The sequence below is a fragment of the Seriola lalandi genome, unplaced genomic scaffold (assembly GCF_002814215.2).
Source record: "Seriola lalandi dorsalis isolate HSWRI2012SDOR001 ecotype SW California unplaced genomic scaffold, Sedor1 jcf7180002054425, whole genome shotgun sequence".
NCBI lineage: Eukaryota > Metazoa > Chordata > Actinopteri > Carangiformes > Carangidae > Seriola > Seriola lalandi.
In genome coordinates, this window is record NW_019524978.1 from 4,175,958 (window position 1) to 4,232,695 (window position 56,738).

The window sequence follows — 56,738 nt, forward strand, 5'->3', positions numbered from 1 at the left end:
TTATCAGTGTTAAGCAGCTATAAGTAATTTTAAAGCCCTGCAATCCTGAGAATGATCTGGATGCAAATGTGAACATGCACATGAGTGTGTGTGTGTGTGTGTGTGTGTGTTTGTGTTTCTAGGTGCATTAGCAAACACATGCATGTGAGCATGTATGTGTGTGCATGTGTCCCCTTAGGCCTTGTGTGCCCTTTATTAGTAGCAGGTTGACTCTATTCAGCTTGGCTAGTGATTAAACCCTTTCATGGCAAGAACTTTCACACCGCTGTGAACTGTGTGAGGTGATTAAAGGCTGCTCAATTTGTAGTCCAGTCCCACTGCTATTCTTCCTCATTGATCTTTTTCAGGCCCTTGAAGTGAGAGCTGCACACAGCAGGCTTCTCTCATTGGAATAAGATAGGATACACTCTCTGCCCTCCTCTCTCTTTCTCCCTGCTCTCATGTCAGCAAATATTTCACAGACATGTATCAAATCTAATTACAGTTCAAATTAGCTGCCATGTATCGCTGGTATTTAATAGAGTTTATGTGATTAATTTTGTTGTGTTTCCTCTGATATTGTTTTAGGAATTTAATTAGGATCTTTTATGTTTAACAGTATGTAAATACTATCAATCACATGTACAGAAAGTGCTGATTTTTAGGAAGTACTGAACAAATGTTAGTGCCACAGATGATTTTTGGACCATGAATTTTTGGACAATGAAATTGGACTCCTTGTTTATTGGCTACCAAATGTGTTCAACATAACATTGCTAAGATGCTGATGTTTAACAGGTATACTAAACTTAGTGTGTTAGCCGGGATAGGAAAAGTTGTGTATAGTAAGTAAAGGTAAATAAAGGTTAATAGTTTTTCCTGTCCAAAATGAGGCCCTGAGCCTGAGGATGCAGGGTGTTATACAGTATATAGCACAGATTTGATCCCTCCATTGTGATTTTGGTCAATAAAGTTGAGACTGATTTGACTTAATTCCATAGAAAAATGTGTCTACTTTCAATTTCCCTCAGGAGTACTACGGCAAAACACAAATACAACACTATTACACACCGCGGAGAGACAAGAAACGGCCAGGAGAAGGGTTATTACATCACCAATACTAGATGCCAAAACACTTCCCACAAGGAGTTTCGAGGCTAACAAGCAGTTTCAGGACAAATAGCAAAGACTGATTGTAGTAATGCTCTAATATCAGATTTGATCAAGCAGCAGATGTCTTTTTTATTGCAAGTCATTACTGCTGTCATACTTATTAGCATATAAATGGCTTCTGGGCCTAGTGAGACCTAAAAGTTATTGCATGTGTAATTGAACCTGATCTCTGCTCTGTGATTGAGATGTTCCAGCACACACACATTGCCGTGCACACAAGGTGGTGAGCATACTGTGCTCATGCACAAATGCACTTACACACACATTTTTCTCTGTTCTCCCGATTTAGTGACAATCCTCTATTTCTAACACATAAACACAAACTGAAAGAGAAAGAGGAAGAAGAAGAAGACAAAGACAAAAGAGGAATGAGGAATGTGATGATAGCCATGATAAATTAATATGACCTTTTGCACCATTTCTAACAGTTCGGGTCAGCCACACATGAAAGATGAAAATTGTAGCTTTTCTATGCATTTACCGCCTTTATTGACTGATAGATTGACTGATGTACTTTGCCTTTTGAATGGTTTACACTCAAATCCATTATTACACAGATGAAACAAGAAAATGCAAATAGTCAATAATTTAACAAAATTAATGGGTGCAAATACAAAATATGTATCACTTTCTGCCAAAGGTTGTTTGCTGTTCATTGCAAAGAGAGAATAGAATATTAGTCTTTTATAGAGCATAGTAATTCACTCTGAATTTAAACAGGGTCACGAGAGGGTGAGAGCATTTTATGCCTACCATTCAAATTTGTGTGGCAGGCCCTTATGACTGAAGCACATCACAGAAATAACTGCTAAAAGCAGAAGTAGACTTTCATTATCCAGTGGAGTTAACCTTAACCTTAACCAAATTGTGTCTTTATCTCTACTGGCATTTTTGCAGACATTATATCAACAATATCAACAGGCTGATATTCACCATGAAAGGAGGCAATGAGATTTTTTGACACAAGAGCTATCTTTGAAAAGCTACCTTTGAACACAATAGCTTTTTTAGCTTTAATGGCACTGAATAATTTAGCCTGTAAATTGAATATTTCAGCCATAGATTTAGGTTAATTTGTCAAGTCTATGATCTCAGTGAATGCAGTCTAGGAAATGATTTACAAGATGTGAGATGTACATTTGATGTAGATTCATTTGGAGCCATCCTGTGCTGACCTCAAAGCCTCATTTAAATTTCTAAATCCTACTATGAAACCTTTACTCTATTATCCATAAATGTACATCAGTTACAATTATAATAAATAGAAATGTCACCTTACAGCATGAGAATATATAAATGGAAAGAACACCCATGCGCCTTCATGCCGGGCATAATAGTTCCTGTTTGCTTTTTTGCCGAGTATTAGATGAAAATTAATGAAAATATCCAGTCAGCCAGCAGCTAGTTAGCTTAGCTTAGCACAAAAACAGTTACTAACGATCTAAACAAAGCAAACGATGTGTACTAAGTTAATCTGTGAACTTCTAACACACAGCCATGAAAGTGGAATCGATCTTCTCATGCAACTTCCAGCCAGAAAACTATTTTGGGGGCACTGGAGTGTGATTTTAGAAAATATCCATCTCCATGACTTGTTCCCAGCAGATGAAAATGTGCCAGATGTACAGTCTATCAAGTAGCCCTCCACTTAAATCCTTGAGGGTGATCCTAGTGGCCCTTTCTGCATTGAGACTTTGACACTTCCATTTATCACATGAACCCTTCATTTCACTGTTCGTCCTGATCCTCTCAGATGTGATTTGTGCATTTCAGCATCAGCACAGATGAATGAGGCTCCTCGCCAAGGCTGTCAGTCTCGGTTGGGAGGGGACATTAAATTATCACATCCAAGGCTGTGCACTACATGAAAGAGACACGCACATACATAGCAGTTACACACCCACAAATGACTGCATGTATACGTGCACATGCGTAATCATGCATGTGTCTGCATGGCTGTGGCATATACCAGACATTTATATTTTTCATGTGAATATATAAGTGGAATCTTTAATATCAAATCTGCATTGCATTACAGTTATTAGTGACCTCAAAATGTACTCAGAAAGAAATAATAAATCTCCATTTGGCTGTTTAGTTGCTTGGCTGACTGACTCGCTGGCTGGCTGGGAAAACGATGCTGACCTGGGTGCATCCAAATTAGATACTGGCATGGTTGCGTGTATTACACAGCGGGAGTGCTGCTCTGGCTCAGTCACCCTGCTGCTCTAAATCTGGCCAGTGCTCAGTCCAGCAAACACAATGCAACAGCAGGGACACAGCATCTCCACATTCTCATTAAGTTGTAGATAATAACTAGACAAAAGCAGATCTCCACAGATGTTTATATATATTTATATAGTAAGAAGAAAGAAGAAATAAAATAAATGTAGATGGATGGATTCTACAACATGTTTGTATATAGCCTATATGTATTTGTCTGAATTTTTTGTTGATTTCTTCTTACTTTGTCATCATGTCACATGTTGGTTTTGAAGTGAGGCAAATTAAAGCCTACTGGATGTGCGAAAAAAATTCAACATGTTAAGGCACTGCAACAATTCCACATGGATAGACCACTTTAAAGAGCTTGAATTAAAATTCAGTGACATATAAACAAAGCACGTCTGATCAGTGTAGTGGCAAAAGGAGGAACATTCATCTGCCCACATCAGTCACCAGCAGCACCCCCCTCGTAAATCAGTTAAAGGGATGAAAGAGCGAAGAGATGGAAAGAATGCCAGAGAGCAACAGAGGAGATGATAGAGAGAGTAAGCGAAGGAAAAGGCAGGAGTGGGGTGAGTGAGACAGAAAGAGGGGAGACAAAGAAAAAGGGAGGAGGTAGAGAGTGAGGAGGTGGCCATCATATCCCTCCCTGTCTTTGATCAGTGGTCCATGGGGAACTGAGGCAGTGCAGATAACTGGTCCACAGCTCCTGAGGAACGCAGCTTCACATTCCTCCTTGCTCTTTCCCCGCTTCTGCAAAATCACTTCTAGTCTTTCAGACCAGAGCAGCTGTGAAAACACATCATGGCTTAATACATGCCAGAAAAGACCTGGCTAATACACTGCAGTGCCATTGTCCTGCTGGTCCATATTCACTGGTGCAATTCCTCGCAGGGCAAACTTCTTCTTTTTTTTTTTTTAATTCTTACCTAACATTCTCCATTATACTCTATTTCTGTTTAGACTAAAGATTATGAATTCTCTCCCAAAAGGAAGGTCAAAGTTCATGTTCAACAACAGAGTAGCACTGCTGTGACTGGGGATGCAGTATTTTGTTCAAGGCCACTTCAGCAGGACAAATTTGTGCTGATGAGGAACTATGACTGTCCAGTAGAAAGCATCAAAACACCCATGCATCCTGTTTTTTGGTCTTTCAACAGGCATAGCCAATCACTCAGCTGCAGGATCACATGTTAATACAGGGACCTGAAACAAAACCTTATTTGAAGTATGTTCCCAGTCCATCAGTCAAGATGGTTTATGGTAAACATATAGTAATGGGCAATGCTTCAACTGCTAATAGTTGTCTGTCTAAACAAGAAACACTGGAATACAGGATGATGAACTAGACAAAATCATCCATGCTGAGTCATTATGCACAACACCTTTGTCAGTCTATCTCCAGTGAAGTGCAATTCGGAGTGATAAGGCTGTTGTGTTGATTTTGGTTCTTGCCACAGGCCTTGATTTCTTGACTATAAACCCACTGACCATATATGAAGAAACAGTACACTCTAAAACTCATATTGTGATTATTGTGGCAGACATTGCGATTGTGATATGAGTACAATTTCAGTTGGAATGGTCATTTTTGCATTTAATTTTCACAGAAAAAATATAAAAATTATCATGATGTGAGTTTTGCTCGGGCTTGTACAAAACAATCCTTTGTATGTGGATAATATGATTTGTTGTTATATTACTATTATATTCTAATATTAATATTCTATTCTAATAGTCCAAGAGGGATTTAATTTACACTATTTGTTGAATTATTTTTAAATTATAGTTAGCCTACCTATTACAGTCAACATGCATGACAAGTCCTTGAAGTGCTCAAAAAAAAAAAAAAGTAATATCTACAGTTTACAAGTGACAACTGGGCAGACTCAATCTGCTAATGAACATCATGTGTAATGATCAAAAACTCCAGAACAAGCTAAATGGCTAAATGAGTGGAATGAAATTATTTTGAATTTTACTGTGATGTAATAGTTATTTTGTTCTTTAAGGCCTGCTTCTGATGTTTCCCCATTTAACTATCTTGGACTGTCAAAGAATTCTCCATGGGAGTTTATTTCTTAACTTCTCATTTGGTCTGATATGGTTCAACAGGTAAACCACAAATCTCAGCTCACAGTCCTCTGTGGCACAATCTGTGCAGGAACTCTCCGTCCTTACTTCCCTGCTCGGTTCTCCCTGGATGTGAATGGGTGCACTGGAAGCCCCGCCCGCCTCGGATGTAATGGGAGCCAATGATAACGCACCGTGCGCCGTGGAAAAACGTCACATCATCATCAGCAGTCGTCCTGGTGGGACTGCCGTGCCGTGCCGCTCTGCTCTGCTTGGCTTGCAGTCTCTACAGCACCTCTTGTTCTTGTATATGTGTGTGAGCCACCGCTTGAACACTTTACACGACTGGAGACATTTACGGAGAAATTAGCCTGTCGGTTTCGTCGGGAGTGCGACAGATAAGTTGTGGATGAATGAAGGGACATGGTCGTAGACGGGGAGTAGAGGCTGCCTGGCTGTCTTTACTTCCAAGCAACGTTAAAGCTACTTTGATGCGACCGCTTAGCTAACAAGCTAACTGGGAATGTTTTCAGAAACTAGCCAGGTAGTTAGCTTGCTTGCTAGCTAAATCGGCTGTAGGAATTCGCTATATAAATTTAGCAAACAGCCATAATGATACTTTTATCTTTATCGTTTAGTGAAATAAATGCGGCAGCAATAGAGGCAATATGCTGAATGTTTAGGGCTCCGGTGCCCGCTTGGTAGCTAATTTCCAGCAGGGACAATAGTTGACTGTCCAGGCAACAAGTCTAGTACACACTGCTGCTAAACAGGCTCAAGTTTGTACTCATTTTGTGCAGTGATGTTATTAGTTACTGTGTGGCTCTGGTTATCTACAAAGTAATGCTCTGTGTTATAATGAACGTTTAGGGCAAAGTAAAGGTAGCTTTATACAAAGGAAAGTAGGGTGCCACATTAGATGCCCAGATTGAGGCACTCTGTTGCATAGGAGAACCTGTTGTCAGTTAATCGATACAACTATTGACGGGGAGACGAGGTGGATGAACATTATAAATCGCCCACATGCGTTGGATCAGTTCCCGGACTTGTGAAAGGCATCTGAAGCAGAAGGTGGGAGACGTGAGCGCACAACCCTTGCAGCCCGGGGGAAGATGGCGGAGCGTTCCCGCAAGAGGTGGTGAAACCAAAACTTGGGGACTTCTTGGATTTATCGCCAGACATCTTATCTCAGATCGTAGGACACATGCAGGCCAAAAAACGGTACTTAATTCTGTTCTCCGCCGGTGCGTGTGTCATTCTGTTGTTTTGTTTTGGGGGGATACAAGTCCCGCTATCCAGACGTGGACCCAGTCGGCGTGATGACCGCAGCCTCACCGGGTATCACCCCGGGGCTCGGTGGCGTCGCTTCCCGGGGTACCTGCAGCCCTTCAGCTCCTGGGAGCAAGATCGGCGCGATGATCACAATGAACACATATCTCCTAGGCAGAAGAGGGACGCTAACTCAGGCGTTTACACTGGAAAACGCTGCAGAATGGACTCCTGTTTTGATTTCTCCCTGTGTGAGAGGAATGGATTTAAAGTTTACGTCTACCCCCAGCAGAAAGGGGAAAAGATGTCAGAGAGTTATCAGAACATATTGTCCTCTATTGAAGGGTCCAGGTTCTATACACCTGACCCAGGACAGGCATGTCTGTTTGTCCTGAGTCTGGACACACTGGACCGGGACCAGCTTTCACCCCAGTATGTGCACAACCTGAAAGCAAAAATCCAGAGCCTTCCTTTGTGGAATGGGGGCAAAAACCACATCATCTTCAACTTATACTCCGGCACCTGGCCAGACTACACGGAAGACCTTGGCTTCGACATCGGTCTTGCTATGTTGGCTAAGGCCAGCATCAGCACAGAGAACTTTAGGCCTAACTTTGACGTTTCTATCCCTCTTTTCTCTAAAGACCACCCTAGGACAGGAGGGGAAAGAGGCTACCTGAAACATAACACCATTCCCCCTTATAGGAAGTACATGCTTGTTTTTAAGGGGAAGAGGTACCTAACTGGAATAGGTTCAGACACTAGGAACGCTTTATATCATGTTCATAACTCAGAGGATGTCGTCCTCCTCACCACCTGTAAGCATGGGAAAGACTGGCAGAAGCACAAGGATGCACGCTGTGATAAAGACAACGCAGAATATGACAAGTAAGTACCACCCAACTACAGTCATTCATACTGCAAAGTAGCTGTATGGGGTATAAGTTGATTTCTGTTTTTGCATTCCATCTTGTCTCTTCATTTTGTATACTCACTAGGATATTAAACTGGGTCTGATTGTGTTCATCTCTAAGCAAAACATATTACAATTAATATTTCCCATTTTCCTCAAATTATGGCTTTTATTGGTATTTTTCCCATGTTGTTTAAATATATATATTTTTTTATTTCCTTTTATTGTTCAGGGATGTATAAATATAAGCGTTGCTATGATTGGGATCTAGAGCCTTAAGTCTTGGATGTCATGTACATAATTTGTCACTATGCTTCCCAAACATGAGGAAGTGTGAAGATAGTATTCCTAAACACAACACAGCCCAAGGGCTGTCAAAATCCTGTTGTGCCCATATTTGATTCCAGTTCATTTTGCACTATTGTTTCACTCAACAGCAATAGAAACACAAACAAGAACATCATAAAACATCAACATTTGTTACTCTTCACTAGTCTTCATATCATATGACTTTATTTACCAAACTACACATCACAAGGCACAGATAAGTAGATTAGCTTTAATGTCAGCCACAAAGTGCTGCTGTATTTAAGTAATTCAATTGATATCCCTAACTGTACCTAAATACCTGCGATTCACCAGTGAATAACCATGTTTCTTTTGCTCTCGACATCTCCACCTTTCTTCCTGTTGGTTTATTACGAGTTCTGACTCACTCAATGTAAAAATGTACACACTCTGCTACCAGTTATCATGATGCACAGGATTTATGAGCTAATAGATGAGGAGCTTGACGCCATGCCAGCTGAAGGCAATATTGCACAGCCCCATTGCCTCAAAAAGTTGCTCTGTGATCACCACCCAGTCCCACAGATAAGCCATACTGCTTTCTGTGCCCAAATCTGATGAGCAAACTGGCGTCTGTCTCCCTGCTTTGGCCAGTGGGATTCATTTCATGTGCCCCCAGACTGTGCTGTGTTGTTACTGGTGACTGTATGGCGCTGGGTGTTTGACTGTGGCTCTTTGGAGTGGATTAGTGGGGACAAAGCGCTGGTGCCAGTAAGGGGAAGCCACTCTGGCCCCTGTTTGCTCAGTCATTTCCCAGACAAACCCAACTGCATCAGCCAGGAATGCCCTGGCCCCAAACCGTGTCCTGCGTGACCCCTTCGTTGTTTGGGGGCCTGAAGTGATTGACCCCCATGTTGCGTCTTTACCATGATGTTGTCAGTTGTACGGTTTGGGTGACAGACCATTTCATAGTATGTTACATAGTATGTTCAAGGATCAGCTATGACACATGTATTGCAGTGAAAATCAGGGGGAGTTATTTTCTTCCTGTCCATTAAACTTTGAGCTGTATTTTCATATCATGATGTGTTTCTGAGCATCGATCCCCTCATGTTCGTGTGTGCCTGTGCAGGTAAGTGTCAGCTTATGGGGTTCATTCATTGGCTCAGCAGAAGAACATTCTCCATATCACTCTTAAGACATGAGCTATCTTCTCACTCTCTGCCTCTTTCTGCCAGCTGAGTGCTCGCTGCCAAGTGCTGCCAGGGAGTGATTTCACACAGTGAGATGGGTGGCATCAGAGCCATAACCCAAAGGAAAGAATAATCCTCCTGTCATTAAGTAGCATAGGGGTAGAAACAGGCTTTGGGTATCTCACTAGCCCTCACCAGCTTAGCTTCATTGCATGGCTACAGAATGTTCAGTGGTTCTCAGTCAGAACATCCTCAGTAAGCCACACCACTATCAGTCAACAGACTTTGGCTTGATCCCCAGTCCACTGTCGAATTCCTGTTAAATTATATAAAATGTACTTACTCTTTCCAGCCTCACCTTCTCCCTTTGCCCCAACATTCAAAGTCTTTATACCGGTAAAACCGATATGGTTACCAAAAGTTCTGGCACTTCAATAGTGAGGATATGTATTATATACAGTTTCAAACAGAAAGCTTGACAATCTTCTTCATCTGAGCCCATCTGTGACTTTTATTGTGCTGGAATGTATGGACTTGCAGGTCGCACTCACATTATGACACATTCTGAAATGATTTGGATCTCAAATTTTGAAATGAAAATGCAAGGTTTTCATCATACAAACATCCAATGGTTTGTGCACATAGAGGAAGCAAGATATACATTTTTTATAAGAAGTTTGTTTGGAAAGGATCTGGTAAAAATATCTTCAAGTGCACAGTGAATTTACAGAATACAGTTTTAGGCTGTCTGGACTCATTTTTTTTTGCAGTTCACTATCTTTTTTTATTTTTGTGTGTGAAATAATTACCCACTCTCTTCTCACTTTCAGAGGATGATGTTAAGCCTTGAATTCAGTATTTTCATAGATCACCTGGCATGGTGGCCTGGGTACAATGTTGATGCCAAAGTATCATATTATTTTACCTGCTGTGGAGGATAATTAAAGGATGCCCTGGATGGGATGGGTCCCATAATATAAAGTGTAATCACTCTGAATGATCCTCCAGAAGATGTTTAGCACTGAGGTGTAGGTGCATGTAGACTTGTTCTGTGCACACTGTGGATTATTTTTTAAGAACATTATTTCTTGGTTTTCTCTCTGTATTGGTCTTTATTTGTTAATTGCTTTCTGGCCAATATTCACCAGTAGTTGCGCCAGGGTTAGCCTTTTTTGGGGGTGAATCCAAATAGTTAACATCAGGTCTGACATGATTGATTCATCAGTCCCCAGAAGCTGAATCATTTTCAGCTGTAATCATACCCAGACCTGCTCTATATCCCTGTCCTGGCACCCAGCTGTGCACGACTTTCCAAGAGAGTGAGACTTGGAGGGGCTAAGATGTGGGTGGGGTGGTAGTCAAGGAAGGCAGTTGCCAAGGAGATCAATATTTGTTTTTGGGTCATGATTCAACTTTTCAAATGAAAAGTGTCTCTGACTTATACTGTGCTGTAAACAACACACTGGCTGAAGTAAGCAGCTTGGAGCATGTTGCAAATAGGGAATATATTAACTGAGCTGAGCTGAGCTGAATCTCCCTGGATAAGGCAGCTGTTCGTCAGACAGATTTAGACTCGGGTTAAGACATTGGCCAATTTGTAATTGTGTCACATTTTAACAGCTGTAGTTGTGCCATGTTTATGCTTGTTCCCTACAGAGTCATCTTACTTGCATAAGGCACAGATCACAATCCTCAGATTCTCTGTGCAGGTTGACATGTTTGATTGTGACTGAGTTGTACTGTCCTGTTACACAGCCCTATGGGTCAGACAGTGCAGTCTGTGGTCTAACTGGGTGGAAGTAATAGTTTCTGTGCCTGGCTGTGGCCTTTTGTGCAACAAATCCCTCTTATCCTCTCCCACTGACAACAAGGAAGTTGTGACAGACTGAATGCAGCCTCTCACTATAATTACCATGTAATGGCCATGTCATTTTTGTGTAATAGTTGAGACTTTATGCTCCAGATGTTTGCCTGGTATGTATATGGGGATTTTAATGTACTCTGTATGTTGCCTGTTTGAAGGGAAAATTTGATTATATCTGGGAAGGGCATTGCATTCTATACTGTATAATTGTATTTTCTTAGTTGCATTTTAATTGAATTTTTTTAGTCTTGTGATAATAATTTTGTTGATTAACAGCTGCCGTTAACTAGCCTAAGTCTTCTGTTACTCATATTTCCATGTGGCTCTTTGGTTTTCTGTTAATGGTGAAAAAGAACTGGGACTAGTCAGCGAGCTAAGAGCTTTCTGGTTCAAGAAGTGTTATTTTTGGGTAGGTTCTTGAAATTCTTGCTGCTCTGGACTGTACATGTGATGAGATTTGCTTGCACATGAAAATTACAAGAAACCAGCTGATGGCAATGGAAAAGGCTATGTCAGGAGACCTGATGCATGTTTTGCATTGTAAAAAGAACTGGGGTTCCCAAAAAAGAATGTGTAAGCCCTAAGGTGGCATTAATCAGTCTCTCTCGGCTACTTGATTATACATATCTTATTTCAGCTGGGTATGTTGCTCAAAGACTAAAAATGCCAAGTTATATGTTCTCCATTTGGCTTGGTTACCTGTCATGTCCCTGCTTTTTCCAGCCTGTGGGAAGAGTCAACTTTCTGCTTCCACCACACTACGTCCTTCATACATCTGCTCTCAGCCACTGTGCACAAGCCTGTGATACAGCCAAAGGAGAGAAGAAAAGATACAGCAGGAGGCAGGTCAGATGCAGTTTTAACCTCAAACTGAAAGCCTTCTCACAGCTTGTTTCCAATTAAGAGGCCCTGCCAAGCGAGAGAGTATGAGAGGGATAGAGTGAAAGACACAGAAGAGTGGGAGACAAACTGAGAGAGTGAGTTGGAGGGGAAAATAGGAACACAAAGAGAGAGAGCATTGAGAGTCTGAGAAACTGAAAGACAGAGGCAGAAAGTAGAAGCAAGTGATAAGCAGAAAAGAAAAAAAACACATGCCAGCCATCCAGCAGTGAGAGGTGAGTCCAATAGCTGGCTGGGTGCTGACGTTGGTCTGCTAGGTGTATTTATAGACTTGCAGGGTTTTAATCCTCAATATTGGCCAAAGCCCCTGGCAGAGGGCTGCCAGCCAACTTGATGCAGGCTTTGCAGAGCTTGGGGAAAACGATAATCATTGGGGGAGGATGGTCGATCTCAGAGTTCCTGCACATTAACAACTATAAGTGCCTATTCTCACAGTCTTTTCTACTGATTCAACACACCGGGTTGGCAGTTAGGTTTTTACCTTTAAACAGGCTCTTAGTGCACTTGTTCTTAGTGTAGATATATATTTTCTGAATAACGGAATATTCCTTGGTTAACCTTTTTTTTTTTTTATTGTTGTGAGCACTTCTAGCCAAGTGCACCTAAAAGCAACAAATACTATACAATAAGCATTTCTCTATACAACAAAGGCAATAGAAAATAACAACTTGGGTAGCGTTGCTGAAAAAGAGCCTTTCTTAAATTTGGTCCATGTTTACTTCACTGTAAACTATCTTAGCATCAGAAACACCGTCTGAGTAATCACAAATCTTGCAGTCTCCATGTGGTATTTCCATATCCCCCAAAGCCCCTGACATGTAGGTAAATACAATTTGGAGGAGGTAAGCATCAGCTCCAGTCGTACCAGAGGCAGAGCCACAGATCCTATGCGTGTAGCCTCCACAATGCCCTGACATGGAAACTTAAATCTTATTTAGGGCCATGATACTAAGCAGACCTTTTAAGGACTACTGTTGGCAAAGGTGGACTGATCAAATGCTTTGTATCATTTCTTGTCTCCTCTTAAAAGTTGCACTTGAACACACCGTTTGTATTGTTTGGATATTTTTGTTTTTTTCCGTCAACCTTTGTTATTGTTAATTTCCATACAGTATCCTCTGAGCTGCTGTAAGGTGACTGAGGAGATGCTGTATTGCCATGGTAGTGTGGTGTCTCTGGACTAAAACTGATGTCTCACTTGGAGAAACTGGTAGATCATTACTCTGACGATGGTGTTTTCTTTATTGAGATCATCGCATTGTTCTCTGAGTCAGTTTTGCCAGTATACCGTTCGACCTTCAGTCTCTTTTTCTGTTATGCTGTGGTTTTTGCAGATGTAAATACAAATATGCTATGCAGTATTTAATGCTGTGACTTCAGTTTATTAAAAGATCTCTTTCTACAGAAGGGTCCTTTAGTTGTCATCCATCATAACTCAGCTCTGCCAGTAAACTGCTACAGTTGACCCTGCTGGAAAGAGCTAAATGATACAGCCGGCAATGAAGGAGGCCGGTAAACCACAAAACCACTCTGTATGGATTATATGTTTGCTCTTCATCAGCATATGCCAAGAATTGACACTTACACGACAACACAATAGTTTTGGAATGGTCAGTAGTTTTAGATACAGCGTCTGATGAATTGTTCTAAGCCAGTTTGTCTATGAAAGTAAAGGTACAGTTAGTGGAGCAAGTGAGAGGCCTTCAGATACCGAAACTGTGAGGATGTATGAGTAGGCTCATCCGCAACAGTTTTTCTCCATTCCCTGAAGTTGCATTAGTCTCTCAACTCAGTCTTGGTCTTTGTACTTGTGCTTACTATCACTCATTTCTACCTTCAAGTTTTATGTTCTCTCTTGCATTTTATTTACAATAGATACAAGATTAGCTATAAATAGGCATCTATTGTTGCTGAGCTGTTTCTCAGGAGTATAGTATATTGTAGCTCTCACAAACAATACTGAAGTGGCTGTTGGACCACATTTTGAATTTTTTTTTTGTATCTCCAATATATTGTGTTGTCAGTTTAACTTATGTTGCTAATTTCACACCTGAATGCAGAATGAATCCAGCATGGTCTAACATTTTTTTTTTCCTGCTGGCTGTTCAGTTCCCTGTCTCTTGTCTCCGAGGCTGAAAAGCAGATTCAATCCCACTGAGGAAAATCCTTTGCGCAACAATCAGCCACTGACAACAATAAGTGGGAACGAGCTCTTCTGAATGCTGTGATTAGGAACAAGTTTCTTATCTTTGTCTGCTATTGTTGATCTTTCATAATGATGACAGACAATAGAACAGGAAATGTACATCAGTTTGACGCACTGAGATTTCCTCACACCTCCGTTCTACTTTTATCTTTACCTCTGCAGATTTTCTACCATATTTTATATTTCTTATCGGTGAGTTGCTAGCTTGCATGTGGATTTTAAATAGGTATATGACTGATTTGAGAGAAAAAAGAGCTTTTGTATACTTTTTTATATGTTTCAAAGTATATGAATAACGTCAACCAGAGGATGAGCATATTGTATCTTCTGCCTTAGGACTACTGTGTAAAAGGGGATTTATTTAGCCTGTAGGTCCTAATGGCTTAGGTCTTAGGTTAAGGGTGTGGAGGGGTCAACTAGATGGATGATGCACATTTTCCTACAGAGCCTGGGGATTACAAACTGCTCATATTTAGAGCGCCCATGCTATAAGTGATAGCTAAAGAAACAAGGCGGAAAGCTGATAATTGAGCAGACAGGATATCACATGGCCGCCATTGTTATTGCACATAACAGTGTCATGTAATGCAAAAATGACCAAACTAACTCACTTCCTAGTGCAGACTGTGGCATATGGGTCTGACCTATCTAATTAAAGCTCATCCTCTTTACTCACAACATCTTAGGTTTGAGTCAAACTGATGACCTGTGCAGAACGTCTTCTGACCTTCTGTCCTTCTGTCCTTTCACTATCTACTGTAGCTTAACTAAAGAATCGATTCTGAATTTTTGCCGTACAAAATACACAAATTGTGTGTGTTTATGTGTTGTGTGTTTCCACATCCACATACATCTGTTTTATTCCAGAAACTGCAGAAAGTGAATTGTTTCCCAGAGGGGCTCAGTCTACTTGCCTCTCAATTGATTGCCATCTCATTTTTCACTGCCAGGATTTATAGAGAGGGAGGTTGAGGGTGACCAGAAGGTATTGCCATCAATGTTCACATATCATCACTCATTACATACAACCTGTGCCAGCTAGCTCTACTTCACCTTGACTTCAGCTGTTGACCTGGTGGAGCCATATTTAAGAATAGTTGAAATCTGGCAACGGGAGGCGTTGCTGGTAGTCATCTTAGTCTTCTGTACTTGAGCATGTGCCTGAATGGTTGCAGTGGTTTTCTGCTCTCGCTGCTGCTTTCACACTCTCTCTCTGATTCAAATTCAAATATGCTTTATTTGCTTGAATGGGTTTTAAGCGCACTCTCACTCTCATTGGAGGCTAGTTGTTCGGGACAGAGGGCAGTGCCATTTGTTTGCCATGCTCCCTCTATATCTCGGCTCTTGTCCTGACAGGATGATGTATGTCTCGTCCTTGGCAGCCATGTGCAGGTGATGTATTCCACTTGGAATGCAGGGAGAGGGGAATAAGGAACGGGATGTCCATGTGCCAGGCACAGAGTGTGGTCCATTCCAGCAGGAGCTTTTCAGTCGTGTAGAAGCACACATCGCCATTTCCTTGCTGCTTGACAGATGTGTTGAAAGTTTGGATGGGTGAAACAGTAAGGCACAAAGTAGTGGGTGCTGCCAAACAAATGGGGATCTGAGAGGGTTAGCATGTGGAAAAAATGAAACAAGAATAGTAATGAAACACAAGCAGCACTTTATGGAGATGGGGGTGAACAGGATGACCTTCATGAAGAATTGATCTAAAATCCATTTTTATGGAGTTTTGACACTTGGGCCTGATTGGAGAGGTTTACCCAGACCTCAGGCAGCTTTTTTGGTAGGTTGCTAAAACATTAAAGCTGCTGCTGTTTTCTTTTTTCTGTGGGAAAATTTCTCTTTTGTCCACCTCAAACCATTGGTGAGTTTTCTGTAAGCCTTGTGCAGTTCACAGAATAATGTGATTGGTTCATTGTGTACATTTGGACCAAATCTGAAATTACCTTTAGTGACATAGAATGGGATGAAGAAGCTAAGCAATTACAAAGTAGATTTAATATCAATATTTGATGGATTCCTCTAGCACAGTCATGTTAAGTGCCGCTGGCGGAGCATCAAGGGACAAAGATGTAACGTCATGGAACTGACTCATCATTCAGAGAGCCAGTATTTGCGTGACCCATGCAGCACGTTTACGGTCTTTTCAACCTCTCAGATAAGTTGCTTGCTCGGCATGACAGGGGCTTTCTCAATTATCTCTCATGTACAATGAAATATGTTGTGAGAGCTACATGCAGAATTAAGCAGCACTCTAAAACCATGGCCAGCCAAATCCTACAGGCTTTTAATCCTTCAGTTAGTGTGGAGAGTAGGCCCGCCAAGCCAACAGATATTTTTCAATGTCTGTGACTCTTGTATCTGTGCCACTAAATATTTTTTAATATTTCATCTATTATTTTAGGAGTGTATGATGGGATTACTGTACAATTCAAATTGTTTTAAGACTATTTCTATTCTTGTTGGGAGGAAATGACTGACAAATCCTGAAGAGTTGGGCCACATAAGTGTGATTGTCCTTGTATCTTCTCAAAGGTACTTTGGCAGTGTATTATCATCACCATGTGCGACCATGTTGATCTGTGTTAATGTAACCACACTTGGCAGCATTGAAAAATTATGAGCCAACATGTTGTGGGGCATGGCTGGGTAATGACTTGGATCATCAGATAAAACTGGCATTCAAACACGCACATATGCAAACACACACACACACACACACACACACACACACAGATACATATATACACACACACACACACACAGATAGGCTATCTCTCACTGTCCTCTTTGGACTCCATTTTGTCAGATAAGGGCTTCAGCCAGCACTGTGAGAGGAAGGGAGGCTCCAGCACTCAGGATGATAACCCTGAGTATGTGATAGTTTTAGCTCTTCCGTGAAATGATGACCTGACTCAGCCTGTTCTTTGTTGCAGTTCTTAACAGATTAAGTTAGATTTGCAATAATGTTAAAGTCACTAAATTATGTCAAGAAGAAAAGCAACAGAACATTTTTAATCAGGAGAAATGTGTAATTGATGGCAAACAAGTGATCTTTACAAAGACAATAAGCAGCTGTTTTGTTTTTAAACAACTTTTTGTTTTACCAAATGGATAAGTTGCTGTGATTCAAACTGAAACAACTTTTCACGGGGACTATGATTTTGTGCCTGTTGGCTAAGCTTCATAGAGTTTCTTTGCTTCTCTCACCCGGTGAAATCTGTGACTTCCCCTTGTGAGGTCACTACCAGAGGGCAAGACAGGAAGTGTTGTCTTTGATCTTTCCCGCTGTTCAAACTAATTACCTGCCCGCAGCAGTAAGCACTGCTGGCCGTGGAATTCATTAACAGATGATAAAGCTTTGTTCTGGGCCAGTGTGTCTGCGAGGATACAGAGGAATTCAGCTCCCTCAGAGGGTACTGTTGTGCAGTCATCAGTCTGCTCTGAGATCCGGTGAACTTGTCCTAGTGTGTAACATTAAGAGACTAGAGATGATGTGCAGAAGATTTTAGTATTTGGTGGGCTACCGCACCTAAAAGTAGTAATTGCATTGGCCAGAATAGAAGGTATTGCTGTCTGATTGACTGACTTAAAGAATGGAAGAGATTAGGTTTAGAATAAAATAAACAATATTAAAGCAGCCTGTTCAGACTTGTTTTTTGATATGGAAAGAGGGTGTATTTGTTGTCTTGGATAGCACATCTTTTTCATACAGTAGTTGGAGGTATGCGTACGCACATACATTCCACACAATACACTAGAAAACATGATGGCGTCCTTGTGACAGAAAGAATTGCTCCATAGTTTGAAAAAGTCAAAAAAAAATAAAACGGAATTGCATCAAGGATAAGAAATAATTTTTACAGGCATACGGTGCACAAACCAAGCCTCCATTTTACTTGTCTGGCACATGGGCATTCAGTGCTTGCAGTATGTACAGTCTCTGATTTTCTTGGGCTACACACAGACTTGGGCAGACTATGAAAGTTATGTCATGCAGATACACAGACATGCAGATAGCTTGGATTGGCCTTAAACAGTATACAGTGTAATGTTTGTCAGATGAGCTCACTAGATTTTCATCCAATTGCATTGACCTCATATCCACATGGCATTATGTAGCACTGTGCCTGCACCTTCTCTTTCCATCAAACAGGCTGTGAATATTAGTCATGGAGAAGAGATGTAGATGAAGGGTAGAAATTAAATAATTGAAGTTGTAGACTATGACAGACTTTCAGCAGTTGAAACATGACCGTAGAAAAGCAGCTGGACCTCAGCGCTGTTTTCATGGTGCTAACATGTTAGATGTGGTGTGCATGTCCTGCTGAATAAAAGGTGATGACTGTGACAGGGTATGACAATGTTTTAAGTGACCCACAGTAATTACAACCCCTGTCAATCCATCTAGGCTTCCTTTAGCCTCCTTTTGACCTCTGATGTTTTTACAAGGCTGACAGTATCACCCATTTTACATCATGTGTTAGGCAACAGTCTTGGTATATTCTTTTTGCAGTTTGATTATACAACTTTTTATGACTGTCTGTAAAATAATTTAAGGTCTTCTAAGCTCTGCACAGTAGAATTTCTGTATAGCTTTGCACAATCCCCTTACTTTGATATACTTTATTTTTCCAAGATCAGTGTAATAATATGAAAAGGTATTAAGACTAGCTTGTGCACTTAAGAGGGTTCAATTTGGCATCAATGATACCAAATCAATATTGGAGGTGTGTGTGTGTGTGTGTGTGTGTGTGTGTGTGTGTGTGTGTGTGTGTGTGTGTGTGTGTGTGGTGCATCATGGTATCAGTGTAGGATTAGGTCACCCTCCCCCACAGTCATCACATTAGTGTGTGAGGATTTATTAGATGGCTTAAAATCTGAGGGGTGGTAGGCAGTGGTGTATTGCAAAGCTAACCCTCCTCTAAGTTTAAGGCTTTGCAAGAATGACAATGGTGCAGTGATGTCAGCATAGGAGATAAATGCTGTATCATACACGTCATACAAAAGTGTTTGTATTTAGCCAATTATATTGGTTAACATGTTAGCCGTACTAATCAACTTGATTATGAAATAATTTGACAGACTTAGTAGTATCTACTTGTTGGAAAAAGTAGAGTCAGAACTGACATGTTTCTGACATTCACTTGCTGCTGTGTAACAAACCTGTTGAATTCCTCTGTGGATGTTGACGTCTCGGTGCTCCGAGGGAAAAAAAGGTTGTTAAACTCAGTAGCAGACATGCAACAAATAAAGCATTCCCTCTTCATCTTTCATTTTGAAGTGCATTGCCAAAGCGGTAGCCAAGTGCCACAAATTTCTGTAAGTTGCTGCAATTTTGTGTATCCTCTGGGATAAACTGCAGTATTTTTGCTTTTCCCCATCATCATTAGTGCAGCCGCCACCCTGTAATCTCTCTTTCTGTCACTGAGGCAATGGGGCTTCTCTCTCCTCTGTGGTCTTGTAATTGTGAGGTAATCATCTTTTCCCTCTTGAGAGCTAAAAGACTGTGTTTACACTTCGTTTTTGGCGGCTCGACTTGTCGAGACACTAATTTACTCTCTCAGTAGCAGAAAGAAGCTGCACTTCTCATTATTTCACACTGGCTTTGCACTCATAGCCGTTCTTTTCCCAGTGCATTTGAAGCTGGTTGTCATCGGCAGGTTTCTCACTTTTTTTCTCTTTCATGTGGTGTTTTTAAAGGGACGGTTAATCCAAATAACAAAATAGATATTTTCTCATGACTATAGTGCAATCTATCCATCCATTTTGGTTTTAGTTATTTAAGTTTTAAGATATCTGTCCCAAATATAATTAAGTTGAATGCAGATTAGAAAAACATTACATTTAAAATATTTGGCAGCAACATTTCTTTCCAGAACTAATGCATTGTTTGCTTTGGATGATCTACAATTGAACACTTTTCACTGGGAACATTTCACCTTCTGAAGAAATGATACCCATGAAATTGTTGAAAGTTTGTCTTTTTTTCTATGTAATTTTAATTATTTACAGTCCTGCAAGCATCTCAAATGAAATTTCATTCACGTCTGTTATTATAGAGGTGAAGGCAGAACCCTTACAGAAAGATATTTTAATAAAGGCAACTGAGATAATATTTCTTTTGTTAATCTGGGTCTTGCTTACTTTGTTTGTCAAGGCTGCCCATTTGGTGCCCTTTATAATGCTTTCAGTGCAGTCCGAAGGTCAGCGGCTTTCCCTTTCACAATCTTGAACTTGAACTTTGGGTGAAAAATTACATTTTGACTTGTTGTGCAGGGTTGTGTGACATTTGGTGGGGACAGTTAAAATAATCCATGCAGTGATATCACCTCCACTTTACTGTCCAAACCCCCTCAGCCTGACCTTAGCTGAGCCCCCTTGGATATTTGGCTTTAGCGGTGTCCTTGGTCACAACTGTCACGTAGACGCACACTTATGTTCACACTCACACTTCCGGTCCAAAAATGCAAAGGTCCCATGGGATATAAATGGCCAACGCAAGTAAACAACATGAACACTCTCCTTTTTCCTTCCCCTAATACTCCTCTATTTCCCTCTCTCCCCTGAAACACTTGCATAAGGCCATCCCCTGGAATGTCCTAAAAAAAAAAATGCCTGTACACATTCACACATGCACACGCTCACGTACATGGCCTTGCAATACGGCTGTCGCATTACCCCTCTTGTCCCAAATCACACCCACACACAAACAAATACAAAATGCTTCAAAACAGACAGTCCAGGCAGATCCAAGCCCAGCACTCAAGTTTTATCTAAATCCCTCTCTCAGCATGGTGGATATTGGATGAGATCAGACACAGCCCACAAGTCCATTTGATGGTGCATTGATAACAGACTCACTTGATAACAGCCCATATTCTGACCCAACAGACATTACAAAGCCCCCTTCTTCCTGTCATGGCTGCTGTCACGGTTGCTTTGCCATTAAAGGGAGGAGGCTGTCTGAGAGTTGACAGGGTTTTTCACCCTGGTTAAAAAAAAAAGAAAAAAAGTACAGAACAGCTTTCCACATGCTGATACTCACAGAACTCACACAGGCAGACAGATTCTTCTGTGGAGACACCTAAATATTTTATTTCACACATTTTATTGGTTCTTTATTTTTGCTGATTATATTTCCATCTATCTTTTAACCTGTTTTGTGATTCCATTGTCTTTGCCTGTTGCCATCCGAACCTTCACCCCCCCCCTCCTCAGTTCCCATCCATTCATCACTCTTTTCTTTCCTGCTTCCCTCTGCCTCACCCTCTACCTCTGTGTTATTCAATCCCTCTTTCCTCTCCATTACTGTTTCCCTTGTCATGTCCTTCTATCTCTGCCTCCATTCATCCCTGCTTGGCCCAGGCACAGAGACATTCCTGACCTGGACTTATCTCCCTTACAGAGCAGCCACTGCAACAGCAGCAGCACCAGCTTGACTCTGTATCTCCAGCAGAAGTCGGTTACTAGCTGTTTGACAGCATTCCTTCAAGATCAGGGACCTCTCAGATGAATATCCTCAACTTCCACCTTTGTTTCGAATTGGACAGACTTATTGGCCATTGTGTAATGCGTAGATTCGTTCATGCATTTATTCATTCACTTAGTCGTTAACCAGGACCTTGTTGTTGGTTGATAATTCTGTCCATCTGGCACCCTAAGGCCCAGAAACGTTGATTAGTGACCTACTTGAATCCAGAACAATTTTTTAAAAAGTGAGATACGGTTGAATAAATAGCAGTCTAAACAATTCAAGGATTAAGCTATGTTACTCTATTAGGTCTTGTCATGTTTGGAAATACAGAAGTAAATTTATATTTCTTACAATCGCTCTCAGCTATTGCCAGAGAGGGCAAGTGTCATCGTGGTCACTGCAGTTAAATAATTTGACCTGGACTGTTTTTTCTGACATCCTTATGTTGCCTGGCTTTACAAGTCAGACCTGACATTTCAGCACTAATGGCTTTTCCATTAACAGTCATTTCATTATCTCTAAGACTCCCTTGTTCTGGTTTATGGTACCCAGAGAGCACTTCAAAGCATCCCTCTCATCAACCTCATCAAGCTGATGTATGGCTGATTAGAGAAGTGGGCAAAGCTTCCTCCAAACTCCTAAGGGAGTCAGTGAAAATCAGCAGCTCTTTTATGACACAAACATTTTCTGGGTGGATGTTGATAAGTCTGCCTGTTTTGGTCAGTGTGTGTTGAGCCCACTGGAACTAACTCTAGGGTGTGCATGACTCCATTTTGAGGAGGGATATTTGTGGAGATGAAAAGGTTTTGCTTTTTGGTTCTCCCGTTGAGAGGGGCCTAAGATGGATGGAGACTCAGAAGGGGAATAAGAAAAAGAAGAGTGATAGAAGATTCAAAGCGGAGTAATTAGGTGAATTAACCTGGGGTCATGTGGAACTCGGGCAGAGCTTGAGACCCCCTCTGTGTGTCTGTAAATGTTTTATAAAGCTGTCTTTGAACTCATTAACCAGAGGAAGATGAGTGAGCCCAAGGTGCCTTGAGGAAATGAGTAAAGTGCGCTTTGTTTTTCAAAAAGCCATGTTGGTACTCACATCATCTTTGCTCCATTGACTCAGGGTGGAGCACATAGCTGTCCTTAAACCTTATTAAGTAGGTATATTGGTTCTTAGTGTCTTCTTTTCTCATAAAATGTAAAGACAATTAACTTTCATCTGTTCAGTGTGTTCTGAAAACAAACATATGCAGCGATTCTAGTATAATTACTTCATGCCAAAACCTTTTGGCATCAAAATTCTGATGGTACTTGTTTTTCTACAGTAATGTAGGTACCAGAGGAGCCGTAGATGTTGAAGGTACTTGTGATATACTTTCCCTTCTCAGTCTTTCAGGACTGAGAAGGGAAAGTATAACAACCCTACAAGAGTTGTTTGACATCAACCTGAAGAGAAGAAGGAAGGTTGGCACAGTAAACAAACTCTGGGAATGCTGGTGGCAAATGTGTGTGCAGCATCAGGTCTGCCGTGACCTGTGGGGAAAAATACATGGCAGGACTGGTGTATGCAGATATTTGACGCGGATTATAGACAACCAAAAGCCAGAACGCACATGGTGCCACAGAGCATTTCAAATGAAACGCCTCAAACTTATCTAAGCATCTCAAAGACAGGTGTCTAGATATGTACACAGAATACAGGCTTAGTGAGTTTCACTTGTTAACTTCGTATTAACAATATGTCGTCCAAATCTAGCATCTAGAATATAACGCTGACTCTTTAACGTGCCTGTGTATTAACACGGTGTGTAGCGGCCCCTGTTGATTTCTTTTCTTGGCTGTGGCATCGAATTTGGTATCCAGAATCGTGGAATTTCATTGGTATTGGTACAGACAAATTACTGTTATTGTTATATCCCTATAAGTGACAAATAGGCTCAGAGAAATTAGGCAATTATCCCTGCAATCAACTGCCTTTGATTTTTCTTTTGCCTTGTGTCTATTCAATCACTTCCATGAGGGGAGGTATGTTAAGACTTAATTTGGGCTTATTTTTCAGACTATTTCTGAAATAAAGCCTGTTTTAATGGAACTAGATAATCCTCCACAGAAAATGTGTTCACCAGTGAATAACTTACTGGTGAAAAGGTAGAATGGTTAATTATAATCATCCCTCAGATGTCATGATGCAGCCAAGCTTTGTAACAATGTGTAGTCTTTTTTTAATTAAATTTTTATTTTCCCTGAAGCTCCACTGCCATCCATGTTTTTTGTCTCAGTATCATGTCCCCATCCCTGCTCAAGGTAACATTAGCCAGCGCCAATGCTTCAAAAAAGTTGCTGATCTCTCTCGGCTGCAGGTAAAACAGTCGAGATTAACTACACCATTAAGTGAGGTCTCAGACTTTTGGATCCCTCTGTATGTCATTCATAATCGTGTTGGCCATTAATCTCTAATTCTCACATCCTGAGGCCACTGGAGTATTTTAAGGTCCATAACTAATTTAAGTAAGTTAGTGTCATGCTCTTTAGTTTTCCTGGCTACTAAATTATTTGTCCTATTCTCTTTAAATTCTTAGATATTACCTGCGTTGCATTGCTGGAATAGTAATCACAGAGTTAAGCATTCTGTGGTGATGGGGTCTTGCATTGGATTGCTATTACCATATCCCTACAAGTTCAATAAAACCACATAATGTCTAATGTTACACGTTCCTCACGGATGACTTTCTAGAGAAGTGTAATATACTCTTCCCATACCAGAGGCCAGTCCGCTCGCTAATACCCATCTCTGATGGCTAATTAACCCCATGTAACAAGAGTATGAAGAGTGCTCATTAACCCCATGTTATGAACAACCCTTTGATTGCCTTTTGAGATCAAAACAGTCATGTAGTGATTGCTCGCATGCGTGAAAACACAGTGTATGCTTGTTTATGTCTTTACAGGTTATTTGCAGGTCTGTTGCAAGTCTTCCACAGAGAATGTATTTGTTTTTATCCCCCCATGCCTGTCACTGTGCATTATACATGTCCACCTCTTGGTGTGCAGTCCTGTCAGGGGAAACAAAGCAGCTTGGACTGGCAGTGTCTTGAACCATTGAAGTCGCTCTGATGTGTACTGAGATCAAAATGAGTCTTTATGTGTGTGGTTGTGTTGTGTGTGACATTCTTGCCATGAGTGGTGCAGGCTGCGTGGGGCTTGGATACAGCGTGCGGTTGTCAACTGCTGTTTTTTCTTCCTCCCCTTTCTCATCCGATGACACTCACTTCTACTCGGTGCCTTTCAGGCTGGAATTCCTCTGGCTTGAACTCATAGTCCTGGCAACAGCCAACTGCCCATCAACATGGCTGAACTGTGACAGAAAAGAGGAAGCAGAAAATGAGATATGAAATCAGTATGGGATGTTAGACGGGTGAGAGAGTGGAATAGTAGCGGTGTTGCCTTCATTTTTCTCTCTGAAGTTCATCTTAGGGAGTTCTCTCTTAAGGATTGGCTCTCTGATCAAGATGAGTGATGGCTACACAATGAACTGGAGGCAGTGTATTTGAAAGAGTTGCCCCTATGGGTTTTTTACTTTTCTGAAAGTCTTTGATTATTCAGGTGATCATTTCAAACCGTTATTTTTAACTCAACTAAACTACTTAGGGCCCTCTGTGGATTTGCATTCTGTCCATCATGGTACAGATGAAGGTGCATGCAATACATTTGTGTAGAGATTAATATTCTACTGATTATTTTCTCAATGAATCTCCTAGTCTATAAAATGTCAACAACTTGAGAAGAATGTCCATCATGGATTCCCAAATTCCCAATTCCCAAAAGTCTCCAATTTTTGTTTTCTCTGACAGTCCAAAATCCACTTTTATTCAGTTTACAATGATATATGAAATAAACAAACAAAAACAAACATTAAATCTGAGACATTAGAGAAAGTTGAACTAAAGAATGTGTGGAGGTTTTGACAAAAAAAAAGAGAAATTAGAAAATGTTTAATTATCAAAGTAATTGCTGTTTAAGTCTCTGATGATAGCCTCCCAAATTAATCGACTTGAAATTGAATTGTTTCATCTCTAGTTTTGATTATTTGATCATGACTTAGCGTAGTTACCTTTTGAGCTTGTCATTGTAATAGTATTAGTTAGAATTCCCCTTCTTTGGTTTGTTACCTCTAAAATTTGCAAAATGATAATAATTTATTTGGCATATCAGGGATCAGGACAAGATGTTCTAAGTGTTGCAAAATAGAACAAAATGCAGATGAAAGGATAGGGATTACAATATCATGGCCATAGAAATCATGTTGTTCCCTGTGAATGGAGCAATCGTTCTGTGAGCCAACAGTAAAAAATACCCACACCTTGTATCCTGTTGCACTAACTAGACCTGTATCATTTGCTAAGAGATACAAACCAAATTATCTAGTTCCATGACATGGTGTGTAGTGGATGAACAAACCTTCTGTCCCAGGACAGAGGACAGTTTGGGGGAACCCTCATGAGCACTTCCACTTTTCATAGATCAGCTGAAGCATTGCATCTGATTGTGGTCCTCTTTGTGTGTTGTTATGTTAGAAATGTGTGTGGTCTCTGTGGATTATGGGAGACTAACACTTTGGCTGTTCTTCTGAAGCTCCTCAGGCACTTGACAGAATGAGCCATGCATTTCTTTTTCACTCCATCCATTCCCGTTGCTAGGAGACTGGTTGATGTTTTTTCTTGACCCAGCTCACCTCCTGTTATTCTTTTCTCTTTCTGTGAATCAAACTGTTTCATTTCTGCAATATTAATAAATAAGATTTAATTGTATTCATGAATGAATCGGTGTATATAAAGATGGCATAAAAGTGGATCTCCCAAAGCATTAAAGTAAAGGTGATGATATGCCATTTCACTGCCGGGTCCAAGCTCCTTTTCCAAAAGGAGTAAACTTGAGGCATGTTCCAGGAATAGACTGTTAAATTATTGATCTGAGTTATGGTGTTGAAGTGATGATGCTGCATTAGTACACTTAGGATTTTATTCACTCATCTCTTCCTGCTGTTGATGGAGGGATCTGTTTGCATCTAGATTTGGTGAATTTGGTCAATATCTACATTCCCCATGTTTGTTGAAACTATGTTCCAATTTATAGCAAACAAGAAGTCACAGCGTCCATGTTTTCATCTAGGCCATCTCTCAAAGCACACAAAGCCATTATTTTACAGTGCCAGAAAATAGAGGTTACTTGGATATAACTAAAATGGACGTGCCCACTGACTTCTACTGACTCCATGTCAATCTATACTCTACACTCTTTACTTACAGAGGGAGAATAGAAAGAGCTCATTGTTCAAGTCCCTGTTGCTTCTTCTGGACATATTCAGAATGAGTCTGTGTATCTTGCAGAGCAATAATAATTCCTTGCAGAATCTTTGGGATCATTGTTTTTGGAACTGACCTTTCTTTTACATTATACGCACTACTTCCAGTCAACACAGTGTATGAAAACAAACAGCACAATTTCAAGTTCCTTTTTTACTCGATGTGTGTCTCTCTCTCTCATGCTCACATTCAGAGTGGTAATATGAAAGAACTGTCATTTCCATAGGATGGTTTCTTACCAAAGAGCAACAGAATGGTCAGGAAATGTCAACAGAGTGGTCACTCTGATTGAACAGTTGGTCGAGGACAAATCCTCATTGAATGTGTCCGTGTCCACCACATGCATTCTCTCAGGCTGAAGCTTTACAGTAGGACACACTGGTTTGCAGTTCGGTTTGACTATTTACATGATCACCATTTATCAAATTGATACATATCACAACAGATTTTGATACACCTGTGCTATCAATTTCAAATTTGTGTAATACTAACACTGGTTTTATGACGATGTGCATATGGTCCCCTAGTTTTAAAATGAATGATGGTGCGACAGTAAAGTATGTAAGGGATTTTTAAAGGTTAGTGTTAGACAGTAGTTTATCTCCATATTATTCCTGCCATTTGAATAAAAGCCCTAATAGCAATTAAGTTTTATTACAGCACTTATTCTGATATTTCACATTATATCATAAGAGGGACATGACTGAAAGACCAACTCAAGCTCATTATTTCAACTGTGTGATTTTTTTTTTTTTTTTTATCTCTTTTTTTTTTTTCTTTTTTTTTCAGTGATGCCCAATCTGTTACTGTGAGACGGCTTTGCTCACCAGCAGCCATCTGCATGTCAGAGCATTGGAAATATGGGACAAGGCAGGATTTACCTCGTATCATGTAGAGTTAATTGCTGACATTTGTGCAAGATACAGGGTATGACTAACTGCTCACTGACATCTATCCTGTTTTTCTGCAAGACCAATCTTTTGAACACCTACATGCATCACACTTCAAAATGTGTGACTAATAAAAGACAAAATGCACATCAGGACAGTAGCTAGTTTATGAAGAAGATTTTTTTTTTTTTTTGTTTTTTTTTTAACACTCATCCTTAACGTCTCCACTGACATGCGGTAGCATACTGTGAGACTGCTCCTCCCCACAGTCAGCCATCTGGAAGAGTAGGGAAGAATGGAGGTATGCAGGGAGAGGAACATCTGGTCTTTTCTGAGTTTGCACTGACAGGAAATGTAATGGATGGGAGATTTACACCCTACCCGGCCCAGATATGGACCTATACTTTTGTTTTTATAAGCCTGTGAAACGGTCAGCTATTACGTGACTGGCTAGATTATTTGTTTGTCATGCTTAATGACAGTCTTACCATATCTGCAATGGAATCAGACTACTTAATCAAATCACGGTTTCATAATGTATGCATAGATGAGAACAGCCTTTAGTATTATTTACTACTATGTGCTCCTTTGATAATGGATTTCTGTGTACATTATAGTATATTACTATAGACGGCATCAAGCTTAATTGTAGCTTTTATGCTTTTTGTGGATGTTAATCTTCTCTAGAGTCACTGTAGGGGCTGTTAATTGTAAATGGTATGTGTACTCTATAGTAGGATTATCCAGATAGATATTACATAATCACCACAGTTAAACACAGTTCAACATTGTAGTTGATATTTTGCATTGCACTCCCATATGATGGTACTGTAAGTGCTTAGTGTTACACTTCAATAAGACCAAGACTTAGTGTTTGGTGATTTTGTGTGTGAAGGCTACTGCAGTGGATGATGCCTAACAATGCTCTTTAGGCCACACACAGAATAAGAATATAATTAAAAAGTAGTGTGTGCTTGTCCACCAGTAGTCCATGACCTCCACCAGAAGAAACCTTTGTCAGCCCGAACCTTGTGAACTGAGTTATCCCTCAAGAAGTAAGTCAGGCAAATGTCCACTGAAAACTGATTAAGCCTATCAACTGGACTAATCTGCAAACTAATTTAGATGGTGACAGTAAGACAGAGTTCTGATTGGTTAAACTAGATCTATCTACTTAAAGGTACTTGGTTGTACATACATTGCTTACCGTTCCAACCCACTAAATGCCAGTGAACCTTGCCAAAACACAAGTGAAGTGAAATTTGCATGCATGCATTTAATATTTTTGCATGGTTAGTCTCTTGGTTCCAGCCACCACACAGTGGTGTTTTAAAGTGTCATTGTTATTTTCCTCAGTGTAATCATGCACACACAATGTAAAAGCTTTTGAGAACTTGACATCCAGCTGGCTTGGCACTCTGTGTCTTTGCTGAATGAAAGGAGTTATAGATGGAAGCACTTGTTAGCACATGTGTTCAGAAATCATTTGCTTGACACTTGGCAAGCTTTCATGCGCAAAAACAAACCCAGCAATGTGGAACATGGAACGTGGTTAAGATGACAGCTCTGTAGTTCATGCATGGTTTTCAGCAACCGTTAAATTTGTAAGATGGCTCAGAAATGTCAGGAATCAACAGTACCTACTGTGTCCAATTGAACTTGGTTGTTGCTTTGTGTAAATTTCTCTTGAATGCATCCCTACTCTGGTACACTCCCATAACTCCATGCACACAACATAAAACTGACATGTGTCTTGTCTGTGCAGTGACCTGTGGAGTTGAAGTGGTTCCGTCAGGTCTGCAGTGGTAGGGAAATTTACTGTAACACTGACAGTACACTTAAAACGAGACAGGAGTGCAGCCTCAGGCATAATAAATCTATATACACACACACATAAAATAAAGGAGAGTGTGGGAAAAGAGCCCCTGGCACACACATTATGCGTACACAAATTATCACTCACCTTTTCACCCATATTTGCATTCCCATGCAGATGTGACCACAAATTGTTTTAAATACAAATGTGCATGAATGTTGTTTTTTTGTTTTATCTATACACTGAGACATAAAATATGCACATTTTCAGTCATATCTCATAAAACTCAGTCTAATGCACGACCGGGCAACACACAAATGCACACTCTCTGACACACTCTCTCCTGCACGCATATAATATTGACACTGAAGGAATTCCAAGCAGCTCCTTAATCCAAGCAAGTGCTGACTGAGGCTTAGATTGGATGGAGGGAGCGAGAAAGAAACGAGAGATGTTGAGATGTGCAGGTGAGAGGGCAAGGGGTTTAAAGATGCATGGGAGAGGGGAAGAAAGAAGAGTAGGGATCAAAGTATGAGATTTTTCCTGAAAGTACTTGTGACTTCCAGGTACTCCATTCTTAAGAAGAGGTGACTTTTCTGTTCTGGCATCTGCTGCTGCACTGAGACTGTTTGAGGAAGCTTGGTCCTGATATTGGCTGCATTCCCAGAGTCAAGATTTTATTAGATGTCATTTTAGAAGTAGGCTTTGTGATGTAAAACCATATAAACCAATGCACTGATGGTATGTCAGTGTCGCTCTGGTGCACGACTGCTCGCATTCTTTATGATTTGGTGCATCTATGAGTACTACACATTGTGCTGTTTTATGTGTTAAATTCCTGATGTTTTATCTCCTCCTTTATCATTCTGCAGATATGACTACAGAGAGATGCTGTACAACTCCACATTTTGTCTGGTACCTCGAGGACGACGGCTGGGTTCCTTTCGCTTCTTAGAGGCTTTGCAGGTCAGTGACGTAAATACAGATGTTGTTCATTATTGCTAGACAGAGCTGATATTAAATCTGAATCGGTTATAGTAGGTGCAGTGCTACAGTATTTCAGAACATTCTTACAGTGTATCTGCAACATTATGAGTTTGATTCCTCCAGAAGAAACTGAACAATAAAGCCATTAATCGGTTGTTTGGAATGGAAAAGTGATGCACTGAGTTACTCCCACTAGCTCTCTCATCCACTGCCAGTCATTTTGTTATTGTGCAGCTTGTGTTATTTCAGCAGCCTCTGACCCAGTGTCTACACTACCATCCTTGCCATCTTTTCTTTCTTGCTTTCTTTTCAATTAATCTCCTCTCCTCTCTATATATTCTTCACTCTACCCTTACTCTCCTTTGATTACAGTTCCATTTGTGTTTCTAGAACTGATCATTTTGATTGAATTATAGCTTCATTATTTATTGTGGCCACAAACATCGACCTAAAAATGTACAGATGGTTGAGAATTTAAAGGGAAAATTGCTAGCATAAAAATGAGTGCTAGCATAACAAATGCCAATGCCTTCATACAGGGAACAATGACTCACTGAATGGCTTAAGAAGTATGAAAATCAGTGATATGTTAGCTCTGTGTTGAGATGGGGCCTTTCTTGTTGTCTCCGGTATTTTCACAGCTAAGCTATGGAGGAGCTTGTGGAGACTATGTGTTTAGTGGTATTTCTGCGGTATGTCCTAAGTGAACACTTTCAATACAGTTGCCTCGAAGCCTAATGAAGGAATATGTTTGGTGGAATATCTTGTAGTAGAACTCCAGTATAGTTCAGAGACCTGGAGAATCAATGACCAGGAAGCAGTGAAGCTGTTTTGAAGGCTCAAGGTGGAACAACACCTTACTATGACACTATGTTGGTTTTTCCTTTAATTTGTCACCCATCTGTATCTGTTTGGCTTCACAAATCCCCTGTCCTGTATCAAAAATTATACTTGCTCTTCATTTTATAGAATCTTTATCAAGTGTCCCTTATTCCTAACAGTACTGAGCCTGTCTAACTTATGGTCTCATTCACACAATCTGCCTACTTAAGGTGTACAGAGATGTTGAGGCGTCTGTTGTTGTAGAACACCTATATTTATTTTAACAAACAGGCTCACAGTTTCACTTAAGTCATTTCCAATGCCTTTTTGCCTTCACACACTTTGAGTAGCAGTATGAAAAATATACTGTACATGTATGTTAGTGAATACATAGAGAATGATTTGAAGTTCTGTCTGTGTACAATTACATTTATATTTCTATTTTTTTCTCCTCTAGTGACTTACAGTACATTGAGTGAAACAAATGAAAGCAAATTACTAACTGGAAAAGTCAGTATTTATGGCATGGTGTTAGTTTCCTCTGTGTGAGTTATGTGTGTGTCAAATAGGGTAAGCACCAGTCCTGGGAAAAACCACAGAGAAATTGTTTGGGAAGAAAGATATTTTTTAACAAGAGGTATAAGAGTGATGACTTTTGAGTTCATAATAGAAGATGTGCTGTGACTCTGTATTGACTGGAATGGGAAGATAATTACCCCACAGGGGAGCAAGGAGTGAGGCAAAGTGACAGTGGACTGATGACAAGGACGACACGGGAGGGGAAAGCAGTGCAGCTGCAGTTGAGGTAGCAAGCAGAGGTTGGCTGGAGTGTACGGCTAGACTATGGCCTTCAGGTATTAGCGTCTCTGTCCAAGCCTTACACAGGAGCACAGGAATCAACAAGAGCAGACAGAAAATGGGGAATTTGGGGAGGCTGAAGGCCAGGCAGGCCAGAGTGCTGTATTAGTTGCACAGGCTCAGTGGAGTATTCCAACAGGCTAGGTAGGGCGCAGTGTGGTAGTCAAGAGTGGAGATGTTCACATGATTTAACAAGGAGCTGGGTTTCTGAGGAGGGTTTCACTAATTTGGAAGATGCTTAAAGAAGCAATACCTGCAGGTGTCATGTGACAAGCACAAGTCACACTGAGATTCTCTGTTGCACGTGTGTTTGCAAAATTTAGAGTTCAAAGCAGTGACTGTTCTACGTGTGTGTGTGTAGTGTAGTTGTGTAGTATAGTTAGGGTTGAGCTACAGGAGTCTCTAGCCGATCTCGCTGTTCTGTGAGAGCAGATAGATAGGGATACATTCAGCAGATTGCTGCCCTTGCTAATGACCCCAAGGAGATTAGACGAGCACTGCAGCACTGTGATGCAGGAGCGTTTGTTTGTGTCGCGACCAAGGCCAATCAGTGAATGGTACCCCGCTTAAAAGACTACAGGGCCAGTCACTGCAGGCAGTAAGCTACATGTACCATCCAACACACACACACACACACACACACACACACACACACACACACACACACACACAGACTTAAAGTTACAGCACCACAATGCCCCTGCATTTGCACATACATACACACACAAATGGTTGAATAGATTCACAAGGACATGCACACACACAAATATGGACACACACTTCAGTGCAATTTCATTAATCTGTCAGACACAGGCATTTCATTTTCAAGTATGTTTTAAAGTGTATCTTCTTTTCCACTGAACATAATGATAATTTTTATGGAACCACATTGCCTAGTCGCTTTGAGAGTACTCATTAAGGTATTGCAGTAGTTCTGTAGTTAATGAAAATGTGCTGGAAGATGCATTGCCCTGTTTGGTTAGATTGCCAGATGTGATATCTTGGGAAATGGACCTTGGTGGCATTGGTTTGCAGAGCATCAGCCATTTGTTGTTATTTTCCTTTTCTCTCTTCTGCTCAGTTTATCTTTATTGTACTGCCTGTAGAAATAGCAATTGTACCACAAGGTGCCACGTGGTTGTTCCCTTTGAGTACAAATATTTTCAGACCAATGTCACATGGGACATGACACTGACAAACACAAGGCTCCTATTCAACTTCTTCAAACTACAAATTTAATATATTTATTGATTAATTCATACATTATTTGTTGTAGTTGTGTGTTTGCATTATTTCTATGGGTGTCATGAGAATGACAGTTTCCACAGAGCAACTGTTCTTCAACTGTTCATCTCATTAACCTTCGGTGCATTTTGTGTGTGGTGTTGTGTGTTACTACTACAGGCAGCTTGTGTGCCCGTGATGCTAAGTAATGGCTGGGAGCTTCCCTTCTCGGAGATCATCGACTGGAATACGGCAGCTGTGATTGGGGACGAAAGGCTGCTATTACAGGTAGGCACAGCTTCCACTACTGTAGAAACTTAATACATACCTAAAGTTGATTTACTCAAGAGTTTTGTCAACGCTGCTGAAACAAAGTAATCTTATCTGCACACAACTGTCACATTACCAGTTTACTTCTTTTAAGCAACAGCTTTTTGGACCACAGAATGTTTTCATCTTGTCTTATCTTGTAAAGGGTTGGTAATGCAGCAGCAGTGTTTATTCTTTGCTTCTGATTCCTGTCTGCTTTGCTGCATGCCATTTTATTTAAGGGCGCATTTTATGTGTGCCTTCCCTACATAGTTAAATCCTGATGGCTGCTCCTGAAATTTGGACCACTGTCTTCTAAAGCTGCTGTAAATCCGTATCAGCATTTATTGAGGCAGATCTTACAGTTGTTCTACAGGCAGTGTACTTTGTGGATTAAATGACTGTATCTAGTACAGACTGCCAGTTTCTGTGTTTGCTCTAGTATGTTAACATGTGTTCACCTCTGTCCCAGATCCCCTCAACAGTGCACTCCATCCACCAGGATAAGATCCTGTCCCTGAGACAGCAGACCCAGTTCCTATGGGAGGCTTACTTCAACTCTGTGGAGAAAATAGTACTGACCACACTGGAGGTACACACATGTTCATACATACAGTACAATTGTTAGCGTACATATTAATCTATGGAGACAACCATGCATGCTTTCACACAATTGCATAACACGCATAAAAATATAAACATGGCATAAATCCATTCTTTCTTTTTTTTTTCATGTCATTTTTTAAGTCACTCAACTATCATCCCAGGTATTTACTTTGTACTGACACCTTACAAGTGCAAACTGTGTATTGTGGACATAATACCCACAAAGAAACTGCTCCAGACTAGACTAGAAAACCAAGAGGGATGATATATATTGTTAACCAGTGCTGTCATGTTTTTGAGGCTGTTTCTTGCTGTGGCTTGGCTATCAATCATGTCAGTAATTTGTTCCTGTCAGAGTCCATTTATCTGTATTCTTCCTGCTGAGTACCAGGCTATCATACTGCTCTTGGGCTAGAATTACAAACAAGCAGAGATGAGAGCAGGGAGGACTGAAAAAGGATAAGGCAGCACGACAGTGAAACTGACAGGAGTGTGTTAGGCTAGTTGTAAGGAAGGCAGAATTCTGCGCTGCAGTCGTGCTCACAACACAGATTAGCATTTGTCCATCTCACCAGCCTCTCCCACTGTTTTACCTTGATTTGTGTAACAGTAGTGGATCTCTAAATTATGACCAGAATGGCATGCAAAGAAAATAAATGCATCAGTCTTCTACTTGTAACTGATGTTTATTTTGTTAGTTCAACTAAAATTCAGTTTAATGTAACAAACAAGAAAATTACTGCTGATTTTCAGTTATGTTACATGTACTGTAAGCCGTGTTGCTGACTGCAGTTTACAGTTAGTTAGTTCCTGCCTTCAGATAGTGTTACAGAGGCCTCGTCACCGGGGATAGGAAGTCAGGGCGCTAGAAAGCAGAGCTGGGGATTTCTCTGTCAACAGGGTGAAGTTACAGCCTCAAGTAACTGATCTTCGATCTGTTTACAGTCTCAGTATCTTAACCCTGTTTGTTCCAAGACCTACCATAGTACAACACTGAGAAGAGATCAGTGTTTCTGGCTTTTAAAAACTTCTGGAAAAAAGTGATATGATGTTACTGTTAAATTATATTTTGACTACTTTTTTAATTACCCGTTATATTGAGTATAATGGTTTCCCCCAATGCTCAACCAAGTTTGAGTTTATGAAGCCATGCATGCCTCCTAAGCCAGGCCAGAGTAATAAAATGTTAGTCTGTAATTGGCAATATAGGTGATTTTAGATTAGTTTTTCTTTTATGTGGATGTATTATATCCAGGAGTCAATAAAACAAGCGCTAATTATTTTGCATTATTGTTCCCAAAGTTTGTAATGAGTCTTGTTTTCAGCTCATAAAACTTGCAAAGCAGCTTCTGTTCATGTCATAGTTTGTGTGTTAATTTGCCTTGCATGAAGAGACTCAAGGATATATAAATAACACACAGTACACACCTGCTACCTGATATTTTTAGCAGTGTGTATTTTAACTGTTGGTTATTCTAATGAGGATGTGAATTCTTAAGGTTGACAAAATCAGTGTGTCAGGTCAGTGATAGAAATGTGATATGAATTAATTGAAAAGGATGGGAGAATGAAGAAAATTACACACCACAACCACAAATGAAGAAAACATAAAAAGACAATTGAATTATAGGATATGAATTTGTTGTTTATGCGAAGATATAACAGCTCAATGAACCACTCATTTGTAGTCTGTAGGGTCCTTGTTTATATGAAGTGACTCATTGTCTCAGTTATTAATTTGAGAAGTGCCAAAGGATCTATGTCTGCACTCAGTTTCCAAATAGCATCTAAGACTGGCATAACATTTGTTTAATCTTAAGGGAATGGAAACATATCTCCCCAGAGCTTGGAGCAAAGCTGATTTCCTGCTGTCATCTTACTGACAGTCCACAGTAGTTGTTCAGGTGCTGCGTTTCGTAAAAGTGTCTTTGGCTTGTGATCCTTTATTCTGTGAGTCACGCAGTGTTATGAGCATTTGATTCATCAATTGACAAATTTACAGAAAACTTCCATGTTTGTGCAGATCATCCAGGACCGAGTACTGCAGCACACCTCAAGGAGTAACCTCATGTGGAACAGTCTGCCTGGAGGTCTTTTCACCCTGCCTCAGTACTCTACATACCTGGGAGACTTCCCGTTCTATTACGCTAAGCTGGGTCAGTTAATTATTCATGCACACGGTATACAGTATGAGAACAACCTCATTAATGACACACCTCAGGTTTGATAGACTCATTTTCATTAAGAGACGGCACAGGAACAGCTGGTGCGTAGCATCTGCTGAATACTTGTAAACTAACATGTGAATCTGTGACACTGCAACAAGTTACGCAATATATCTTTATTAATTCATGATTTGTCTCAGAGAAGCTCACCAATTAGACCTGCCATGTTGCCATGTTGTTGGTTAATTGGATAGATATGCGGCTTGTTGTTGACTTTGGGATTTGGTTAACTGGCACCTTTTTCTTAACAAGCCTAATTAAACTTGTTCAGCTTCACTATATGTCAAGTAAACACAGCTCGAAGTAAACAAGCAGCAACAAAGAGATGCTGAAAGCTGTCAAAGAGATGTTACTTGTAATTCTTACTTGTAAAACATAGAACTGCAGCTGACTGCATCATTTTCATCATTATATGAAGGGCCATGTACAAGTGATATATGATACTGTGTGAGTGAACTTGATTCAGAAGGTCATTCTGCTGGAAATCTTACTGGACAGATTTAAATTGCCTGTTTTCTTACGTTTTGATTTATCCCTACTGTATCCAGGTATCAAGCCATACTCCAAGTTTACAGCAATCATTCATGTGGTGACCCCACTGGTCTCCCAGTCTCAGCCAGTCATGAAGCTGCTTGTGGCTGTGGCCAAATCCCAGTACTGTGCTCAGGTAATTAAAAACACGACACACAACAGTACCTCACCTCACACCTGATCCATAGTGGTGATGTGTGTAAATGCTACATGGAACTTAATTATGTATATACTTTATCCATCAGTAATATGTTTATGACAGAATATTTCAATATATTAAAGGGTAAAAAAAAAAGTGAGCAAAGCTCCTTTCAGGAGATAAAAGGTCTGTTTGTCTCCGTCTCAGTGTCATTTAACTGCTTTTGAACTTCAGTATTTTATTCATGCTGGAGATGAAAGGAGGCTGTTCTAATGATTTTCAAACCTCTATGCCACAACAGATCCACTCTGACACTCTCTCTGTAGATACGTTAATACTATATTATACCAATGCACACTGTAGGAAATATAGGAAACCATTACCTGCAGGACAATTTAATGTGCAACTGTCAAACATCAAAATTACAAATAATAACTGTAATTTCTGAGGGAGTTCATATCCGTAAAGCTCTTCAAAATATTAATGGTGACTGTGGTGGGTTTGTGGTAGTGAGCCTTTTAACCACGAGGTCTCTATGTTATACTGTGGAGCAGGGGTTTAAATGTGTAGAGTAAACCCTGTGTTTTTCAATTGGATTTTATTTTACCCATTATTTTGGCATATTCACACAAAAAAAAAAATCACAAAAATGGGAATTGTGTTTTCCCGGATTTAGGACTATACATCTATCATGAAGATGTCATCACATTTTGTTGTAGCATTTACAGTTATACGGCGTGTCGCTGTCATGTTAACTGCAGGTGGTGTGACAGCTCTGAAAATAGATCTAGCAGTAGCATGAGGAAGTAGTTGTCTTCATAAATAAGGAGAAAATAAAAAATAGGGTTTGAATTGAAACAAGCTCTTACTGTGGGTTTTTGATCTGTACATTTATTGCTAAGCCAGACAGGCCGTAACTGTAATTAAAATTACATTGCACATACATAGGTATGCACGTGACTGGACATGTACTGATTACTGAGCTTTGCCTGTTTTCCTTTTGTGCAGGTGATAGTCCTGTGGAATTGTGACAAGCCTCTTCCTGCCAAGCACCGCTGGCCTGCCACCTCAGTCCCTGTCATTGTTATAGAAGGCGAAAGCAAGGTAAACACCTTCACCTGATACTTCACTCAGTTGGCAGTGTTACTGCAGCCATTTCACATTCAGTGCTGGAAGGCTGTGGATGAATTGAGTTTGAGACATAACATATAAAACAGCAGGCAACCCAAAGTTTTTAAATGTATCCAGCTGTATCTGCCTGTCTTTAAGTGGCTTGAGCAACGAGTATTTCTCTTTTCTTTCCAAATTGGCAATAACTGATACTGAGTTTGGACTCAGTGCAAAAGCCACAGGCATCAAATTCTGCCATGTCCCAGCTTCAGTCCAGTTTCATACTAAAGGAGTTCAGCCACTACAGCTTTTTAATTTACTATTTAGGACATTTGATTTTTCCTGGTGTAATTTTGGAAGTAATGTGTGTGTGGAAAACCTGGTATAATTCAAAAACTGCCTGCAATAATTGGATGACTCATTATAATGAGCATGACATGGCCATGAGGAGGATGAGAAGTGCGTCTCTCTTTATCCAAAAATGTGCCCATAAGCTAAACCTACAGTATATTTACTGAGTATTGAATTTAGTGAATGAGGTGTCAGACATATTAACGGTGGACAAAGGAAGGCGCGCTGCTCTGATATGTATGAGGGTTTCTGAAAGAATTATTAAATATAGGAGCTTGGCAGGGATTGCAACGCTGACTTGGTTACATCAAACTTTACATCCTTTTTCATCAAGTGTTTGTGTTACTGTTGTTGGTGTTTATTTGATTTAGCCCAGGTCTTGTAGGTAAATGCCGGTGTGGCTACCAAGGTTGCTTCTGTCAGGGATGCAACCACACACACTATTTGTTTAGATTAGTGTGCACTTATTTCTGAAATTGGAAACCACCTATGCACTTGTTACACAGAGTTATTTGCATAGATAGATAGATAGATGCCAAAATCTGAGGCTGCAATGCTCATCAGGGAGTGTAACACGCTCCGCTGCTTTTAGATTTCTATCTGTGGGTTTAGCTCATCAGTGAAATACTGCATTTTGCTGTCATGGTGTAATATATATATATACATTTAGCTGACTCTGCTGTTAACACAGCTAGATGAAACAACTGTGCAGCACAAACTCACATGAAGAAACTGGTAGCGCTGCTGTACCTTGCTTGTGCTCATATGAGCCCTGGTTTTACATGAATTGTTGTTGATGAGCTGCATGGTAAAAGTGTTTATACCCTTTTAGTAACCAGTACACACATTTTGCTTATGTGTCTGTTTTGCTCATCAACCCAGGTGATAAGCAGTCGTTTTCTGCCCTACGACACCATCCCCACTGATGCTGTCCTCAGTCTGGATGAGGACACTGTGCTCTCCACCACAGAGGTGAGACTGCCAGAAAATTACAGCAAACAGTTATTTTTCATCTAGACTACATGTTGCACAAGGTCGTCTTAATAACTGTTTTGGCCTCATGTCTTCTTTCCTTCTTCTGTCTCTATTCATTTCTCTCGGATCCTGGTCCAGGTGGACTTTGCTTTCACGGTCTGGCAGAGTTTCCCAGACCGCATTGTTGGTTACCCAGCCCGCAGCCACTTCTGGGACAGCAACAAGGAGCGGTGGGGCTACACTTCCAAATGGACCAACGACTACTCCATGGTGCTGACTGGGGCTGCCATCTATCACAAGTACTGCTCTGTTCTCTCTTTTACTCCTCTCTGCTTCCATGGTGTACTTTAGTCCTCTCCATTGTAATTCTTTTTTTCATTCAGTTCAACACTAACACAATTCCCCCTCACATTCTTTCTCTCTTTAGATACTACCACTACTTGTACACTACTTACCTTCCAGCCAGTCTGAAGACTATGGTTGACCAGATGTCAAACTGCGAGGACATTCTGATGAATTTTCTGGTGTCGTCAGTCTCTAAACTACCACCCATCAAGGTCACCCAGAAGAAACAATACAAGGAGACCATGATGGGACAGGTGAGGCAGAATAATTATGATGTAAAGTACATTCATTTTATTTTATGCCTAAAGGTGGAACAGACACTGAGATTTATTTGAATACGATTATTTAGGGATCTGGGACGTTGTTATTCCCTAAAGAAGCAATATATTACTTGCTACTCATTTCAGAAGTAATATCAATAATAATACTCTCTCTTTCACAAATTCTGGTAGCTGTCCTTTAAACATGCCAACATGCCTTTGAACTGTAAAAGCCCACATCATTTAATGATTTAATTTTCACAACGATGTTCAGTGTTTAACAGACAGAGACCTGTGTTTTCCTGATTATTTTAGAGGTGATGGCCTTTAGACACATCATACCACTTAAACCCTAACATTGTTAGCTGTTAGGAGGAAAAACAGACCATCAGTTATTTGTTTATTGCAATATGGCATTTCAATAAAAAAAAAACTCATGAATAATTACAATAGGCTCTGAAAGGTCAGGATAATTGCTGATGCATTATTCATTTTGTTGTTGTCTTTTTTTTCCCTCTCTCAATGTACCTCATGCACCCATCGCTCTCTTTCTCACTCTGCCTTCACTCTTTCTTTCCTGCCTTCTCATCCTGCTGCCCTTCAATCCACATCCTTCTTTACCAACCCCCCACTCTCACTCTCTCTCTGTCTCACTCTCTCTGTCTCTCTCTCTCTCTCTCTCCACCCACCTCTCCACCTCCACCTCCCACCCCCAGAGCTCCCGGGCGTCTCGCTGGGCTGACCCGGACCATTTTGCCCAGCGTCAGACCTGCATGAACAAGTTTGCCAGCTGGTTTGGCACCATGCCCCTGGTCCATTCTCAGATGAGGCTGGACCCAGTCTTGTTCAAAGACCAGGTGTCCATACTGCGGAAGAAGTACAGGGATATCGAGAGACTATAACCCTTCAGAGCCCCCCCGCTCTCTGGACACGACAAAGAAAGAGTGAGGGGGCGGACATGTAGAGAAACGCAGAGCCTTTCCATGACTGCATGGACGGATCAATGGAGAAACAAATGGGATTGGGGAGACGGGGGAGGAGGTAAAGAAACTAGAACAGAAGAGGAGAACAGCACATCCATTGGTCTCCTTCATTATGTCCTTTGTACTTCCTCCATTTCTCCTCTGTACCCTTTCTCTAATGTGTATTAGGGGATAGCAGAGTGCACGGGCCCCACGATTACACTATTGACTACCAACAACTGAAGGACACCTGAGCACTTTAAAGTGCTCAACGCTGAACTAAAGTGGTCAAATTCACAGAGTTGGAAATCACAGCTTGATGCTTCAGTGTCCCAACAGTGGCAAACCACTCCCAACTCCATCCCACTGAGAGAGACTGTCTGTTCTGCTCTGTACACTATGCACAGGTCCCTGAACGTTTTTGCTGACAGAATATTATTGATAATTATGACTATGAAGAGGATAACACTATTTTGGATCGTGTTTAGCTATTGTTTTTATACAGTGAATGAATGGCCTACTACTCTCTCTGTAATGTCTTAATTAAAACAAATAGCAGGGTGGGTGAAAAGAGGAATGACAACCCCTCAACCATCGTTGATCTGATATTCACAGTGCCTCAAGTTTATCTAACAGCGTTGGGATGTGGGATTCTGAGAGAACGGCATGGTGCAGAACAAGCACCTTAATCTTGCTGCTTTCTGTTTTGTTGTTGTTCTCATGGTTTGTGATTTTCTTAATAATTGATGAAATTATGTATCTTGTAGTAAATTCTTCAGGTCAGCATTCACATTTTTTCTTTGCTGAAGTGTAATGAACATGTATTTTTATTCAATTGAACAAACTAAAGTGTCATCATGTGTCATTCTGGACTTCTTGTTCCTGGTAAAACTACAACAGTTTGCTAAACTAGTTAGATTTTTTTTTTTATTGTTTGGGAATAGATATCCACAAATGCAGAAAAAATCCAATGGAATTCTCTTCTTTCATTTTAGCAAGAAGTCCTCATGTTTCTTTTTTTCTTTTGTAAAGGCTCAATCGCCAGGTAGAATTGGTACTTGAGTATGTGCTGGCCTGAAGAACAATATAGGATCATATGTGTTGCCTTGGTTAAGGGAGGCTGAGTTTGCCAATTGAGCCAACCAATGGTCTGTTTGAAACACAAACCACTGTGAAAGCCAAGGAATGGATCTTTTTGGGCTTGTTAAGCAAGGGATATTTATATATGGTTATTGTTTCTGTCATACACCCAATTTCATTTTGTCCAATGACAAGTTTGGCAGGCAAGTAGCCCAGGCTGACAAGTACATGAAATGGGCTTACACTGTTCTCATCTAGGACCATCAAATGGCGTTTGATAGCGTCACAGTAAGTGTTTATACTAAGCAGATTGTTGTATTTTTCTCATTGTTATGAACAGATATGGCCAGATCAACAAGAATTCTGACCAAGCATTTTTGATGCTGTTAAAAGGCATAGGAAAGAATTTGCACCTTTGGGGAGATGTGCTCTATTAAGTAATTATTCTCATTTGTGGTATTTTTTTTTTTAACATAAATACATGTAATTAGAAGCCTTTCAATTTCCTGTATATTTGCAGAATGCCAATTTGTATCTCTGATCACAGATTTAAACATCTCTTCATCTCTGAGAGATTCAGATTGGCAGTGTGATATTGTGCTTGGGCCACATTCAAGAAGCAAAACGTAAAACCAGGATGTTTAGAAATACGTTCCATAATTCAATATGCCATGAATTACATCTTTATCGCTTTCTGTATATTAGTCTTCTGAATTTGAGACACATATCTCATTTGCTGCAAATCTGTTCATTGGCTGCCAAGTGTCAGTGGACCATGAAATTGGGTTTTTGCAGATGGATCAATAGGCTAATTGGCTTAAACAAATTCTACGTGTTTGGTTCCATTAATAGTCAAGCTTCAATTTTTTGGTCTTGATGTGTCATATCAGATTATCTGGAAATGTTAATGTAATTTGATGAACCTTGAATGTGCACCTGTGTTTTTAAATCACTGTGCATCGACAATTTAAAAAGTGTATCTGTCCCGGCCAGCAGCATTTCTGTATGAAATCTAGAAATCTAATCACACCTGTCCTGACTCCTCCTTCGGGAGCTCCAGCTTCTTCTTTAATTTTTTTTTTTTTTTTTTTTTTTTTGTGGAAGATAAAACAATCATTTAGGTGAGCTTCACAGTCCTTCACAGACCACAATATGTGCCAATAGATCAATTGTGGTGATATGAGGGATGCCATGCATTCCCATATTTATTTGGTTGGTAAAAGTATTTTCTGTTTATCCAAGAAAGAAAGAAAGAAAACGTGTGAGAAAGAGAGGGGAGAAGTAAGGAAAAAGTATAAGTGTGAGAGACTGAGAAATCGGTTGCATGGTGTTTTTCACTTCTGAGAATGTGCTATCAGCTTGACAGCAAATAAACAATCCGAGTATTACTAAACACAGCGCGATCAAGACAACTGAATATGGTTGTGAACAGAATCACATTTCAGAAATGAACTTGGTGCAATATTTAAGATGACATTTTCTTTATCTTTTTCTTTTCCTTTCCCTTTTTTTTTGTCATTTCAGAGGGCAGAGAGTTATATATTGATGTGCCTTCAGAAGAAATACACTTATGAGTTTTTTCCCATCTGCCTTGTGCAACAAACAGGTCCCTGTTTTCATTTAATAGTAGTTTTTTTAATTTTCTTTATCAGTATCCAGTAACACATAATGGCTCCCTAAATGATGTTGTTTAACACTGGAATGCTACTGAGACTTATCACCACACCTCTGATACTGACATTCCTGCCTTTTCTGTTATTGGAACATTTTTCAAGGTCTTGTTAGACTCGTACTGACACATGCACTGCCTTGTATTATTATACTTGCGAGGGCCCAATAGTCCCCCCTTCCTGGTCGTCACAAGTGTAGTAATACATGTAATGCACAAATAATTCTCACACGAAACGAGTCTCAAATGAATCTCTGCCTGCTTCCTTCATTCTCTTCTGTAACTGCACACCTAATTTTATAGAGATTGAAAATGGAAAGATAGAGGAAATCACAATTTTGTAAAAGAATTTTATAAAAACAAAACAAAAAAATCAAGAAATAAAATGTTTGATATAAATGGACTGTCTCCTTGTCTGCTTTGGGTCTGAATGTCTACTGGTCTTCCAAATGAAATTTGAATCAGACTTAGATATTGAAATTACTTACTCTCTGCATCTCACTCACCTGGCTACACATACAGTACAGTTCCTTTTTCCCTGTTTCACCTTGCTGTCCCTCTCCCTCTGACTTGCTAACAACCCGTTTTCAGGCTTCCCAAACATATTCTGCATGTTAATTTTCTGCACTGCGTCCACAGAGGGAGAGCCAAACTAAATAATATCTTTAGCTTCCTCCTTGTGCGTGTGTGAACCTCATCCTATGCCAAGAAACTGCAGTGTTTACATAAATCTGTGTCAGGATGATAGGTTTAGACACGCTGCATAAATAACAGCATCTATCCAGGATGATCCCATGGTGCATGAGAGCTGCCAACTCAGCTGGAGCAACAGCTACAGAGGAGATTGCTACCCCCAAAACACATACACAGACACCAAACTGGGCAAAACTGTTAAAGCAAAAAGATGTGCCATGTGTAAAAGCTGGATCAGTGCCTACACAGGATAATCGATCTAGTGTCAAGCCAGAAGGAAACCCATTTGAACAGTTACACCAAGACCGCATCCACTTCATATGGTCTGTGGACCAAACCAGGAATAAAAGCATGAGATCCACATGTGTAATTGATGAAATAAATCAGTGATTTTTGAGTAACTGAGCATTGAAACAGGCTCTACTGTTGGAGCGTTTCACTACACCCAGGATATTTGCCTATTTTGCCTATCCAATGGCAAAAGTCTACTCGTATGATTTAACGCTATGCTAATCAGTCCAACATTTCTTAATCCTATTGATGAGATGTTTATCTGCAGTGGAGAGGGATCTCTTTATGTATGCAGTCAGGGCTCTTCCTTACTTAAATACTGTGACTGGAGGCCCAATTTGATAAATGTCCTTCTCCTTCTGTCAGCTGTACTTCAGAGATCATTGCAGCATGCTAACTGAAATGTTTGAAGATAGACTCAGCTACACTGTATGCAACTGAAGAATCATTTGGTCTCCTAACTCATACTGTTTTCTGCAGATTAGTATTCCAGTTTGCTGTCTTGGCATGGGGGAAATTATGTCGCCACGGTGGCATCTGCCTGTTTGAGTTAACTTTATTTTGAACACTGCAACTAAAAACACACCACATGAGAAATTATTGTCACCATATGTTCTGCTGTTGTACTTTGGAATTGAGTTTGGAGCACTGCATAAAACAGTTATGTTAGAGAGGAGGCGAAGGGACTCCCTGTGGCGACATAATTGAATACATTTAGATTAGGCACATTATGGCACTATTAGCCAGAAACAATTAATTTCACAGGATTAAAGGAATCTAATTCTCCAATCAGTATTTGCCTAGATAAAAATCTGTCTACTTTTAGTCCACATCTCCTCTTAATGTGTGTGTGCGTGTGCGTGTGTGTGTGTGTGCACGCATATAAAAATATTTCTGTAAATCCAAAGAACAAGATGTTTTATTCCATACAGCTGTGCAGATAATAATATACTTCTCTTTTGGTATGTAGAAATAATCAGATGCTCAGGCTTTGTGACTCACACCTTGTACGTCAACAAAGTAGCTCTTCTGAAGTGGGAGAACAACAGTACAGAAGAGGCTGGTTTCTCTCAGGTTGTTTGGATGTACGTGTCACGTAAAAACAGTACAGCAATCAGCTACTGTATGTGAATAAAATTATCCTGTTAAACAGAACTCAGCCAAAAACTGTGTCACCATCCGGACGTGGATGCTGTGCAGCACTGTGTTATAATGTGTCATACACCAATTTCTCTGCATGCTGCACAAAGCATGAGATATATACAAAAATGGCTTGATATAATATTCCCATAAATTTGTGATGCAACACATTGAAAATCTCCATCCAATTTTAAATTTAACTAAATCTCTTTTACATCTGTTAGCTTTCAATTGCAGACTCGAGTTTTGTCATTTGGCCTACATCAACAATTTGTGAATATCACAATGAGACTACTCATGCAATGAAGAAATGATTAAATACATTTAGGGAATTACTTCCTCTCTTAAAACTGCCAGTGTTATTATCATGTGACTATGATGCATTAACAGGCAGCTCAGACATCCAGCAATGCCTGGATGTTTGCTGCATGTGCCTTAAAATGATGACAAATCAATACTCAAACTAGGCTGCTAATAAAAACTAAATGTAACATCACTGTAATGATGTGTGCATACTGTCTCAGTTATCAAACAACCATCCCTGTACAGTGACATGGAGCCCTGCTCCTCGTAAATCATAAACATGCTCAACTGGCAGCAGTTCTACTGCAACAGATGCTGCAGCCTATGAGATAAATCCGCTTTACTGCATACCAATTTTGCAATTTGATTGTAGATGAGTCAGTCTCTCTGTCGGGCAGATCTCTGTATCTAATATACTGCTTGGAAATTGGTTTTGTTGTCTGCATGAATGTCCAGTTCCCTGCATACTGAGGATTTTGTTCAAAGGATTGATTTTGTTTGGTAGGCTGTGGATTGTTTCCTTCTCATGTAAATATTTTTGTTACCCATTACGTTTTTCTCTTTAAATGTACCTTAATCAATTGATTCATTCATCCATTAAAGATAAATTAAATTAGTCATTAAAAGGCCTTTCACAGCACAGGTGTACCTCATAATGTTAATGACAGCTCTTTTCCATGGAAGGGTCCCAGTAAGCCACAGGCCCTGCAACATATATACCTGAATGGAATTAAATTAATTGCACCTACGCTTTTCCTGCTAAAACATGTCACAGTCTTTCCAAAATGCAAATCAGGAGACCACAGTTAGTTTTAGGTTAGATGTAGATACAGGATGTGAGTCACAATAGGGCTGGGTCAAAACCAGTGTTACAATGGGTTTGTTGGCATTTGCTGTTTTCAAAAGATTAGGGAGCTGCAGCAAGAGTTGGGGATGGGAATAGAGTAGACAATGCACACTTATTAAGGCACTTTATTGGACATCGGGTAACCTCAGTAATAATAATAATAATAATAATAATAATAATAATAATACATCTATTATCTGAATGCAAACTTTGTAAAACATAGTGCATTGTATTGTATACTCATAATAATATTTATTGATTTATTAGCCATCCACCTTACATGTGTCCAGTAAGCACTGTGCCACAGCGCCCCCTATCTCCACTTGGCGCTCACAGCGGGCTGTCTGTCAGTCAGCCTCAGCAGACTCCTCCTCCGCCATTTTTGACTGTAAACATCCTGCCGATTTTAAAAGGACAGCGGAGAGCGGGAGGAAGGCGACTGGCGCCATCTTGGCTGTTTTAATGAGTACAACAGGGGAGAATTCGCTGGGAGAAATAACATAATCACTAGAATTTCAGTCTAAAAGGGGTCCTGTCGGTAAGTGTGTCTGCAGTGGAAATATTCGCGCGTTGCTTTGTGTAATGTACGAGACGAAATAAGCATGCACGTTTGTGGTTATTCGCCGCGGCCTTCACTGTACAAGGAGCCGTTAGCGACCAGCTAACGATACAGTTTTGGTGGTAGAGGGAAAAAGTATGAACAGGTTTTGATGGACACATTTCTCCTGCGTGCTCTACTTTATTTCAGCGGGCGAATTGTAGTTTTGTCTGTCGTTTTAGAAAAGCTTTAATTTTTCTGCTAGTAAGTAAATTCGGCATAAACATTTCTGCTCCACACACTCAACATACGATGTCATTGCTCCTTTTGTAGTTAGCTGGCGGCTAATTTTGTTGACCCACTTGATGGCGCCGACTATTTACTGGCGTTGACCAATCCTTTGGCGCTCTTAATACATTCTACTAAGTGCATATATAACCACGCACACTTCAGTTTTAGATAATCCACGTGTCTGTGGTAGTTAAGAACATATGATTCATTGAAGTACAGTACTGGAAAAGTGTCGGTTACGGTGGGCAGACATGTGCATTTCCAATGTTTGCCTCCCTCCCTGGGAAATAGGCGGAACTTGAATGAAGTCAGCGCTTGTTTTGATAACGTTAAAATCTCCCTTTCTGAATATAGTGTTCTGCGTTGGTATTTTACTAATAATGAGTAACAGTTAAAGTTACTTAAATTGATCTTAACAAAAGACGATAAAGGGCGCTTTTATCGATTTTAGGGATCACGTTAGCGATATTTTAGCTGATAAGCCTCCGACATAAGCTTATCAAACGCTAGGGGTAAATTACTGTCTAAAGTTTCTTCAAGAGGCAACAGACCCTCATCTTTGTCAGATAATGGTAAGGCTAATAGTTAGTTAAAACCAAAGTTGACAAAATAAAACCAGCCCGCATTCTGAGGGAAACCGTGTTTCTTTGCCATGATGCTGCCCATCCTACGAAGCAGGAAAATTGGATCCATAAATCTAAATTTACAATCAACACTGTTAGACCTCTTCTATTTTGTGTGGCCATTAAGACTGTTGTGTGATCTATTCCACAGCGTATAGTAAAAACACCCAATTTGATGATTACAAAGCATTGATTCTGTGCAGCAGTCAAGCACTTTCTGCTACTTTGTTAAATTCGTCCCGTATCTCCATGTCATCAACTGTCATAGATAATGAGGCTAGTTTTGCTGAATATAACTGAAAATATCTGTTGTGTATCAAAGACTACTAGGGGATGGTCCTGTGCCCCTAGTTCATGTATTTCATTTTGGTACTATTGTCTCTGTGTCCTGACCTTTTTAGAATAGCCTCCCCTTATACATAAAGTAATCTGTTATGTTTTCCAGGTAAATCTTACTGCTGTGAGTGTGTGAGCCAGGGGAACCAGGGCCATGTTCTACGCCCACTTTGTCCTCAGCAAACGTGGGCCGCTGGCCAAGATCTGGCTAGCGGCCCATTGGGACAAGAAACTGACCAAGGCTCATGTGTTTGAATGCAACCTGGAGAGCAGTGTGGAGAGCATCATCTCGCCCAAGGTAACAGCAGAAATGTGCTCTTTCTGCATTCTGGTGGTACTTTGTTAATTCCTGTTAATTAACTGTATTGCTATATTTGAAACAACCAATTGCAGTGTCTTCATAGACAATGCCAAGATAGGTTTATTTTCACTGTGTTTTTTCTTACCTTTTTAACATACTTTACTGTTATACCTCATGCACAGATGACACACTTCAGTCTTGTTTTTACAAGAACAATTTACCAAGTAAACATGACTTTTCTTTGACACACAACACCTACTCCATCTGTTTTTCTGGGCCTTTTTTCTCTTAGGTAAAGATGGCATTGCGTACATCAGGCCACCTGCTCCTTGGGGTGGTGAGAATCTACCACAGGAAAGCCAAGTACCTGCTTGCTGACTGTAATGAAGCCTTCATCAAGATCAAAATGGCTTTTAGGCCAGGTAGGGAGAAACACACTACTTCTTAGATCTTTCTTTTCATGAAAGCAGTTTGAAGGAGTGAAGTGTCCAGTGTTTTTTTATTTTTTATTTTTTTTCCTCATCTTAAACCAGCAGGCATATTTGAGATGGTAAAGATGAAGCACTTAAACATTCTTCTGAATTTGTGATTTGTTTTCCCAAACAAAAAATATTTTTTCTACTGTTGCAGTGGACTGACGTGTTGTTGTTTGTGGGGTGAGTTATGTATTATAACGTCTTAACTTGTATCTGGATTCAGGTGTGGTGGATCTACCTGAGGAAAACAGAGAGGCAGCCTACAATGCCATCACCTTACCTGAGGAGTTCCATGACTTTGACCAGCCGCTTCCTGATCTGGAGTAAGTTAACAACATTTACTTCTTGTTTTATCTGCTGATGTATTAAATACTTGGTGACCTGCTCATGTCACTAGTACTGGTGTAGTTCAGTTTGTGTCATTCAATCACCAACTGTTTTACTCATCCACGATGTTATTTTTTGTGTGTGTTGTTTCAAACAGTGACATAGATGTGGCCCAACAGTTCACCCTCAACCAGAGCAGAGTAGAAGAGATCACCATGAGGGAAGATGTCGGCAACCTCAGCCTCCTGCAGGACAATGACTTTTGTAGGACACTATATATACTGATATATACACTCATACTTTCTACCTCACATAAGTAGATGAGGCCATTTCTGTGTAATTTTAGATTTCAACTCAGCATGAATGTATCATGCTGCAGAATCCTTTTTGATAGTATTGATTTTAGATATGACATTACATTTTATCAGAATAATAGAACTGTTATGTAAAAGGAAAAAAAAAATCGACCTGTTCATATGTTATAATAAACTGCTGCACTCTACAGCTGACTTTGGTATGGACGACCGAGAAATGATGCGTGATGCCAGCACATTTGAGGAGGATATCATGCACGGTGCCACAGCCTCTAACCTTTTGCTAGAGGCTGAACCTGGTCCCGCTAATCTCCCTGACAAGTCCAACCACATGGAGTATGATGACTTTGGGGATGGCTCCATGGGCAACAGTGATGGGGGAATGTTGGGTGAGCATTTAAAAAAATATATATATATATTCTAATATATTGGATTACTGTTAAAGTTGGTCTGTAAGATATTATGATAAAGTAACAAAGACTTATTGTTAATCCTCTTTGTTATCTTGCAGTCGATAAACTGCTGAGTTCTGAGGACGGCGGCGGTATCTTTGATGATCCTCCAGCTATCACAGAAAGTGTCATGATGCCTCCAGATCATGGAGATGATGAAGACGACTTTGACAACCTCCAGTCACGTAAGTAAAGCTAAGTTCTTTTGCCTTATTGCATTGTTAAACAGGAAATTCTGTTGTTCTTTGTTTTTTCTTTTTGTCTCTGTCTCCATTAAATCTCCAGTAGTGTCACTGTGTATCTATAAAGTACATTTACATGTGGAGAACATTGCAGAGGTGACCTGTAAAAACTGCTTAGTCATGTACCACAATAAGTGGAGTGCACATTGTATCATTACTTGTCTGTTTAAGGGGAAATGCAATTTTGTGTGTCTAGCGGGTCCAGACAGCCCAGACTCTGGCCCAGCAGAGCCACTGCCAGCAATGGCTGATCAGACAGAACAGACCACTCTGGTTCACAATGAGGAGGAGGCCTTCGCCCTGGAGCCTATTGACATCACTGGTAAGACTCTTCCTCACCCTTCTGTAGAGATGAAAGACTGTTTTAATGAATATTTTATTTGTATTTTTTATTATAAAATTCAGTATTAATTCCTCTTCTGTAAAATTTTTAGCAAAAAGTATTTTTGAAAAATCCATTCTGTAAATGCTTCTCAATATATTTAAAATGATATTCAAGAAAGCTAATAGGAAGTCATAGGAAACTTTGCCTACAAAAATGTCACTATGCATTTTGCTGAAGGCGAGGATTTGCCGAAATGACTATATTACTGTCTTACACTGAGAAACCATAGGGATTTGTCAACTTGTAGATTCTTCTATACCTTTTATTCTAGGTATCCATCCCTTAAATAACTCTTGTTGTATTCAGCAGTTACAGGGAATGTTGTGAGTAAGGAGACTGCACAAAGCTCTGAGCAACACAGCACTGATATATAATTGACCAATGAAGTCCTTACGCTTAGCATTGTTTGAAAACCATAACACACGTTTAACCCTTTAATGATGAGAAATGATGGTCAAACAGGCATCAGCTACATTTTTTTTTTTTTCTTCCTCCAGTGAAAGAGACCAAGGCGAAGCGTAAGAGGAAGCTCATTGTGGATAGTGTGAAGGAGCTGGACAGTAAGACCATCAGGGCCCAGCTGTCTGATTACTCGGACATTGTCACCACATTGGACCTCGCACCTCCCACCAAGAAGCTTATGATGTGGAAGGAAACTGGAGGAGTTGAGAAGCTCTTCTCTCTTCCTGCCCAACCCCTGTGGAACGCCAGGCTGCTCAAGGTAACAAATGTTTGTTAAAAATATGCACATACCCTAACTATTTAAGAATATACTGTCAGCTATCTGCTTGAAGTCACTTACAGGCAATATCACCATTGGTAATGAGTAAGTCACACCAAAGGTCTTTTTCTCCAAGTGTGTCAGACTGTGATACTGTTTAATGGAAAAAGAGAAAGTGTGTGTGTGTGTGTGTGTGTGTGTGTGTGTAAATATATTTATATATAATGTATTTTTCATTGACATTCTGTTCAGGATGTGGATTTTAAATAAGAGCATTGAATGAACGGGAGGTGGTTGAAGTGATTGGTTTTGTCTCTCTTTTCCCTATCCTTTCACACCCACGTTACCCCTCCTGAATACTGAATTTAAAATGTGTTGATGCATAATCAAGGAGACATTCTTTATGTCTTTCATCAGTCTCCCTGAAAAGTCCCAACATTTTTATTGTACTACTATAATTTTTTTATTTATATTTAACTGTTAAATCTCTGATGTCAGATGTTCACCCGCTGCCTGACGCCTCTGGTGCCAGATGAGCTGAGGAAGAGGCGAAAGGGTGGAGAGGCAGACAGTCTGGATGAGTTCCTCAAAGAGCTGGAGAACCCAGAGGTACCTAGAGAGGAGGTCATGAGTCAGCACAGAGATGTTATTGGTAAGTTATGCTGGAAGAGATGAGAGGAGGCTATATCACAGTGCAGACATGTCATCAGTTGCATGAGAGGAAGAGAGACTGGGGGCAGGTCTTAACTGAGACGCCATCAATGAATAAGGCTGGTATTCACTGTTAACTTTAGCTGTTCACATAAGCATTTCTTTATGAAATCTATTAATATCTCCCTCAGACCAGACGATCATGGAGGAGCCTAGTATGCTGGCAGCCTCTGCAATGGAGGGCAGCAGGACAACCCTGGATGAGACAGTCATGCCTCCTCCCTCTACACCCCGTGGTGTCAAACGCAAGACCCTTGACAAAGAGGGCTCCCTTCCTGTAAGTAATTATTAACATTTGTTTTTCTTTGTTCAAATGCTCTAATTGAGGGTGCATATTTTCTCCTCAGCATATCATGTGGAGGTGACAAAATGTATAAATCCAAAAGTGCTGTTTAAAGGCTGTATTGTTTTCAGTGCTTAAGCAGCTGAGCTGTAATATGTAGAAATTTGTTTCCCATTTTTTAAACTGCTTTTTGTTTTAGACTAAATTTCATGGTTTGATTATAATCATGTCACATTGGTCTTATTTGTTATCTAAAGGAAAGACAATAAACCAGATAAGGATTTTTGTATTTTGAATTTTCTGAAGGAGTGAACTTGGGAAGTGCTCAACGGTCAAATGGGAAAAACAGTAAATATAATCCATTCAGATGACTGCAGTGTGTCCTAGCTTGGTCCTGACTTGCACACTGCTTTCCCTCTTTCAGATGGCTCCATTGGAGCAGCAGCAGGTGGCTGACCGCTCAGTCTTGTCTCAGAGGTTAGACATGCCTCAGGTGGATCTGCCCCCAGAGGAGAGCAGTGTCAACCTCACCCAGCTTGTCCCTGAGCTGGACCTCCTTGGTGAGAAGAGCAAAGACAAGAAGGATGATAGCGATGAGGAAGAGGTGAGATAAAAACAACTGTGTTCTCTGGTACACTGGAAACTTTGCAGTTTGTAGTAGTGATGCATTTTTTCACTTAGCTTAAAAATTGCCTAAAGTGCTAAAACAAAAATCCCAATAACAAGTAAGTAAAAATATAAATAGCAAAGCTAAAGAGTAAAATTCCTTCTAAGCTATGTACCAGTGTATAGGAAGTGCTGTTCTGTAGAGACAAGCTTTTATTTAATTGTCTGTGTTGTATAAGTCTGGGCCAATTGATACTGATGATTCTGTCTGTGGTCCTCAGGAAGAGGAAGGTCAGGCTGGAGACCAGGATCAGGAGGAGAAGAGATGGAACAAGAGAACCCAGCAGATGCTGCATGGTCTCCAGGTACGTAAAAATTATTTTGAAAACACATTTTAAGTAGACTGCAAAGGTTGTCACAGTATTTATAAAATTCTGATTATATGTGATATTACTTTTGCTTTTCTGTATTCTGTGAGGGTCTTTTGATAAAAGGAGGGGAAACATGAGCATCACTTGCTTGTTCATATTTGATTGATCCTCAGGTCAAAAGAAAAGACTTCGACTGATATTTTGTGTTTCTGTCTCCATAGCGCGTCATGGCTAAGACTGGTGCAGATTCAGTCAGCCTGCTTGACCTGTGCCGGAACAACAACAGGAAGCAGGCAGCTGCCAAGTTTTACAGTTTCCTGGTCCTTAAGAAGCAGCAAGCCATCGAGGTCACCCAGACTGAGCCCTACAGCGATATCGTCGCCACCGCTGGACCAAGATTCCACCTTATTTAGACATTGGAAGAACAGACAAACTCTTCTTCCAACAGACATACTTTTTTAATTACTCAAGTTTTTTGCCTTTTTATTTTGTGTTTTCCTGTCAGCCCATTTTGTTTCAGGGGAAGGGGCGGGAGTAGTGGGGAGCAGGGTTGGAAACTTTTTAAGAAAAAAAGAAAAAAAAAAAGGATTTTACTGTACTACAGATGGAATCATGCAGTATTCATTTGGTTCAAACGGAGTGAGGAAGAATGTTTAACAATTATATTTATAAAGCAACCTTTTTTTAGACACCAATTTGTAAGCTTCGCTTCATTATGTTTTGTAAGTTAAATTTCCATTGTCTGCTCATTCCATAAGTTTTGTACCATTGCCCCTCTCACACCGGAAATATTGCAGATTTTAGATAAAGAGCCCTGTATTTTCACATGGAATCCTGTATCAACTCTTGACATGTTTTGGAAAGGTACTGTTTAATTGCTCAGAAGTGTAACCTCTCCCACCTTCTCCTTGTTGCACTTGTTCTTTCATGATGATAAACAGAAAGGTTAATCTGTCAAAGAAAATGGTAAATCGTACCTGGTATTAAATATGTTTCAGATGTATAATTCAGGCAGTTTATCAATTAAGGTTTTTTTGTTTTATACCTTTATACGTTTATGCTTATTCACCTTTTTGCATTATGTAACTAGGGTAATGTACTTGTTACAGTTAAGTTCAGTATCCCACCTTTTTAGTCTTCTGGTAACTACTAGTTGTGATACATCTGTAAAGATTTGAAATAAAGTGTTTTAAGTACTTGGTAACTGGATATTAATTAATTTATAATGTGATTTTTGTTAACAATGATCCTTCTAAATCTTTATATCAAGATAATGTTAAATTGAAAGAAACAATTTTAGTTTAACTCAAACTTTTACTTGACAAAAGACTGATGACCAGTAATTTATAGCAATCAACTTTTAATTTCAGGTCTCTGTGTTTTACATACTTTCCAGTAATTTTATTAAAGTCTGGGGTTATACTATTCCAGTGGTTCACCATTCATTCAACAAAACTGCAGAGTGGGAATACATTAGTGTTTAATTACAGATTTTTAGCCACCATCTGCAGCCCAGCCTGTCCATAGAACAAAAAAAACAGACAGGGGTCTTTAATACGAAATAAACTATCTATCTTTTGTGTTACTATGCCAACTGTCTAATAAAATTGGACTCCCTACCCACCTAACCCTTGTTTCGACACGAACAGGAAAACGGACACATCGTTACCGGAAACGTCCGTCGACGAAATCTGTCCTTCCTTTACACGCGTGTGGTGGTTGTAAATGGCTTCACGTAAAGATTCTGCTTCAGCGGCTAGCGCCGTAATGGCTACTACGGGCGGCACTTTGGACTCTCCTGTCAAACAGATCCAAATTGAAGGACTGGTAAGTTTCACAGTGGTGCTGTATAGCTACATATTGAATTTCGTTGGCTGATGTGAGAGAAACCGGCCCCAACTGTTAGCAGATGTGGGTGCTAGCTAAAGTGTGAGCATCATCATGGCGGACAGATAATGAGAAGCGGTGTCTTGTACTTAAACAAATGCCTTTAACCTAGCTTACATTACTTTATCCGGTGCTTTCCTGGCGAAACCGACTGACCAATACAGATAATATGTGTTGTTTACAATACCTAAACCGTCTAATAGGCCAACTATGCCTATCTTCCAAGTTAGCTGGTATTAGCTTTGAGTAAGCCACGGGGACGTTTCATTTTAAAAGCAGGACCTCCCTGGTGGTCGGGTTAAGGGATCGATTTAGGATGATGATGATGATGCCTCTAGCCCTCACCTCACGCAAGTGTTGCAGTTTGCCCCAAAAAACAGAATGTTTACCGGAGTAATTTGTTAGCTGCGTTCCTTATAACAAATATTACTTTACTAAACAACAAGCTACAATAACTTTGTATAGTGAGGAATACATAAATAAGACAGACATGACCTCAGTTGCAGGCTTCACAGTGTATGTT

General features: G+C 40.2%; 2 protein-coding genes across 2 annotated transcripts; both read left to right on the plus strand.

Moving 5' to 3' along the window:
• The first annotated feature begins 5,690 nt into the window (after positions 1-5,690).
• On the plus strand, positions 5,691-44,476 carry LOC111658101 (exostosin-1a). The gene is made up of 11 exons (XM_023410514.2): positions 5,691-7,608; positions 30,497-30,590; positions 33,696-33,803; positions 34,297-34,416; positions 36,454-36,586; positions 37,204-37,322; positions 38,334-38,429; positions 39,669-39,758; positions 39,900-40,060; positions 40,189-40,360; positions 41,083-44,476. Exons 1-11 carry the CDS (start codon positions 6,656-6,658, stop codon positions 41,266-41,268), a joined length of 2,232 nt encoding a protein of 743 aa, XP_023266282.1. The 5' UTR covers positions 5,691-6,655; the 3' UTR covers positions 41,269-44,476.
• A 3,262-nt stretch (positions 44,477-47,738) lies between these two features.
• LOC111658095 (double-strand-break repair protein rad21 homolog A-like) lies at positions 47,739-55,532 on the plus strand. Its single transcript, XM_023410507.2, has 14 exons — positions 47,739-47,889; positions 49,249-49,437; positions 49,733-49,862; positions 50,140-50,239; positions 50,401-50,507; positions 50,749-50,946; positions 51,069-51,194; positions 51,448-51,573; positions 52,134-52,357; positions 52,856-53,009; positions 53,200-53,345; positions 53,776-53,955; positions 54,239-54,322; positions 54,550-55,532. The coding sequence occupies exons 2-14, from the start codon at positions 49,294-49,296 to the stop codon at positions 54,739-54,741; spliced, it is 1,911 nt and encodes a 636-aa protein (XP_023266275.1). The 5' UTR covers positions 47,739-47,889; positions 49,249-49,293; the 3' UTR covers positions 54,742-55,532.
• The last annotated feature ends 1,206 nt before the right edge of the window (positions 55,533-56,738 follow it).

Bases quoted from the DNA above. Each gene is read 5' to 3' on its own strand.
- LOC111658101 (XM_023410514.2), top strand. From the start codon at position 6,656: ATGCAGGCCAAAAAACGGTACTTAATTCTGTTCTCCGCCGGTGCGTGT. The intron at 38,430-39,668 runs GTAAACACCTTC...TCATCAACCCAG, and splicing joins TTATAGAAGGCGAAAGCAAG to GTGATAAGCAGTCGTTTTCT. The intron at 40,061-40,188 runs GTACTGCTCTGT...TTCTCTCTTTAG, and splicing joins GGGGCTGCCATCTATCACAA to ATACTACCACTACTTGTACA.
- LOC111658095 (XM_023410507.2), top strand. From the start codon at position 49,294: ATGTTCTACGCCCACTTTGTCCTCAGCAAACGTGGGCCGCTGGCCAAG. The intron at 50,240-50,400 runs GTAAGTTAACAA...TGTTTCAAACAG, and splicing joins CAGCCGCTTCCTGATCTGGA to TGACATAGATGTGGCCCAAC. The intron at 50,947-51,068 runs GTGAGCATTTAA...GTTATCTTGCAG, and splicing joins CAGTGATGGGGGAATGTTGG to TCGATAAACTGCTGAGTTCT.